At 46.5% G+C, this 72,089-nt stretch overlaps 2 protein-coding genes and 1 long non-coding RNA gene across 3 annotated transcripts; all 3 read left to right on the forward strand.

Annotated features, from left to right (window-relative positions):
- Positions 1-674: 674 nt before the first annotated feature.
- On the forward strand, positions 675-1,362 carry FERD3L (Fer3 like bHLH transcription factor). Its single transcript, XM_083577499.1, has one exon. The coding sequence runs from the start codon at positions 719-721 to the stop codon at positions 1,274-1,276; it is 558 nt and encodes a 185-aa protein (XP_083433625.1). The 5' UTR covers positions 675-718; the 3' UTR covers positions 1,277-1,362.
- Positions 1,363-22,899: 21,537 nt separating this feature from the next.
- On the forward strand, positions 22,900-28,923 carry TWIST1 (twist family bHLH transcription factor 1). The gene is made up of 2 exons (XM_083577526.1): positions 22,900-24,062; positions 28,070-28,923. Exon 1 carries the CDS (start codon positions 23,384-23,386, stop codon positions 24,026-24,028), a length of 645 nt encoding a protein of 214 aa, XP_083433652.1. The 5' UTR covers positions 22,900-23,383; the 3' UTR covers positions 24,029-24,062; positions 28,070-28,923.
- Positions 28,924-38,739: 9,816 nt separating this feature from the next.
- On the forward strand, positions 38,740-44,136 carry LOC310745840. Its single transcript, XR_014540361.1, has 3 exons — positions 38,740-39,609; positions 43,084-43,988; positions 44,025-44,136. It is a non-coding gene; the product is annotated as an uncharacterized lncRNA (long non-coding RNA).
- The last annotated feature ends 27,953 nt before the right edge of the window (positions 44,137-72,089 follow it).

Raw genomic sequence — 72,089 nt, forward strand, 5'->3', positions numbered from 1 at the left:
GGGTGAGATATTTGAGGAACGAGTCCCAGAGTTACCACTGGGAATGCAATGGAGGGTCTCCTCCCTCCCTCTCTCCCCTCACCACCACCTCCCCAACTATGCTTACTTAGGCTAATGGAGGCCTTCCCATTCATCTGCCATTGCGCTGGGATACGGGGCAAACATTCCCCCGTGACCCTTGGCAGGCAGGTTCGCTCTTCAGGGCATCATTAAAAGCATCCCTGCGCTTGTCTGTGACATCCATTGAAAGGGCTTCTTCTCCCCACCCCCCTCCTACACACACACACACACACACACACACACACACACACACACACACACACACTACAGGCCCAGTGTCCCTCCTTTCCTCCCTCCGCCACCCCTCCCCAGCTCCTTCCAGAGTGAAAATCCTTTGGTAGCGGCTGCAGATGGGGATGAAAAGGGTCTCTCCCCAGGTGGCTAAGAGGGGCTGTTGCCAAGAAGGAACTGGCGGCCTCGTCTCTGGGGCAAGGGCTGCTTCGTCCCCGGCGGCAACTCGCCTCTGGCAAGGCTCCTGTGTCTCCGACAGCCTCGCCTGTCGCTTCGCATCAGCCTCGCCCCTTTGGCCAGCCTCCTCCAAGCCCTTAATCCGGTGATCCTCCGGGGTTATAAATATTAATGCCCACCACGAGCATCATCACCACCAGCAGCGCCTTCCCGTCGGGGCTATAAGCGTCAGAGGACGGCTCAAGCCACTATGACCTCCGCCACCACTAGTCCCAGCACATCCTCCACCTCCAGCGAATGGCCCCCTCACCACCACCACGAAGGAAGGCTGGGGACCCCATCCATGCTGGACCTGTTGGCCGATCTCAGCACCGAAGGGCTTCCCCGACTGGCGGCGGCCCCTTTGGATCTCTACGCATTCCCCTCCGGAGCTCCCTTTGGCCAAAGGTCTTCTACTGCCTCCGGAGGACTGCTCCGCATGGGTGAGGAAGACCCCGAGGTGGAAGAAGAAGACGAGGGGGAGGAGGGGGAGGAGGAAAGAGAACGGGGGCCAGATGGAGGGCTGAGGAGGGCCGCTTTCATGGGCAGACCCAAGCGCAAGCGCCTCATCACGCACACCCAGCGCCAGGCGGCCAACGTGCGGGAGAGGAAGAGGATGTTCAACCTCAACGAAGCCTTCGACCAGCTGCGCAGGAAGGTGCCCACCTTCGCCTACGAGAAGCGCCTCTCCAGGATCGAGACGCTGCGCTTGGCTATCGTCTACATCTCTTTCATGACCGAGCTGCTGGAGGGCCGCGGGAGCAGCTAGGGCGAGGCGGGGGCGCCGTCCATCCAAGGATGGAGAGCACTCAGAAGCCCATAGCTGCGCGCTCCCAAGGCTGGCTGGAAGGCGGGAGAGAAGACGCAGGGAGACATTTCCTTCAGGCTGAAGGCAGCTCCTGAGTCGGTCTTCTCTAGAGAAGCTAAGGAGCGGGCGCACGTCGAGGCCATATAACTGGCTGACTTGCAACGAACGGCTCGTCTGCCGCTTCTTTTGGACGGGAGAGGAGATCTGATGGGATGATGCGGCAACTGACAAGGGAAAGGGGTCGTTTGGACCCCCGGTGGGCGACCTGACACGCTTATTTCCCGAGAGTTGGGATCCCAGGGCCATTTGTTTTCAAAGGAGGGAGCCAGAGAAAATTTTTTTTGAGGGGCCGTCGCAGAAGGGGCAAAGTATATTTCTAGGTGGGTGAGAAAGGAAAATAGCAGCTTTTTCATTATAGAAGTGCAGAAAAGGGGGACAAGTGCGGATTAGCTCCCTGTTTGTGGGGTTTCTCCCCTCTGGCGCCGCCCAATTGGGGGTGCGGTTCCAGGCAAGGAAGGGTGCACGGGAGGAAAGTTGGAAAGACACTGAATAAAATCCAGGCGGTGTAGAAGAGGAGAGAGAGGGAAAATGCTACGGGATGTGAAATCAGCAGGTAGCTTGGAACATTAAAGGGAAGCTGAAAAGGGTTTTTGATTGAGTTTAGGGGATGTAATGGCTGTCGGAAGAAGAGAGTGGAGATGAGGAGCAGATTGGGGGGCAAAGGGATTTCCAGTCACGGGCGTAGCGGGGGGGGGCAGAGGAGGGCAACTGCCCCGCTAGATCAAGTAAAACAATAAAAATACTTAACTAACTGACCAAACACGTTGGTTCGGCCCGCTTAACAAAAGCCCTGCCTCTCTTAACAAAGTCCAGCCCCGCCCCCCCCCCCAAAAAAAACCCTGGCTACGCCCATGCCTCCCGCGCCTCTCTCTCGCCCTCTTTCAGAATGCGGGTTGCGCTGCACCTGTTTCTATTTCCTTGCTTTTCCATCTCGGCAAGGGAAGGAAGGCAAGACAATTCTTGAGGAAAGGCTTCTTGGGGACAATGTGAGTGTGGCGGAATACAGAGGAATTTGTGGGTCACCAGAGTGCTGGGTGGCTGTCAGTTGGCCCAGATTTGTTCACAGTTCTGTTTTCCATTTTTTAATTAACGCCCCAATCACCCACCCCTCCTCCCAGCGATGGATTTTTTACTACCACAAAGTGATCAGATGTAATCTTTGTTTTGACAAAAATGAACGGTTATGTTTTAATGATCTTCCTTCTCTCCTTCATACATAGTCACCTGTTCCATCAAGGAACTGAAATGCTGGTGGGGTGGGGAAGCTGTTGAATTTTCAGGAAGGTGGGGGCTGAGAGAGCAACGACCACACACACACACACACAGTCTGCTCAATCCACAAGCCATATGGTTTTAACCACTAAGCAAAGTCAAATACGTTGTAATGTATGAATGAAGACATGGGTGGATGGCTTCTTGCTCCCACTGCCACCATCTTTGGTACATGTGCCAGGGGGCACTTTGGCATCAAATCCACACTCATGTCGTCGTTGCCCCCCCCCCGCAAAGAAGGAGAAGATGCTTCCATCGCATGTTCCAAGGTGAACATCTTTCCCCTGACGTAGAGTTTAATTTCTGGATCATATAAGATATCATGTGAAATGGTATTTGTGCTTCCAAGTACTTTGGCTGAACTGGATTGTCTTTAACTTTAATATATCCATCCAGGTTCAATGTAGTGTTTGTTGCTTCTGTCTTTTCTATTTGACTCCAGTGAAATGTAAGGGCAAACTGTAACGGCATTCACAATTTGCATTAGATGCCATTGTTGCCTTTGTAAAAGTCTGGAACTATGCCAGAAAGGCACTCCTTTGTATTTCTGACAATATATGTATCACAGCTGAAATTTGCCTCCAAATATTCTTTTTATTGATATTATATTGTCTTAGGTGGCTTCCAGACTCTCACTTTTTTGCAGGTGGTATTCAAGTGCATATCCACAAATTCAGGCTATCCAGTTACAGTGGATTGGGCTCTCTTGCGCAATGAAACCTGCTTGAGAAAGAACAGGACTTTATGTGGCGATGGGGAAACTGCAATGGAAAGTGCGGGGACAACAATTGCTTGATGCAACCTTGTATAACCTCCCCACAAGCATTTCAAAATGCATGTGTTATAAGTAGCTGGTGTCGTATAAGCTCCCTACAAACTAATTAGGATAATGCTCAATAAACTGGAAATGATCTGCATTATGATATAGTATTTTGTGTGTTTGTTAAAATGGCTCCCTAGTGTTCATCATTTATCTCAGAGTTAATTGGATGTCTTTTCCTACAGAGACTGGCCTGGGGCTCATGGTATAACTGGTGGGTTTCAAATACCAGGATATTTGTGATCAGATTATATTTCACTCTGTCACTGTGGACAATGTCGGACACAGACAAGTTCATTAAGAGTATTCAGAAGTTCCCTGATGTTTTGGTTTCGTAAAATAAATACTGTGTTCATTACACAACTCTGCTTTCCACCTAGTGTGCTTTGATAAAATTTAAATGCTATCACTATTTTAAGTGGAATTCTTCATAATTAAGCACATCTCTGCCAAATAATACAAATGTTGTTACTTTCCCCTTCTTGGCTTAAAGTTAAAACACTGGAACATGATTAAATTGTGTTTTTCTACAATGAAAAAAATAAAAAGCCAGGGGAAAAATTCTGTTCATGCTTCACTCCAAAATTCATGGTCTTTATAGTATTCAAACAATTAGTTATTATGGCTTTACTATATCAGAACTTTATAGTAGAGCAAAGGTGTTGTGCCAGGTATCAAACAGTAGCCAGACACATAGAAAATAAAAATATCTGTTAAAAACATGTCAATAGGTTAAAAATGTAGCAAATGAGCTTCTGATACCCAATATAATCTTTGGAAGACAGAATTTGATTATCTGACTAGGAGATGTTCTGGATTAAATACAGGCATTGGAAATGTGTGTCATCTGTGGTCTGTTCTACACATGCATCAAATGGATGTGATGTTCCCACAGGAATTCCAAGCCTGGAACAGAACCTATATCCACATTAGATCACCCTCCTTTGGAGCCTGCTTCTGATAGGTGAGAACATATAAATAGCTCATTGGTGAAGAGAGCAAGTAATTTGTGGTTTTTCCCTTCAAAATACTCAGAAGTGGAGACTTGGTCCTTCTCGGGCTGCTGCTGATCACAGGTGTAGCAAAAATGGTGTCTTCCAGATGTTCATAGACTACAGCTCCCATTATCCCTGATCATTGGCTTTGCAGGCTGGGACTGATGCACACTGGAGCCCAATCTCTAGAGGGCATCACATTGGTTACCTCTCAACAAATTAGGTAAACACACTTTATAACTGAAGTGATTGTGCGTTGGATGGTTGGTTTTATTTAGCTATCAGAACCAGAGTACAAAACATATCATAAGAAACCACCCAGGAAATAATTATGACCTTAGTTTCAGGTTCAGAATTTCTTGGGAATATTCAGCCAGTGCATCCAATTCACCTGCCATTTTCTTTTTTTAATCAGTTAAGGCAGTGTTTCCCAATCAGCGTGGGACATTTTTAATTTAACTTATATACCATTTTGTATTTCAACAGTAACATCTAAGTGGTTTACACATCCAAATAAAAAAAAAGAAATCATATTAAAAAATGCAATACAAATTCCTCATTCCTAGCATAGATTCCTTCAAAGAAACCTGGGAATTGTCTTTTTTCTGAGGGCTTTTGAAATTTTTTATTAGAGACTTTTGATTCTAAAACTATAGCCCCAGAGTTCCTTAGCTGGCAGTCTTGAGTTAAACAGATCTGGAACTGGTTTAGATTTTGAATGGAGATATGCCCAATGAGCAGCCAAAAATAAATGCTCCTAACAGATGGTTACTCAATCACTAATGTTGTGCTTAAGAACATAAGGAGAGCCGTCCTGGATCAGGCCAAGGACCCATTGAGTTTAGCCGTCTGTTCTTACAGAGGCGAACCAGATGCCTATGGGAAGCCCAAAGCGAGGGAGTCTTCTTCACTCCTGTAATGCCCAGCAAATGGTCTTCAAAGGAATTCTGCCCCCAATAGTTAAATAGTCATCATGGCTAGTATCCATGGAGGGCCTTACACTCCATGAATTTCTCTAGTCCTCTTTCAAAGTCATCCAAGTTGGTGGCCATCGATACTTCTGGTGGGAGCAAATTCCAAAGTTTAACTATGCACTCTGTAAAGACATACTTTCTTTTGGATGTCCTGAATCTTCCTGTAGTTTTTTGGATGAACTTTGGGTGTATGTGTCACATGGCAAACCTATGTCAAAGTGGAAATTGGGTGACAGATGGGTGTAATTAACCCCCATAGACTGCGATATAATTTTCTCCTTCCCCATTCCCCACCTACCCTGAGTGCATGAGAGTTGTCTTCTGCTTGGTGTTCTGGAAGTTATTTTGGCTACAGAAGACCCAGTTTCACGATCTATCACAGGGTTCCCCAAACTCAAGTCTCCAGCTGTTTTTGGACTACAATACCCATCATCCCTTGCCGCTGGTCTCACTAGTTAGGGATTCTGGGTGTTGTAGTCGAAAAACAGCTGGAGGCTCGAGTTGAGGAAACCCTGATCTATCACAACGGCTGATTAACAGAGTTGTAAATGCTAAACTGGGACGTGGGTGGTGCTGTGGGTTAAACCACAGAGCCTAGGACTTGCCGATCAGAAGGTCAGTGGTTCGAATCCCCGCAACGGGGTGAGCTCCCGTTGCTCGTTCCCTGCTCCTGCCCCCTAGCAGTTTGAAAGCATGTCAAAGTGGAAGTAGATAAATAGGTACCGCTCCTGCAGGAAGGTAAACGGCATTTTCGTGCACTGCTCTGGTTCACCAGAAGCGGCTTAGTCATGCTGGCCACATGACCTGGAAGCTGTATGCCGGCTCCTTCGACCAATAAAGTGAGATGAGTGCAGCAACCTCAGAGTCGGTCACGACTGAACCTAATGCTCAGGGGTCCCTTTACCTTTACCTTTAAGTGCTAAACTATACCGCTACTTTCAAGTGCAGAAAAGGACCCTCTCCCATCACCAGTGTTGAAGATGCAACTACAAGACCACTTGGGTTTTGTATGTAGCTATCATCATCATCATCATCAATGATTTCATTTATTAATTTCTTCTAAGGCCACATTCGCACTATACATTTAAAGCACAGTGATATCACTTTAAACAAACATGGCTTCCATACCCGCACGCTTAATGTACATGAGAAGAAGTCCTATGTACATATCAGGCAGTGAAATGTCTTGGTCTATTCCTGAATAGCTGTATAGACATGGAGATTTCAGCAGGCATAGTATGCCTTGCAAGCTACACCTGCTGAAAACCCATTTTCTACACAGACTTTTAGAGATGTGTCTCCTTTACACTTCACTACCACAGTTAAAAGGATTGTTGCACTGAGAGCCAGCGTGGTGTGGTGGTTAAGAGCGGTGGAGTCGTAGTCTGGTGAACCGGGTTTGATTCTCCGCTCCTTCACATGCAGCTGCTGGGTGACCTTGGGCTAGTCACACTTCTCTGAAGTCTCTCAGCCTCACTCACCTCACAGAGTGTTTGCTGTGGGGAAGGAAGGGAAAGGAGATTGTTAGCTGCTTTGAGACTCCTTCGGGCAGTGGCGTAGCATGGGGGGTGCAGGGGGGCCGGCCGCACCGGGCGCAACATCTGGGGGTTAGGGTTAGGGGGCGCAAATCCACGGGTTAGGGGGCGCAAATTACTTGCCTTGCCCCGGGTGCTGACAACCCACGCTACGCCACTGCCTTCGGGTAGTGATAAAACGGGATATCAAATCCAAACAATTCCTCCTCCTCCTCCTCTTCTTCTTCTTCTTCTTCTTCTTCTTCTTCTTCTTCTTCTTCCTTCATGGATCCTTTTATCTCTTGAAACTGAGCAGTAAACTGAGTGTGCTCTCCCTCTCTCTCTTCCTCTCTCTTCCAACTCAATACCATTTGGGGGGTGGGTACTGTGTCTTACATCTTAAAAAGCAGCAGATCTGAGTGGATTGTTTGATTTGTTCACTTCTTAAGTCTGAGGAGAATAATCAGATCTGTAAGAAACTGAAGACTAAAGACTTTATAAGGGGGAGGGCAGAAATAATGGTTTGTTTGTTTTTGGTAAAATTCCTTTTGTATGGAATTAATTTTATTCTGCATTGGAGTTGGTGTTGAATTTCCACAAAATCTTATCAGATCTCTGGAAACTTTGCCAAATGATCATTAAGCTGATATTTTAGCTCCTCTTAAGATGATATCTTCTTCATACACAGAACACAACTGTTAATCATGGGCGGGTGTAGAATTAAATGTTAGCCAAGCAACGTTTCCTTGGCTTCTTACAATATTATAGGAGGGGGAGAAACTTGTGGGTGAGGTCCAACAGACAGTTCAACGTCTAACACCCTATAGCAGTACTAAGCTATTAAAACAAAATATACTCTATGCTTCCCAAGGCTACAGTGTAGCAACAAACAAGCCTGATGTACATCACTGGTATATTTTTACACAGTGATATGTTTGACACCCCATTGACACAATGGGATTGTTCATTCAAATGTCGTGTCTTCAGCACTGTAAGTTAATATGAGAGCAAGCTCAGTTCCCATAGCCTACTGTGCTAATAACCTAAACCTCTCCCTGTATGTTGATATAGTACTTTGGTAGTCTGATAAATCTGAATCTATGGTGTTTTGCTAGGAGCTCTGGATGACTAAGATATGAACATGGATGGGATCAGAGATCTCTAGCCCTCTAGGCATTGTTGGGGCACATTTCCTATTGTCCCTGGCCATTGGTCACACTGACTGGGACTGATGGGAGTTGGATTCCAATAATATTGGCACGGCCATGGGTTCCTCATCCCTGGTGGTCCAGATGGCAAACAGCACTATATGCTATTATTCAGAACAGAGCTTTTCTCATAAGGTGGTAACTGTCCAAAAAGAAGAATGAAACTGGTTTCATCTGCTACACGTTGTGCGTACGTTGAGCGGCTTTCGTTGAAGGAATCTGTGAAAGGCAGCAGCACAGTGCTAATACTTCCCACAAAATGCACAAGACATGCTCAATGTTCAATAGGAACAGAACATCAGTGGTGAAAGGAGTCTGGGTATTGCCAGGACCTCAAGGCATGTCCCAATGGCCAAATAGCCATATAGCTATTGAAGCCACATCTTACCAGGGGAGTTCAACTGTGGGCTAACCCTGCCCACAACCACTGGTGCACCTGACAGCCACACACACTAACACTTTCCGTGTGCATGAGAAGGAGCCTTGTGCATGTGTGAACATACGCACATAGAGCATCTTCATGCAAGGAGAGATCCTCATTGGCCCTGGACCCCTCCCTGCTCCCATGGAGGTGTTTTATGCATTGATATGTACATAGGGCCTCTTCCCATGTACATCACGCATGCAGGTAGCGGGCATGACTAGTGAGGTGGTAGAAGGGGATGCATCTGTGAACATTCCTGCTATAAAAGCCAATATCTGGAGCTGAAGTAATTCATAGGGATTCAGATCATTGGTTCTTCATGCAAAACAAAACACACACAAAAAACCACTCAGGATATGGGTTTTGAAATTGGATCTTGAATGCTGAGCAAATTTGTCATTTGGGGATTAATTCCAATGTATGTGGAACTTAGGTGTGACAATAAGAAATTGCTCAGATTTGAGTGCAATTGAGAAATTGAGTGCTGGCAAAAACTTATAACTAATTTCAAATCTACACAATCTGAAGCCTAAACCAGTGATATTCCAGAAAGAGATATCATCGTCCTCACTTACCTTTTGATGCATTGTCCCCTTTCAGACATGATCACACACAAGTCATAGAATCATAGAGCTGGACAGGACCCCCAGGGTCAACCCTCTGCAATACAGGAATCCTGCCAACAGCTGTCCTTGGGTGGGCTTGAACTTCCAAACCTCTGGTTAATAGCCAGAAAGTACATCCTGGCATGACTTACTGCACTGCCCAGGTCTAGAGAGGAACCATGATAATTGCAGAAGGTATGAAATCAGCCTTCATTTACATGAGCTTTAAATTTCCCTAGGTAGATGCCATTCCCCAATTCATTAGCCCAAGCTGATCTGCTTGTGTGGTCCTTAGCTGGATTGGGAGGGAGGAGTTGGAACAGCTCCAGCATTGGCTTCCAATCAGTTAGGCTGGCTGGAAAATATTTCCATATACCCATAAGGGCATATACGTGCATATTGGGACAACAAGCTTCTGTTTCTTTTCACTCACACCAGCCACTGAATACAGCCTGCTTCTAGTAAGAAAGATTTACTCTGCCCTTTCCTTCTTCAGGTACACACACACCTGTTCACTGTTGTAAGGCAGATGATGGCCACTTTGGTCCTCATGGGTATGAATTCCATTCTTTTAGCGAAGAAGCTTTGTATAGCCAGTACGTTCCATCACAGAAAGTTGTGATTCAAAGCTGAGCTCACATGCCCATTCAGCCATTAGTTGTCTCGTATAAGTCCTGGTCTAAAGGCCTTTTCAAGTCATTTCACATGATAAAGCCAGCAGTTCTCACATGAGAACAATGCTAAGCACTCACTCTCCAATATCTCATAATGTTGCGCCAAGCCAATCTTTGACTGTGTTAATTTTCAGGAATGTACTTTAGGAACTCAGGGCACTATATGATGTTCTCACGCCCATTTTTTGTCCTCACAATTCTGTGAAGTAGATTGAGCTAAGAAACACTAGTTACACATTTCCAAGTGAACTTTGTGGCTGACCGGGAATACAAACCTGGATTGCCTTGGTTCTAACACTCTGCTCATTAAACCACAATGACTATGAAACTCCATTTCACTTAATTTGCTCCTTACGTGTCCAAGACTGATATATAGGAAGTCTTTGAAGACCTCCACCATCATTTGATACTGTCTCCAGAGTCAAACCATCTTCTTGTATCCAGGGCTTTTTTTTCAGCCGGAACTCACCAGAACTCAATTCCAGCACCTCTCAGGTGGGTGCCATTGCCATTATAAGAGAACAAGAAAGGCGTTCATGGTGCAGGTGCTTTTGTGGGTGCTTGGGCACCCAGGGCCCCAGCGAGTTGGCACCTATGTCACGGTGAGCTCCAGCACCTCTTTTTCTAGGAAAAATTAGCACTGCTTATATCAATCTGTACATCTGTCTGCTGAGACTCTTTCTCTTGCCTTCATACATTGCTCTGTGAGGACCGACGTCTAAAAAATGGCTTAAGCTACTTTAAATTGTGGTGGAGAACCAGTGGCGTAGCGTGGGTTGTCAGCACCCGGGGCAAGGCAAGTAATTTGCGCCCCCAAACCCGTGGATTTGCGCCCCCTAACCCGTGGATTTGCGCCCCCTAACCCATGGATTTGCCCTAACCCCAGATGTTGCGCCCGGTGCGGCCCGCCCCCCCTGCACCCCCCACGCTACGCCACTGTGGAGAACCTCCATCCCAGGGAGCAGAGACAGTCCTACAGGCCTCCCTGACCAGCTCTTGAGATTCTCCTCGCATCACAACCCTTATCAGCTCTGCTGCACACTTTGCTTGAGTGCTGTTGCCTGGTGGGAATCTGTCCTCTTGCTGGCCTGGAGGGAGACAGAATGTCTTTGTAGTTACATTCTGCAGGGATGGAATTTTGCCTACAATAGGTGAGAGTCACATTGATTGATCTGACACTTTTGCTTCTGACTCTGCCTACTTCTGCCAGGCACACCCTGGATGGTTCCCCCGCAGGAAAGGTGACCTCAGCCTGGAAAGGGCTCTCCAGCCCTGCTTTCAATAAATAATAAAGCTCCCATGCTTGAGAGTAAATTCCACTGAATTCAGTAGGATTTCTCTTGGAGCAAACATGCACAGGATGGTGTTGCAAGCTAGAAAAGGAAAAGCTGTGATGCTGAGAGGGTGCTGGTCCACAGATCCCATCTTCCCTGACCATTGACTATGCTGGCTGAGGCTGATGGGAGTCCAACAACATCTGGAGGGGTTGCTGGTTCCCCTGCCTCTTCTGTAAACAGGATTTCATAACTGGCACAGGATTTCAACCAAATATTTCACCTTGTTTACATTTTAAAAGCTCATAGTAGTCACCTACACCATATAGTATTTACAAATTGGCACATGACTGAGCTGTAGCAAGTGTGACAGAACTAGTATCCCCACGGCTACTGCAAGAGCTGCAATACAAAAAATATTTACTGTTATTCTGTTGAAATTCTTCTGTCCTGAAAGCTAATGAAAATATTAATGTTAACGTGCAGGGAACAACAAATGGAACTGCCAAAACCACCAGGATTAATCCTAAATAATTCCACAGAGGTTTAAAGAGTGGTCCTGGATTTTCTACTGAGAACCCTGTACGCAATATACTTGTTTATACCAAAGTATTACGTAGAAAATGAGAGTTGAACTGATACAGTTTACTTAGCTGATAGGCTTCTGGTCTTCTTCCTGAAGCATTTTTCTTTAATTAAAACGGGGTTCTCTGGGAAATTGCATCCTCTTGTGGCCATTAGTAATACAACACACTCCCTTTCACACCTTCTGAACAAGGATCCAAAGTGTACAGAAGTTTGAATTAAAGAAGATATTGCTGTCATTTGGTTTACATCAAAATAGCATTCTCATTTGAGATTAAAATTTTATTCCCATGTTATTATATACTGATATACTTTCGCCTTGCTAATCAATATTATGATGGATTTTTTAAAAATGTACATTTTTAAAAAACGAATGGGAACAAGTAAAATGACTCTCCATCTTTTACATTTCTATTTGTGGTTCTAAGGACCAGATATGGTTCTTAGAATTTCGAAGTACCAATTTGTCAAGAGGAAGTTTGATTTTAATGTGTAAAAATATACAGAACATTGTTATTTGTCTGAATGAGCAACCTTAAGGGTAACCCAGTCTCTGAGTAAGCAGCACAGAACTGTGTATAGGACTGCATTGACCTGAGACTTCGTGGCATATCCATAAGATTTCTCCAAGCCTGAGCCACATATTTTCTCTAATGTGCCTGTGGAGCTACATAACTTTACCATTCAAATATATGTGGAACACCCTCCCATCAGATGTCAAAGAAATAAGCAACTATCTGACACTTAGAAGACATCTGAAGGCAGCCCTATTTAGGGAAGTTTTTAATGACTGGTGTTTTAATCTATTTTTAATCTCTTGTTGGAAGCCGCCCAGAGTGGCTGGGGAAACCCAACCAGATGGGCAGGGTAGAAAAAATAAATTGTTATTATTATTATTATTATTATTATTATTATTATTATTATTATTACTACTACTACTACTACTACTACTACAGTGGTACCTCGGGTTACAGACGCTTCAGATTACAGACTCCGCCAGAAATAGTACCTTGGGTTAAGAACGTTGCTTCAGGATGAGTACAGAAATCATGAGGCGCGGCGGCAGCAGGAGACCCCATTAGCTAAAGTGGTACTTCAGGTTAAGAACAGTTTCAGGTTAAAAACAGACCTCTGGAACGAATTAAGTTCTTAACTTGAGGTACTACTGTATTATTATTAGAGGCAGTTAGTCCTCTCCTCTCACGGAATGTTGGACTTGACTGACAGCTTTATATCCCACATTATCATCATCATCATCATCATCATCATCATCATCATCATCATTCATCCTGTGTGTGTAGTAATTGGTCTTATTCTCTGAAGGGAAAAGGGATGAAGGCACTTCTTTATGTCTATACCAAAGCCTATATTTTTACAATATACTTCAACAGAAAGATATTGTCCAGATCAAGGAAAGTAATAGTACCACTCTATTCTGCTTTGGTCAGGCCACATCTGGAATACTGTGTCCAGTTCTGGCCACCACAATTTAGGAAGGATGTTGACAAGCTGGAACATGTGCAGAGGAGGGCAACCAAGATGATCATGTAGGGTTGCCATACATCCAGAATTTGCCAGACATACCCAGAATACTGTAGTCGAAAGCAGAAATACTGTAGTCCAGGCAGAAATCGGGCAAAAAGAAAATATCCAGGAAAATCTGGACATATGGCAAGCCATGTCAGCAGTGTCGTTTTTGCCAATTTTCCTTTAACAATAGCTCAAGTACAGCAATTTTTTGTGCCCGGTTTTTCACTTTTTGAAATATGGCAACCCTGTGATCACAGGTCTGGAAACCAAGCATTAGGAGCAGTTGAAGGAGTTGGGCACGTTTAGCCTGGAAAAGAGGAAACTGAGAGATGTGATAGCTTTAAATATCTGAAGGGCTGTCACATGGAAGATGTAACAAGCTTGTTTTCTCCTGCTCTGGAAGGTAGGACTCGAACCAGTGGATTCAAGTTACAAGAAACGAGATTCTGACTATCCTATTGTGAATTAGAATCCTTAATATCCAACTTTTAGTTATCATACCAACCTCTCTTCAGAGCTCTCTCATACCAGCTCTCTCTTCGGAGTCTGAAGTTGCAATCCTATACTTGTCTACTCAGACATGTTCATTGGGACTTACTCCCAGGTAAGTGTGTATCAGATTTCAGCTCAAAACTGCAATTCTAGGCACTTACAAGAAACCCAATTGATCTCAGACTCTTACTTCTAAGTAAAGATGCATAGGATTTGACCACGCATATGTCAGGGATGGACAACTCCAGATGTTGTTGGACTCCAACTCCCATCAGCCCCAACCAGCAAGGTTAACTGTCACAGGTGATGGGACTTTTAGTCCAGGGATATCTAGAGAGCTATGGGTTCCCCCAGCTTGAGACTATCTGTATATCTAGGAACAGGACTTTCTTTTTTTTAAAAAAAAGTTTGGAATCAGTTGTCTTGACATTACAAATACTTTTTAAATCCCAGTGATAGTTAACGAAGTCAATCTAACCTACCCTCCCAAAAACCGAGCAAAAAGTAAGAGGCACCATTTTGCCATCTGGCGAGGTTCCAGTTCCGTTGCCATATATGTGATGCTGGACCTCTGCAGATCCTTTCATTTTCAAGGGCCTCCGTCCAAGTCTTGGCTGAGCCTGGCCTTGGGAGTTAGCAAAGAGAAATTCAACCCAGGTCAAGCTGACCAAGGTCACAGCTTGCCTCTGTTCATTAGAGACAGCTGGTTATTGCCTCTTTTTATTGTCATGGCTGACCAAGCCCCTTCCTACCCACCCCCAAAACAACTTATTTTAATTTTTAAAAAGCATTTGATGTCATGGATGTTTAACTTGCTGATCTTCATTTTATGACTTTGTTAACAAAGATCCAGATAACTATCTACAGAAAGGGTCAGTGATGGGGGGATTCTATGCTGTGCAGGTCTATCTCTCACTCTGGACAAGGTCCAGGGCTCTAAAGGCCTGCCAGAATGACTTCGGTCTCTCCCTCTCCACTGTGAAAATGGGCCCTTTGTAGGACCAGTAGTGTTCACCTGATTCCAGCATGGCTGTTGGAGGATGGAACTGCCACATCTCTAAACTGAAACAACATCCATGATTCTGTACGAATATTGGAGCAATCTCTATACTCTACTGAAAGAAACAGTGTAGACCACTGATCCCTGATCATACATGGAAATACTTGTGGTTTGTGATTCTCTCAGCCTCAGTTTCCATGTTTTGTAGACCAAGGAGATCTAGGGATTGATGACCCAGGCGTGCTGTATAAATAGCCACAATGCTTCTGTTGATTTGATAGATTTCCATTGATTGGTCCCTACTTGAATTTGATTTCAATGGGACTTCTGTGTTAAGTGTGTCCTACAGTGTGCCTGGTGTGAGATATATATTTGTGTGTGTGTGTGTGTGTGTGTGTGTGTATGGAAGGAGCCCTTATACTCCTTTTATTGTGCTGCTGATTTCAGGATGTGATAATCCAACCCATGTTTCAAGTTATTAAATAAATATTGGTTTGTTTGTTCTTCACTACAATGTATTACTCATGGGTCTGCCTTTGAAGATAGTTCAGAAACTGCAGCTGATGCAGAATTCAGTGGCCATACTGTTGACTGAGACCAAGAGGTCTGAACATGTAACACTGAGCCTGGCCCAATTGAATGAGCTGATGATTAGTTTCCAGGCTCAATTTGGTTTGGAATTCAGCCTGATCAGTTGCAGAGTCCTAATAATTTGGGTGGGGAAAACTGCAGTCTTCACTATGTTCATCATATTAAAAGTGCATTTAAGGTAAGGGACGGTTTGGTGTGCTGGGTGTAAATGGAAAGCAATACAGAAATCATCTAAATAAGGAAACATACTGGATAGTGGGGTGGTAAAGAAAAGAGAGATGACTGATGCCCTGCTTCAGAGAGGCATCTAGGCAGCTTCTGACAGGGGGTTGCTGAACTAGGTGGAGACTAATGGGGGCTAATAGGGCAAAAACATCAGTTTCCAGGAGGTAAGCACCACTGAATTCCTTCTGGATAGACACGGTTAGGATTGCACTGGTAGAGCAATTTACATGTCCTTCTTTTTCTCAGCAAAAACAGCAACATCAAATCCATTATTTGGTTTAGGCTTCATTATGGCCCAAGCTTCCCTGGGCCGCAGCAGTGAAGTGGACTCTCTGGTCCATGAAAGCTTAGAAATGCGATTGTCTTTAAGGTGCCCCAAGACATGAGCCTGTCTCAATTGCAGCAGCCTAATAAGATCTTGCTTATCTGTTGCTAATGTTTTTGTTGCAGGTTTGAAAGAACAGAACCCTCTGCAAATGCAGCGTGCAGTCTAGTAAACTGGGCACCATCTAGTAAGCCTAGATATTAAACTCTTATTGCTGACGGATTTAAGAAAAGAAAACAACACACACACAGCCTCCGGTGTGGAAACACCTTTCCTGTCACGTGTGAAAACGCCCCAAGGCCCGTGTAAAGTGGCCCTTCGCTTTCCGTTAACTGCCTGAGAGGCTAAACCCTCACTCTTTTTAGTAATTATCCACCAAATTTAAGCTCAAAAGCAGCTGGGAGGGGTTTAAGGCAGGCCTCGCTTTTTTAAGGTTTTAACTAGAGCCTCTCTTCCAGGACGCTGGCAATTGTATTCACGTGCAGGAAGAAGGGGGAGAAGGGGGGGTCTGTTAAGTTTCCAAGATTTCTCTCTCTCTCTCTCTCTCTCTCTCTCTCTCTCTCTCTCTCTCTCTCTCTCTCGTTGGCAGCACTTGAAGGGGTTCCGTTTATTCCTTTTTTCCAGCAACTGACTTGTGGCTTATTAAAAAAAAAAAAAGCTGCATCTCGTGCGTTTTTGTTGGGTGGTTATATTAGATTGGAGTGGCAAGTTCCAGATAACGCAATCGCCTTGGCTGCAAAATAATAATAATAAAACGTTATATCTGGTGCTGTTAAGCAAACGGGGCATTTCGACTCGAGATGCGAGAGGGAAATAAATAAACTTGGCACACTCGGGCAACCCTCCTGCTTCGGAAGAATGGTGGGTTTCCTTGAACACTTTTTTTTGTTTTGTTTTCGCTGCCAAAGCTGCTTCAGCCAGCCGAAGGTTGCCCCGTGGGTTGCTCCAGCGGAGAATTAGCCTTGATTTGATTCAGGACGCTCTTAGGTCGATTTCATGGACCGCCCGGGAAGAAAGGGAAAGTTCGCTTCGAACAACTCTGTTTCCGCTCGATAGCAAAGCGGCCTTTCGATACCGCCGGGCCAACATTCCTCTGGTGGGTGGGGGACTCGTGGCCTTCGGAATTTTGGTGGCCTCCAGCTCCCATTAGCCGCAGCCATTCAGGATGATGGGGGCTGTAGTCCAGCAATTTCTGGTCCACATCCCAGCATGTTGTAGTGGGAAGAGCTCGGAATTTCCACTCTTTCATTTCATTTCATTTTTAATCTGTACACCGCCTTTCTATATTGCAATACACAAGGCGGTTTACGACATTCACAGTTCGGCACAGGCAGGAAACGCGGTGGCTGTTCACACACCAACACACGCTATTTCTCGCAGACTTAACCTACCTCGCATGTTGGGAGGATAAAAAGGGAAATGGGGGTGGAATATACGTCGCTTTGTGTTCCTGGAAGAGCAACCGGGTAGAAATCCAAATGATTATTGCTTTCTGTTTCAGTGGGGTTTTTTGCAAAATTATAAGAGGTATAATAACAGCCCTGAGACAAGTGAGACAACAAGCTACATCGTAGGCAACCTTTCCGAGCAAAGATTCTCTTTCCAGGGCCTGCTAGTTCACACATACGTGCTAATCATATGTGCACGTGTGAAGGCCCTGTGAAAAGGACACCGCTTGCCTCTTTCCTAAGATACAGCGCTGACCTACATTCAGTCTCTAGACATTAAATATTAACTAATCAAGTCGAGCGAAATCAGCGATGTGCCCGAACGTGTGAACCGGCTAACGCGAAAGACTTTTGTAACGCCTAAACCGGAAGAACGCTTGGAATCAGGATACCGAACCCTTATTTTCAAACTTCTTCCTCGGGTGTGCTTGCATAAGACTTTCGAAGGACTGGAGCAACTCGCCTCAAAAGGGACCTGGGTCCCAAACCGTGTGTGCTTCAAATGTCAGGCCTCCACTCCGATCCTAACCTCCTTTTCTTTGAAGCCAGCCTGGTTGAGTTCAGTGGAACGAGGTCAAGTAAGTGCTCCGTGGCCTTCAGCTACAATGGAATGTATTCCCGAACTAAATGTCAAAACCGAAGGAAACAGGCGCTCGCAGCCGCGCAATGGGGAATTGGGAGAGACCTAGGGCGGAGGAACGGTGGGCGGGGTGAGGTTGAGAGACATCCTTTCATCTCCGCCCACCCTTCCCCTTCCAGCGGTTTTCAACCTGTGGGTCCCCAGATGTTGTTGGACTACAACTCCCATCATCCCTGAGCTCTGGCCTTGCTAGCTAGGGGTGATGGGAGTTGTATTTCAGCAACATCTGGGGACCTACAGGTTGAGAAAGGCTGCTAGGAAAAGCAACGCGTGGGATTTTGCTACGTGTGGCCTGCAGTAAGGCTCTAGTCCGTGGCTTCACAGAATAGCACTGAATACCCAAGCCTGCCCAGCAAAGTCACCAGTTGCAGACTACAAATTATATAGCCGTACATAGAATAGACTATACGCAGAATAGGCTAACGTTTTGTTTTTCTCCCTTCCCCCTCCCACCCTTTTCACCTCACCGTAAAGACCGTACATGTTACTTTCCCCTCCATACTCTGAAAAGCAAAGCACAGAGGACCACGGAAATTCTGATCCGCCGACCTTCAAATGCTGCCCAGGAAACCTCCCAGGCCAAAAGAGACGGTTTCCAATGCAGCTGTTTCTCTTTCTATACCGCTCGCTTGAGCAGCCTGCATACCGCACAAAGTGCTTGGCTTTCGGATCCTTCAGCTCCTAAGAAGGCCACTTTGGAAGTGGCTCCGTTGAGGAGATATTTGGCCCAGGGATGTGGCTCTGCAGATGTTGCTGAACAACAGCTCCTACTAGCCCTGATCATTGGCCCTTCTTGGGGCGGGAGCTGAATCCAGCAACATCTGGAGAACCACAGGTTACCCATCCTTGGGTCAAAGATCTCCCCTGAATTACCCTCAAGAAAGTCCTTTTCAATGTGGCCTTCTTCTTAAGAGCTGAAGGATCCCAAAATCGAGCACTTTGAGGGGTCTGGATACTGCTCACCGAGCTTTAAAGAAAGAGAATCAGCTGCATTGGAAACCATTCACTTTGACTTGTGAGGTCCAAGGAACTGGACATGTAGAAGGAAAGCCTGGAAGAGCAATGCTAGCACCCTTCCAATGTTCCAATGAGACATTAATCCGGGCTACCCCTGAGGAAAGAACCAGTTACTAGATCAGATTTCCCAAAACTAGGGTATCCAGCTGTTGTTGGACTACAACTCCCCTCATCCCTGACTACTGGGTCCTGCTAGCTAGGGGTGATGGGAGTTGTAGTCCAACAACAGCTGGATACCCTAGTTTGGGAAACTCTGTAGTAGCTAGATGGAATGAGCGTAAGTTACAGGAGGTTTTGGCTGAACATTGGGATTCACTTCCTGTCCTCAGGTCTGACAGTGGAACCAGTTTCCTAGAGAAGTAATGGGCTCTTCCTCGCTTGAGGACTTCACGCAGCCACCTAGCTCTGGCTTCCCTACATGGAACAGCGGAGTTGGACTACAAGATCTTTTCCAGGTCTTAAGAGTCTCTTCATAGGCTTGGGTTCAGGGTGACAGACGATCGAAAAGATAGCAAATGAAGAAAATGGGCGTATTTTTCTTTCTTTGGCGATCACTAGTAGCCTAGTAAGATTGTCTTCCATGAACACGGTTTCAACAGTGAGTCCTTAAGTGACTGTGGAGGCCAATTCTGGATCCACACGTCCTTCCACAGTGGGGACAAATATTTCCGGGCGGGAGTTGATTAAGGTGAGGGTTTGCCAAGCGTGTGTTCCTCTTAGCACGCTTCTCCCTTTCATCCTGAGTTCGATCGTCTTCAAAGTCTACGACACCTTTGATAAAGGCTGTTCTCCAGTTGCAGCGCTCGCATGCCAGTTTCTCCCGATTGTGGAGATGTTACTATGCCATGTCATGTGTGGAAAAGGGAAGTTGTTTACCACGGTGAGGATGATGTCTTCGTTTTGCAAGGTGCAGGTGAAGCCTCTCCTCGCCTCTTCTGGGGTTCCCATCCTCGCATCCTGAGATGTCCTCCAGTAATTCGCTCATTCATTACCCTAATTCAAGAAAGTGGTCCACATAAATAGAGTCGCCTGACACCTGCCCTCCACGCGCACCATTGACAGCAATGCGCTTGGCCCCTTTCAATAGTTTAGGGGTGGCGTAGGCGTGGCTTGTGCGTCCGAGGCGCCCAACAGTCTCCCCGTCTGGACGTCCGCTGGAGTCCCTAGACAGCATTCTTCCCCCTTCCCGCCCTTTGGGAATGACTTCCATCGATCAGCAGCCGGGAAATCAATCCTGCGGGTAACCACACGAGTATACTGCAGAACAGGCGAGGCCTCTGCGGGTTTCCTTACGTCTAGGGTGGGGCTAGGAGGGTGCCTTTGAAAGGCCCACCTGTACGCTTTTTATGTTATTTGCAAAAAGGAATGCGGTGGGCGGCACATGCTTTGCATTCACGCTTAACGGTGAGATTCCACACTTCCGTGCTTGCTTGTAGAACAAGAGGGTCCCTGTCTTGGAAAAAAAAGCAGGATGTTCTCAGGGAACTCGATTCAGGTTTCTCTGCAATGGCGACACATTTTCTCCGCACATCCAAATATCGTGGGCCTTACCAGTTGTGCCTCCGTTAACAAAACATCCCGAATTTTAAGGAAATGAAATAAGATAAAGTCAGGCTGGATAAAAATATTTTTTAAAGGGACGAGGGCTGGGATATCTTTTTCAGATAGACAGCAAACTATTTTTCCTTTGTTTGTTTAAAATTAGGGGGATAGAATGCAAAGGGGGAAAATATTGTAGATCTTGATTCTGTTTTTTATTTTTTATTTTGAGATAGATGGAGACTCAACAAACCTTTAAGAAATACTGTATGCAAACTCTTTTCGTATTGAAGTGACCTGATTTTTTTTTTTTAATTAAAAAGAAAACCGCATTTATTGCCACTCACTTTATGGAGGTACATTCCCCTCCATGGGCTGCTTGCTTACTTACTTACTTTTGGGGGGAAGGGGAAACAACCAAGCAAGAAAACCACCTGTTCTGAAATGGAGGAAGCGAAGGGGAATGCTAGAATCAGGTAGGAAGACAACCAAATGACAATATAAAATCGAATATGCTCCAGAACAACAAGACACCTCCCTTCAAATAAAATAAAATAAACGGAAACAGAAAGTCTGATATAAGAAATCTCCTAGATTTCAGAACGACTCCTTTCTGTGTAAGGCTTCGCTTCCACACACGCTGTTTTAGGAATATGTGCCTATGGAATTTCACTGGGGAGAAAAGCAGGGTATGTGTGGTGTGTTTATGACAGCCAAGCAAGTAGATACATCTGAACCGCTTTTACTTTCAGAAAATAACATGTCCTCAAAATGGGCCCAGCAGTGTCATCTTCCATTTCCCTCAAACCCCTTGGCGATTCTAATCCCCTGGATGTGGAGCCATTCAGATCCACATGGCTCCTTTTCTAAGCCAATGGCCTTCAGATTAGGTGCTCTCCTCGGGGCAGTCCTCAACCCCTGGCCCGCTGGGGAATCTGATGCCCAGTTGACGCTGAAGATTGCCACAACACCTCCAGTTCTAAATCCAGTTTGACGACGAGTCTCAACTCAGCCGAGGTTTGTGTTCTTCGGGATGGAAGTGGGTGTGAGGTGACCGGGTCTGAATCTTTCTTCTCCTTTTTAACCTTTCCCAGGATTGCGGCATCTACTGAAAATTAGCGGGCATGCCTGTCCCAAACGAGCCCTCCCGCCTTTGGAAGCCGGTCCCAGCGGGGTTCCCTTCCCAGCCAGCCAGCTCAGGACTGCTGCAACCCACGGAAGAGGATTCGCTTCAGATCTGATTCGTATTGTGGACACAGCCTTTCTTTCCCCCGCGAGTGACATCACCCGGCTTGCTGACCCACTGCCCGAGAAGCAGAGAGATGTTTTGCCTGGGCGGGCTGCGCTGAGCGGGCGCAGAAGCGCTTAAGGAAAGGGGAGCCTCTCCAGGTCGCTTGTCAATTTCACCTCCTCGCCTCGAAAAGCCGCGACTAAGGAGGGGAAACCGCCGAGCGAGGCGCAAAGCGATCAAGTTCCCCGAACTGCCATAGGCGCTGCGGTGGAGGGTACAGCCGCCGTCCTCCCGGAGCGATCCCCAGAGCCCTTAAGCCGGGCTACTGGAATGCAAGGTCGCCCCTTGATGATCTGAGGGTTTCACTTCCCCGCTAAAGCGGTGGGGGGGCTGGCAGCTGAGTTCACACGCTAATTGCACTGCGGAGCGAAACTGGATTAGAGGCTTAAGTAAGAAGCACTGCGGATTGGGAGCTGGTTTAAAATTTAAATCCGCCAGCTCTGCAGAACTCCGGTCCCCCTCTTAGCCATCTTCACCCGGAAGGAAGTCCCGTGGATTCTTCACGGGGATTCACTTCCAGAACTTGCGCCTACCTTTAGGATCGCAGCCCTTCCAAGGAAATGCGTTGGGGATCGGAGCGGAAAGGAGACTGGTGGCGATTTGCTTTAGCTGGATTGTTGCGGGGATTCTCCCCCACCCCGCGGTCACAATTTGATCCCCAACCCATGGATCTGGAAGGCTCATTGCAGTTGCGAACCAATGACTGCAGCGATCCCAGACCTGCTGAAATATACATGCGAATGAGGGTCTCGGAAGCCAAGCCGATGGAAGCCAACGGGCCCTACTTTCAAGGAAACGGGGTGGGATGCGAAGGTATTTATTTTGATCTGAGCAAAAAACAACTTTGCTGAGGGAGTGTGTTTAAAAGCTCAATCTCGGAAGGAAACGGCTTGCTGAGTTTAGGAGGCCGTCAGAGGGGGAATCGGGGTTCTCTTTTGCTATACTTAACAAAAGCTCTTTTTCCGAAAGGCGGAGAGCAATCTGCTCCGAGACCTACTTCAAACGAGGGGAACCCGGGGTTTTTGGAAGCGGGGGCTCCTCCACTCGATCTCTGGCTAACGGTCTGGGAACCGTTTGGGAGGGGAGGGTGCGGGGGGGAAGCGGAAACTTTCCTCTCAACCTCGGCAAAGTCCCTCCTCTCCACGTCAAGCCAATGACACCGCTGCCCCCGAACTTTCCGCCAGCAGGAGCTATAAGAGCGTCCCTGGCTGCAACTTTCGCCCAACTCCCAGCCAGCTCCAAGGAGCCATCGGGAGGGGAGCTGACACCGCCAGGGAGATTTCCACCGTCCTCGTCGTCCTCTCTCTTTCTCTTTCTCTCTCACTCTTTCTCTTTTTCCCCCTGGCTCCCGATGGCCTCCCCCCACCCACCCAACTGAGGCCCTCCCCCAAGCCCCCACCCACCCACACCCTGGTCCTCCTCCTCCTCCTTTTCTTCCGCAGGCCCAGGATCCAGCCAGGGGGAGCTGGCTGGCTAGGCACCCTCTCCTCCTCCCCCCTCTCCTCTCCCCTCCTCCCTCGCCCCCTAAAAAGGGCTGCTCAGCGCGCTGCGGGTTGGCCCCCGAGATGATGCAGCAGGACGAGTCGAACTCTCCAGTCTCGCCCGCCGACGACAGCCTGAGCAACAGCGAGGAGGAGCCCGACCGGCAGCAGCAGCAGCTTCAGGGCTCCGGCAAGCGAGGGGGACGCAAAAGGCGATCGAGCCGAAGGAGCGCCGCCGGGGTCGGCGGAGGAGGCGGAGGCGCAGGAGGCGGAGGAGGAGGAGCCGGCGGGGGGATCGGTTCGGCGACCGAGGAGCCGTGCAGCCCGGCGCAAGGCAAGCGGGGCAAGAAATCCGGCGGAGGCGGCGGCGGGAGCAGCGGCGGCGGAGGAGGCGGGAGCAGCAGCGGAGGGGGCAGCCCGCAATCTTACGAGGAGCTCCAGACGCAGCGGGTGATGGCCAACGTGCGCGAGCGGCAGCGCACGCAGTCGCTGAACGAAGCGTTCGCGGCGCTGCGCAAGATCATCCCGACGCTGCCGTCGGACAAGCTGAGCAAGATCCAGACGCTCAAGCTGGCCGCGCGCTACATCGACTTCCTCTACCAGGTCCTGCAGAGCGACGAGCTCGACTCCAAGATGGCCAGCTGCAGCTATGTGGCCCACGAGCGCCTCAGCTACGCCTTCTCCGTGTGGCGCATGGAGGGAGCCTGGTCCATGTCTGCCTCTCACTAGCCTCCCGCGCCGACTGGCCCGGCCGGAGACCGAGGTAAGCGGGAAAGGGACGCAACGGGACGGGCAGGAGAGAGAGAGATCTGGGATTTGGGACGAGGAGGGGGGCCGCGCTTAGACTTGGCCTTCGCCGTGGGCCTGCTGGAGCAGCCTGACTCTCGAGGAATCCCTCTGAGACGGGCGGGCGCAGCTGGACTGCAGCCTCGCCTAGACTGCGAAAGGAACTCGCTTTGCGCATGATCTCGGGACCCCGGACCCGCATCCGGGTGGAGCGGCCAAGTTCCCTGGAAAATCGGGCCCTTTTGCCTGCAGGCCAAGCTGGGCTAGGCTTCCTTGTGAGGAAGCACTCCCTTCTCACAACCTCTCTCCCCTCTTCTCGATCCTTTGCTTAAGAGAGAGAGAGAGAGAGTGTGTGTTATCCCCCATTCCCTTTGAATCCTCACTTCAGTGCTAGTTAAGAATCCGTCCAAGGCCGCTGGTACTTGCAAAGATCTATAGGGAGAGAGCCTCTCTCTCTCTCTCTTTCTTGGAGACGGGAGAAAGAGGGCCTCTAGGACGCTCCCTCCCGGTTTCGGAGATGCTGAGGCTCGCCCGCCACTCTGACGCCTCCTTAACTTCCCGCATCCTCCTGAGTAAGTCCCTCTGGACTCCAGAGCGGACTAACTTTTTTTCTGGGGTGGAAAAAAAGCATTCGAGTAACACGCCCTGCCTTCCCCCAGCTTTCAAAGATGGAAGGCTGCCTTTCCAAAGCAGCGCGCGTAGGCCTTAGCAGCCCGGCTTAGGCGGGATGGATTTCCGCGTGCGGGATGAAGGAAAGTCAGGCTAGACCAATAGCAGCAAGCGAAAAAGCGAGGGTAGCAAGTCGTCCTGGATGGCAGAGAGCGGGGTCCACCCCTGAACTGTATTGTTAAGGCATCCATCTCCCTCCCCTTCTGAACACTTGCCCTACTGGGGTGCACCCCGGATCGTCTCTGCCCGAGCCAAATTCCTTGGTGGTGGGGCAAGGTTGAAACGGGACTTCCGGGCCTGCAGCCTGAGAAGGGAGTTAGGCCAAAAATCAGGAAGAGGGGAAAGCCTTTATTTAAAATTCCAATTGCTAGAAACCCCCTCCATGCACGCAGGCACCCCTCTCGCAAACAATCAGCGAACTCGCTAGATTCGCCAACCCAAAGCAGAAAAGCTTCCACTTCGGCATTTACTGTATTCGAGTCGCCCTCCACTTCGGGGGAGATCCGGGTGATCCCATCCCAAGAAAGCTTCCTTGGAGGCCACTTCGGCTTGAAAAGGAAGAAGTAAATTCTTGAGTAGGAAGGGTATCGCATTTCCTAACGCCGACCCACAAACCCACCGCTAGATCCTAGACACAGGCATTCTTGCGGAGGTCCTCTCTTGACTTCAAGGCTGGTTAACTGGCCGTGGAGCCGGCCAGAAATAACACGCAGTCCACAGAAGCGTCTCCTTTAAAGAGCATGTGCCCTGCGTTGGACCGTGGCTGTGGCGTGAAGTTTAATGTTTTGTTTAGTTAGCCACACCCAAAAAATCTTGCGGAGTTTCCAAATGCGTTGATTCCGAGGGAGCTCCTTCCCAAGGAAAGGGTTGTTGGAAGCAGATCGCGGGTTGTGGGGAGTCTTAAATGCGCCTTTGCCTTTTCTCGCGAAAAAAATTCCTGTATGCCTATGGCATCGGGGTCCCGAAGGTCTGATGGGACGTTGACTGATTCTCGCTGGGATTCTTAGGCAAGTTGGATCGGCCGCCCTAAACATGATCTCTCAAATTACGCAACTAAACTGGTTTGGGCGTAGTGGTGACTTCTTATTTAAGGTTTGCAAAGCGTTCTATGTTACGAGTCTCAGAGTCAGCGCACGCCGCTTCATTTTTTAAGAAACTCAATGAGCCCCCATAATCAAACAGGTCCTTATTATGACTGACTTGCAGCCTCTTTCCATGAGTAAGTCCCACGGAACCCAGTCAGTCCTTGCTGCCAAATTAATATGCTTAGGTCAGCAGGCGGCTCCTGTGCATGTTTACTCGGAGGTAGGTCTCACGGAGTCCTGTCGAGCTGGTAGCCAAGCACTGACTTGTCCCAGCCTAGAGACTGGTGGTACCACCATGGAAGAATCTCAAGTACATTTGTTCCTCCGTCCTGATGCTGCTATCCTCTGCACACAACACCTAAGGAGAAAACCTAAGGAGCAAGCATGAATAGGATCGAGCTGTTAAATCTGCTTTCTTGGAAACTAAATGGATTTGAAGGCTTAATTCGAACCTTTATCAGTAGTACATATCAATACTGATCGAAATGGCGCTGGGATGGAGCCTTACTCTGCTGAGGGCTACTCAACCACGTAAAGCTGCGGGAGAACTCAAAGAGACACCCCGCTCCCAAAAGAATCCGGGGGGTTTGTAGTTTTTAACCTCTCACAGAGCTGCAATTCCCAGCGCCCTTAAGGAACTACGGTTCCCGGGTTTCTTTGGACGAAGGCATGTGCTTGAAATGAGTGGCGTGTAGGCAACCTGATTCTCAGTCTTCTAACAAAATGTGGCGGAGTATAATGAGATGTTCAAGGGGGAGCCTGGCCTGAGAGATGGTCGCAGAGTCTCCCCTATTGAGGCTGCAGCTCCATTAACTGACTTCCGAGTCAGTTTAGACTCGAGGCTGTAAGTCTCCTGGCTTGCGGCCTTGAGGAGGACAGACACGTGGGAATGTGCTACACGTTCCTGTCCGTGGAATCTTCAGGAAACGCTTAGGGTGGCGTGGGAATTTGGGAGAGAAGGAAGCACCGCAACTCCCGATTCCATGCATGTTTACTGGGAAGTCCGACCCACCCAGGAGCGCAGCTTAAGGTCTTGTCTTGTGCAGACGGACTTAAAGTACCAATCCTACTCTTAGCTGCATATGACATTCCCCAGGGAAAACACGCGCAGCACCCGGGTGCAATCCTATGCTGTACACGCTTCCCCCGGAGCAAAAAGTCCCATCGGCTCAGCAGCGGGGATGAATTGGGGTGCAAATGAGACTATCCGGGCAGCCAGGGTTCCTCGCCACCACAACTCCCTTTTGAAGGCATTTGGGGTTTGCTTCCAAGTAAACATGATCGGGATTGGAGCATTACGCGAAGCCAAGGGCCGCCCAGCATTTTCTCCTCCAGTAGCATCAGGCGACTGCTGAGCTAGGCCGGAGGTTGCGGGCCCAGACCAGAGAGCCTACCTGGTCAGGTTAAACAAAGCAGCTTAACTGTCACGGGGATCGCAGCTTGCAATCGAACCGCAATCGGCAGCCTGCCCGCCAGCCTCCTCCCGCCTCTCTCCGGATGGGCAGAGACCCACGACCAGCCTCTGCTTCCCCTCCCCACCCCCCAAAAATATTTGTTTTGTTTTAAAGTTGTGCCTCAGTCTCCTAGCAGTACTTACAGCGCACACAGAGAAATTAGGTGGGGACAACTCATGAACCATTATTATTACTGTGATTCCTTGAAGCGACTGGGAAAGGATCCACCTCGGGTTGCTGAACAGGCTTCCTTGAAAACAAGCTACCCCCAGATCTGAGGGGACCTGCTTCCAAGTAGCTGATCTTAAGAGCACCAGGGGGAAGCGGTCCCCCCCCCCCATGCACTAGATTCTCCTAGATATCCGTAACACTCCCCTCTGCGCGTTTCCTAATTTCATGCCTCTCCAGCAGGGCCCTCTCCCCTCCTTCCTTTGTGCTTTAATTCCTCCTTTCCCCCACCCCCGTGGACACACAGAAGCACATTGTGTAGAGCAGGCTAGAATCAAACATTTGCAGCGGTGGTTATTTGCTGGAATTGTGACGCGTATTTTCATGCCGCCCTTCAATCGTACTCAACCAGGGCGGTGTACCAAAATATATACAATGGACATGTGCAGAGATAGAGAGTAACACAACCGAAAGAAGGAGGTGTTTCATTTTTTAAAATAATTTTAAAATATGCCTCTTTCTTTTAATATATGTGCGCAATATATTTCATTTTCCATTTCCAGTAACCAACATTCCCTTCTTCTCTTTCTGTCTCTGGGTTTTTGCAGATGACATTTGTTCCCAAAGAAGGAGAGAAAACGGACAATCTAGAGAGAGACTCTGCACTTGGACTCGGCTCCCCTCCTTTGTTTTTCTCTCCCCCCTTTGTTCCCTCTAAGACAATATATAACGCCAAGGATTTTCTTGGAAATTGAGCGGCGTTCTTGGCCCACGTTGCAAGGAGCAGGGCGTTGGGAGACCAGGAGAGGCGAGAGACCCGGGGGGGGGGGGGCTCCTCGGATGGTGAGGCGGCTGATCCAGAGGCGGCCAAAGGGCCCTACCAGACATCTCTGCATTCTGATCAAAAATCTGAACCGGTTTTATTTTTATTTTTCTATTTTGACGAAGAATGTTGGAATTTAACTTTTTTTCCTCTTTACTTCCTTTTTTTTTTGTTTTGTTCTTGCATGCATGCATTCCCAAGAGAGTTTATGAGCCACTCATGAAAGGAAATACGTTACTGTGGACTCCCCCCATTCCCCTCGCTCTCTTTTTGGAACAGATCTAATGGCAGAAAACCCGGAAAGAAGAAAAAAACCCGTTTAGAACGAGTGAGAAAGGAAAATATATTTTTTAAGAAAATATGTTTAGGGTAGCTATGCATTATGGGCTCCAAAACTCTTATATCCTGCTCCTCTTTCATTTATATTTTATTTTTCCTGCAAGAAAAAAAGGAGGGGAAAATGGGGTGGGGGGAGAGCGAGAAAAAAAATGAAACATTCTATTTATTTATTGATGACCCATGTTAAAAAAAAATGCAAATAGATCCGGTGTCTAAATGCATTCCTATTTTTATGATTGTTTTGTAAATATCATTGTATATTTTTTTTCCTGCAATAAATAAATTGAAATGTTAAAAGAATTTTAAAGTTTGGTCTGTACGGAGGAAAGCGGGCTTGAAATTGAAGGTAAATAATGCTCGATCGCGTAGATCTGAAATTACCCAGGAGAGTAAGGGGCCAGGGTCAGGGAGAGGGGGGGGAGGGAATATAAACAAACGAGAGAAAAACGCAAATAAACTAGCTACTGACAGACACATGAGTGTTAATTATCGAGACAGCTTTATGATTCTGCTTGAAGGTTTTGCAGGACTTCGGATTCTCTGCCCCTTTTAATCAAAATAGCGAATTTTATAATGGTAAAGTGTAGTGTATTATCATCATCATCATCATCATCATCATCCTCCTTCGATCTAAATTAAGAACCACCCATTGGTCTGCATGCAATTTCTCCACCGCTGTGTTTCTTGTTATCTCGGGCGCGGGGGGGGGGGGCAGATAAAGGTGCTCAACGGTCGCGTAGCTATTTGTGTTTGTTGAGGGTTTGGGGCGGAGTGGAGGTTGATTGAAGCCCATCCATAAGCCAAATGCATCCAGAGTTTTGTTTTTGTAACGAATTAAGTCGGGAGCAGGGAGTGGGTGGTGGTTTTTCACACCTGCCTCCAGAAAAGTGTGTTCGAAAGTAAGCTGAGAGCGGGGGGGGGGCGAGGGAGAGATCGCATTGATTTTGCTGGGACTAACTTCCTCGGATCAGGCACGGATCAGGCACGCTGGCTTTCCAATGAGAATTGGCGAACCCTTGACGTGCGCGGCGTTGCAGATAGATGACCGAAAGTTTGATCCTCAGACTTGAGGTCTTCAGATTGTGTGTGTCTCCTCACCCACCGCCCCGATTGTTTTGTTGCCATTGATCAGACAAATAGACTGAGCTGCCGCAGAAGGAACTCGACGACGAATGTCCATGCAGGAAAACAGCCCACGTCCAACTCAACGCCTTGCAAGCAAAGAAGCCCCCATTCATTCGGAGGGAGCTTTGCTTCCAAGCAGCGTGTCCGGCTATAGCAACAGCCCAGCGGTGATCAAAACGGTGGCTCGGAGGCGAGCGGCTTACTCCAGGAGTAGGGAAAACCAAGGTCTCCTATTTCACTGCTTTTCTTTTTTTTAAGGATCAGTTTTTATGTTGTTGTTTCACACCAGGCGAACAAATGGCACGTCGGGCAATCCCTGGGCTCGCCTTATCCCTTCCCAAGTGACGGCCCCCCCCAGCCCCTTCATTCCACTTTATATAAGCCGAAGTAGAGGCACTCCCGATCTAACTGACACGGTTGGGTGCGACGCGATCCTCCCCGCGGTGCCCATTAGACAGAAACCCGTTGGCGCCTCTAGCATTTCTCAAGCCAGAGGCAACTGGGCTTCCTTTCGTGTAAACGCGCAATAAGATCCGACAGCACATCTCTCCCGCCCCCCCCGCCCCAAACCATTCGGGTCGGCTCGTTTGGGTTGAGCTGCAAAATCCAAAGCGCCTTCTGACGCCGACCTACGGTTCAGATCCGCGCGGGTTTACACTCGAGGAAGCGAGCTGCCTGCCATGCAAAGCGGTCCTTGAGGTCCTTGATCCGCATTTGTGTTGAAATGGAAGCATCTGGGAGGTAGCAGATGCCAGTTTGCTCTGCCTTATCCATGTCTGATTACCCTGGTCGTATAAATAAGCCGGGCTGGTCTCCCTCATCCCAACCATCCCTGTTTGTTTTGCTCAGGTTCGGGTTGACGTTTCCGGATGCCTTGTTTACCTTTCCCTGGCCATCCTTCGGCCACCTCTCGCCGCCTTCCCCAGCTCCTCAAGGTTCTCACCCTCGGCCGTGTCGGTGAGCGCTGTTGACATAATTTTTAAAATAAATAAATAGATAGATAAACGGCAGAGTTTATTTGTGTTTAAGGGGATTAGCCAGGACTTTGACAAAACTGGATTTGAGGCTTGCGGAGGTCCATCTCCCGCCCCACCCCCGTCAGAAGGAGAAAGGGTACCCTCGGCAGTGTCGCCCAGCAAGCTCTGGAATCGACCGGATTTCCCCAAATGAAGTGGCCTGAGATTGCAGAAGATGTGGGGGCGGCAGTTCCGACCTGGAGGAGAGCTAGAAAGCAGAGAGCAGGAACCAGAGCATGGTCTGTGCTGTTGAAAAAGGTAAGGTACAAAAACCTTTGTCTAGTCTCCCTCTTGAATGGACTTGATCCTAAAAGTTGTCCCCGACTGGCATCTCCGAATTTATCGGTGGAGATGGTGTGTGGTGGTTGCCATTGGTTTTTCAGGAAGCCTGTTTCTAAATCTATGGATCCCCATGTAAATCTGACGCTCACGCCCTACGCCTGAAATTCGAATTCATTCACCTACTCCGAGAGGAATTGGTTTCAGTTCGGTTCCTCGGACTGCGGGCGCTTGCGAGGAGTAAGTCTTCCCCTTGGATTCAGTGGGGGTAAATGTGCACAGGATCAGGCTGTTTAGTACTGTATGCTGGGTCCCTACACATGGGACTAACCCTTTTTGAATCCAGTGGGACGTACTTCTGAGCAAACGTTTAGGCCTACCCGCCTTCCTGTTTTTTCCCCAGCCTAACTTTCTTCTAAGAAAGTATGTTCAGGATTGCTGTTTAGGGCTCCAAGGCTAAAATGCACTTCCTGGGGAGCTGAGCCCCTTTGAGCCAAGTAAAGATGCACAGAATTATCCCAGCCTTACAGCCAGAACTGGACAATGCTTACTCGGAAGTAAGGCCCGCTGATTTCCCGCGGAACTGATTTCCAAGTACTCTCGTTTCCAAAGGCTGCCTTAGGCTCTGGCGCTGAAAGGAGATCCGATGTCATTCTTTGCATACTTCTGTGCGGAAGTGAGGGCAAACACCAGTGGGATTCGCTTCCAGGTAAAAGGCGTCCGGGTGCCTGCTTCGGTTTCATTGGGCGTGCTTGAAAATACAGGCGACTTTCACTGGGATGGGAGCCTTGAGATGTTATTCGTTGCGCTGGAGGGTGGGGAGAACGTCCGTCACGCCTGGAGAGGGTTTCCAACTAGGGCAAAGAGTGGAGAACTGGTGACTTTCCAGAATATTGTTTGGACTCCAGCTCCGATCACCCCTGACCATTGGCCACGATGGCTGGGACTGATGGGAGATGAAGTCCAACAGCGTCCGGAAGGCCACCGTCCCCCCTCCCCTTTCAGAACAGGGGCCAGAGGCACCTTTCTCTTCCACCCTCTTTATGCTGGCTAGCTGGTGGTATTGGTATCCTTCCTTAGTAAAGGATCATAGAACTGTAGATATCCGGTTTTTTTATTTCACCCCTTGTTCCTTTCAGAGAGGGGAGGAGGGTGGGGGAATATAGGAGCCAACTCCTGGGCGCCAAGGTCCCCTCAGCCCCCCAATAAAATATTTGAGGGGGGGCATGGCCTCCTCAAAGTTGATGGCCATTGCCATTCAGATGGTGTACATACGCCGAGTCTTGTGATTGATTATGTGGGGCAGGGTTTACCTGACCCCACCCTAATATTTTATTCAAGTTGGCATCCCTGAGAGGAAGGGAGAGGATGCTGCCGTCTCAGTCGAGATGGCCCTTTAGGGAAATGTTTGGGATTTAGGACATTGTGGGATTAGCTGAAGCAGGAAGGCCTTCGCTTGGTATACTAAAGAGCCATAGGATGGATTCTCGCATTCTCCAGCTCGCCTCCTGCTTTGGGTATTTTGGCAGCCGGTGCAGACTGCTGGCCTACCAGTCAGTACCTGAGAGACCAGGGTTCAAGTTCGCACCCCACAGGAGCCAACTCCTAGGTGCCGAGGTCCCTTCGCCCACCCCACCCCAAATAAAATATTTAAGGACTCTGACCTCCTCAAAGTTGATGAGCAACGGTGTGTGTGTTCCCTGTCTTGTGATTATGTGAGGCGGGGCTTACCTCCCCCCCCCCCATTTTTTATTCAAGCTGGCACCCCTGCCCCCCTCAATGGTGATGTCCACTGGGTGACTTAGGCCTAGCCACTGTCTCTCAGTTTCACCTACCTTGCAGGGTTATTGTGAGGATAAATTGGAGGAAAGGTGATCGATAGATGATCGATCGATCGATCGATCGATAGATCTGTGTGTAACATAAAAAACAAGGATGGCTATAGTTTTCTGAGTATTGAGAAACTCGCTGACAATTGGTGGGGAGAGTCAAAGCTGCATTTGGAGCAGCCAAACTTTTCTGACTTCTCTCTCTCTCCCCCCCCTCCCCGCCCCCCAAGCCTTGTACGTTCCTCACCCACTGATCTGCTTCCCCATAAGGAAGCCGGCCATGTTTGGTTGCCATGGTGTTCATCCTCTTGCGAAACAGGGCTCTGATGACTGGCGAGAGGACTTGGACCACTCAGAAACCTGGAAGAAGACAAATGAATTCTGGGATACCCCCCCCCAGCAACCCACTTCACACACACACACATACCTCCCTCTTAATTTTGCAAAGGCTCCTGGGACTTTTTCTTTTCTTTTTGCCAATCAAAGGGGGAGAGAGCGAGGGCTCTGGCTGCCGGTGGCCTGGTGCAGGGAATGGAGTGTGCGGCGCTGGGGCTGTTGCTACTGCCCTAGAAGCAAGGCAACCTTTTGCTGCAACTTGGCCCTCGCGCGCGCTGGAGAGAGAGCGAGAGAGAGCGCCCGCGGAGCCTTCTTGCACATTCCACGGTTTGGCAAACGCCGATCTAGTTATTTTCTCTAGTCCAGTATCAAATTCTTCTCAGGCATACGATTTCACTTGAAGTCCTGCCCAGGAATCCTTCAAAGTGAGCGTTTGTCCCCGCTCTCATGATGTCAGGCGGTTTTTCCCTGCATCTGTAATCTTTTTTTAAAAAAGTTTTTTTTGTTGTTTTTTGAGGGGCGAGGGGGGATGAAAAACAAACTTAACTGTGCGGGGAAACAACAAATGTTAGGGAAATCCAAGCAGATCCAATGAAATTGGAGGAAGGACGCGTGTATTTGGGTGGCGTTGGTGGTAGTGTTTGTGCCTAAGTCTTAACTTCGTCCCATGCAGTGACGGGGCTTTGGGCTGGGTGGCGCTGTCCTGGGCATGTTTACTCGCGAGTAAGCCCTTCTGATTTCCATGGGGCTTGCTGCAAAGTAAAGGGCTGCGAGGATTGCTGTTTTAAAGGACGATCCTAGGCAGAAGTCAGCCTCCTCAGAGATCAGCAGGGCTTACTCGAATGTAAGGGTGCACAGATACTTTAAAGACACGGGGCCCCTGCAGACGTCTTTTCACTACCCTTATCGTTAGTACTTATCACGGAGGTCGTGCTTTCAATACTTTTTGCTCCTGCAAACGTTTCAGGGTATGCATGCTGCGTTTCCAATTGGTGCACGGCTCGTAACTTTTTATGCCCCAAATATTCCGGGTTTGTGTGCCTCTTTTGTTCAGCTATAGCGGAAGAGCGTCCCTGCAGACCGCGCTAATGCTGTAACGTTGGGAAGACACTGCAGAACAACGAATAAACCGGAATACTGTGTGGATGGACCAGTGGAACTCCACCAGTAATTCAGTATTATTGTGTCAACGATGACACGTTGCAGAATACACACCCACACACAAACCAGTCTGGAGGGCCGGGTCCACTGGGATACCTTTAATTTTCATTTCCGGAGGGGATGTATTCGTCTGTTGAAACACAAACAGTTATGAGTCTTGTGGAGCAGTGACAAATTCGTTATGGCATAATCGTGGAGTAGAGCTTACCTCGAAGTAAAGGGGTGCTGGACCGCAGCCCTGCTTGGGAACAGGTTCAGGAAATGGATGGAATATTCTGAGTAAATAAGTGGGTGGGTTTTGGTTTAGGCGGGTATCTAGGTTGAGAAATGCTACGGCTTCGAGAAGACGCGTTTTGGATCTTAAGCATGTAATGGGGTATATGATGAACGGCAGGAGATCGTACCTAAAACACCCAAACCGAAGCAATTACGTTATATCAAACGATGCAATCCGTTAGCATGCAAATATTAGGGCCCTGGGGGGGGGGGGGAAGCAACCCTCATCAATTTATATCATATTTATTTAACCGGATTTATATACCACACAATCCTCATAACCTCTAAGCGGTTTACATAAATTATGCATTATTGTGTTAACTCAAAAGTGTCCTATTATTCACCTGGATTCATCTTAGGGTACACTTAAAAGGTAAAGGGACCCCTGACCATTAGGTCCAGTTGCGGAGGACTCTGGGATTGCGGTGCTCATCTCGCTTTACTGGCTGAGGGAGCCGGGCTACAGCTTCTGGGTCATGTGGCCAGCACGACTAAGCCGCTTCTGGCGAACCAGAGCAGCACACGGAAACGCCGCTTACCTTCCCGCCTGAGCGGTACCTATTTATCTACTTGCACTGCGTGCTTTCCAACTGCTAGGTTGGCAGGAGCAGGGACCGAACAACGGGAGCTCACCCCGTCGACCTTCTGATGGGCAAGCCCCAGGCTCTGTGGTTTAACCCACCGCGCCACCAGTAAGTACACTTACTGGAGAGTAAATCCCACGAAATCCCATGATACTTACTTTTGAGGAACTACATACATAGAAGCCCTCTGGTAGAGCAATGGGGTGGGGATCGCAGCTGGAGTGTCGTCCAAGCAGCGGTGAAAGAAAATCCCAGGGCAGTCAAGGAAACATATTTCGAAGTAATATGTGTTCAATATTTAAGCAAGGAGACCTACTTTCCTTGTCAATATAAATATGATTACCGTGGCTGTGTAACACACCATACATTAAAAGCACATGTAAAGCGTACTCCCCAGGAATCCTGGCAACTGTAGTTTGCCCATCGCAGCACTGTAATTTGCAGCACGCTTAACAAATTTCAGTGCCCAGGATTCTTGGGTGGGTGGGTGCTTTTAACACATCTATGCGCTTACGCCGCCCCTGTGTGCTTGACTGAGGTTGTAAACTGAGAGTCAGGTTGTAAACCTGAAAGGCACCTTACCCTGAGTCAGACCATAGAGAGGTATGATTTGGGGATAGCTCACGTTTTATTTGTGGGGTGCAACTGAGACTTGTAAATCTCAGCCCTTGACTGAGGCTGTTCCTGCGGCTTTGGGTTCAGTGAGAAACTCGTGGGAAAGAACCCTCTCATTCGAGTACTGCCTGGAAAAGCGTTTCGGGGTGAGTTTCCTGGTTGCTACTGGACTCCAATTCCCATCGACTGGGGCTGATGGGAGTCGGAGTCCAGCAAAAGCTGGAGGAGCCGCAGTCTCCCTCCCCATCCATGTTGCGGATCCGTGACCCTTAATTCCTCCTCGCCGAGGAGGCTCCATTGAAAGCCTTCCAAGGACTCTTGGGTGCCAGTTGGTACAACAGACCAGATTCAGGTCAGGAGGAGGAACCTCAGAGAGACATGGGAAGAGAATCCCACAAAGCCACCCGAGACCGTGAGACTGAGCACCAGAGATAGGCGATGAGCACCTCCAGCGGGTCTTGGCACCACAGAAGAGCACGACCCCTCGCCTCCAGATTCAGCCTTATCTCGATCGTTGCGTGCATTTTGAAGGACGGGTAATAGCAATAAGTGATCGCGATTCGCCTTCTCCTTGCGGTTATTGTGATGATGATGATGATGATTCCCCTTTTATTGGTTTCGATTCCGATTCGGGATTCTGCATTTGCAGTTAGCCTAACACCTTTTGTTTCGATAATAGCGCAAAGGGAGTCAGGTAGGTTATCTGCGCATCCCAGGCCTCGGGTTGCGGCTCAGTAGTGCTTACTCCAGAGTAACTGTGCATGGAGTTGCAATCCTAATGCACGTGCTGCTCATGGGAGAGTGCATAGAATCGCAGGCTTGGTCCATTTTCTTTAAGCATCGGAAGGAAGGAAGGAAGGAAGGAAGGAGAAAGAAAGAAAGAAAGAGAGAGAGAGAGAGAGAGAGAGAGAGAGAGAGAGAGAGAGAGAGCCTCTAGGTTTAGCGAAATAAATGAGGTCAGGCCCCGCTCCAGTCTGGAAGACCCTGGAAAATTAGAAGCTTTCGGCCCCAAACCGGATCGATTCGTTCACAAAACAACATAATCTCCCCGCTTCCCCTTTCTCCAGGCAGAGAACATTGTACAGGATCCCCCACCATTTTTTTTAAAAAGAACATGCGTTTTCTTTCCCCCTCTTTCTTTTGCAGTAGTGCTTTTTCTTTTTTCTTTCAAACTTCGGCCGACTTTAAATGTTCTTGGCAAATCAAAGCACGTGTCCTTTGAAGAAGGTGTGTAATTGGCGTTTAAGGCATGTATGGAATTCCCAGATGTCTATAAAATAAGAAAGTGCATTTGGCAGGTCACTTCAAGGTGGAGCAGGTTAAAATCACTCGCACAGGCTGCCCCCCCCTCTCCACATCCCCCGCCCTCTTCTGAACACCAGACCCTGTTTCCACTTTAGAAGCAACTGAGCACGTGATCGGCGAATCCAGAAAGGGTTGCCTTGCTTGGGAATAATCAATATTGGATTTAAAAGATGCCGAGAAAGAGGTTAGTTTAAGCAGTCGCATCCTCCCCCCCCCCCATCTGAGCTTCTACTACATAAAAATCACGTGCTTTAGAGCAGACAGCTAAAAAGAAGCAACATTGGAATGGGAAGATCTCAGCCCTTGAACTAATTTACTTGGGAATAAATCTCATCCAAATCAGTTGCATTTCGCTTCCCAGTAAACGTGTTTCGTATTGGGGAGTGGCTTTTCTCTCTCTTTCCTAAACAGTGCTTCGACATACCCACGTCGATTTGACCGGTTAAAGGAGTCCTTCATCAGCTAGAATCCCTGGAAGTGGTTCTGAATCATAAAATCCAACCCTCAATTTAGAAACCCAAAGAAAACCACCCGGTTGCTCTTTCCTCCGAAAATGTCATCTCTCTAGATCACGAGGTTTTAATATAAGGGAGGGAGAGAAAAAATATCTTCATGAAATCGACCGACGTTCATGGTGTGGTGTGCCAGCTTTTGTGTGATACAGCACTCTTCCTCATGACGCTTGTTGGGGGAGGGGAGGAGAGGCGTTTCTCTGAATACAGAATATCTCCACCTCGTTTCCCCTTCTTTCTTAAATTGCCAGCTTTGAGGAGGAATGGTGTTCTTCACATCAGGGACACTAGTGTCATTTCCGGGGGGCAGGTCTTCCCCAATCTGCCTCCTAAACAAGTAAGCTTTTTTCCCCAGGTAGATACTCTCCGAATAGGCTAAAGTGGTTAAATACAGGTTAGATTACAATGCAGAACGGCCATTTTTCTTTTGAAGGTGGGAATACAAATTCCGCTGACCAACCAAAATGTTAGGAGAAAGTGATCAAGCTTCAGAGTCCAGGAGATATCATCGATATTAAGCCAAGCGGGAGGGGTGGAGGTGAGAAATTTGGCTTGATATTAAACCCATGATGTCGGCGTTGATCAAAAAGTAGTTTTTTGTTGTTGAAACCTCTTAGAAGGTTGCGAAGAAGGAACTATTCCATTTCAGAATTTACTCTGTTGAAGAGTCCTGAGTTACTGGGAAGCTGGCACATTTCTGAACCTTGCTTGATCCCAATAAAGGTCTTCTTTTACTGTCTCTGTTTGAATTTTGTTCTAATGGCCAATATGACTTCCTGCTTTTGATTAGTCTCAGATGCGTCTTTTTGCCGCAGCTGTGTATGAAATGGTCTATCTTACACATACGTACATGGTAAGCTTTTTTTTTTTTTGCAATTCGATTTGAAAGGGTGGAAAAACGCCGTTCAAGAAAGGAGCGGCATCTTAAAAGACTTAACAGTGCAATCTAGTATCTACTCAGAAGTAAGTAAAGGGCGACTCTTCGTGACCCCATGGACCAGAGCACGCCAGGCACTTCTGTCTTCCACTGCCTCCCACAGCTTGGTCAAACTCATGTTTGTAGCTTCGAGAACACTGTCCAACCATCTCGTCCTCTGTCCTCCTTTTCTCCGTGTGCCCTCAATCTTTCCCAACATCAGGGTCTTTTCCAGGGAGTCTTCTCTTCTCATGAGGTGGCCAAAGTATTGGAGCCTCAGCTTCACGATCTTACTTACTTACTGGGACCTTACTCCCAGGTAAATTGGCACAGAACCTTCCTTGGGCAGCGGACGAAATCTGATGCCCTCAGAGATCTGCGATACTGCAAGCCTCCCTTTCTTGGGAATCAACGCCATGGAACTGAATGGGACTTTGCTTCAGGGTGGGCACGTATTGCATTGCTCTGCTGCTCTCTCCAAATGCCGTAAGCCTCTTTGCGGTGACAAAACCCTAGAATAAAAAGTTCAAGGAAGTAGGAAAAAACTCGACCCCCTTTGAGAGCGCTCAAAATGTCTGATTTTTCATGCGCCCGGTTTTTGTTGACGAAGAGGAAATCTTTCTCTGCAGAAGCTGAATGCGCCGGCGGCAGCTGGTGGCATTTTTTTTTTTTTTTGTCAAGGAGAGAGTCCCATTCAAGGCAATGGGACTCCCGAAGTCAGCCTGTAAAAGGCACGGATCTTGAGGGCTGTGTCCAGGCTTTCGTATTTTCTTTGGAGAGGTGTCAGTCTTTCCAAAAAGAGATGTCAGTCGCGTTTGCCGCTTTGCCTTCACAACGGACGTCAGTCTTGTAACCTAATCGGCAGTCAAATCGGGTTGACATCTGCCTGTCGTGGCCTCGAACTGTCGAGGCTGCGCCGAGAACGCGCTTGTTGTCACGTCAAAGCTTCAGAGCTGAGGAGGACAGAAGCTTGACTTCGCTTTCTCCTTCTCGGTTGTCATCCGCACGTGCCGAGAAAGGAATATAAAACAGGTAAGGGTCTCTCGATTCGAATTCGAGCGGAAACACCCACCAAACACCGACCGATCCGACTCTTCCTCCCCTAAAAGGAAGCCTTGACGATTCTGCATTTGGAACGGAAAGTTATCTTGCAAAGGAAATAGGCTGCGGAATGGCAGCAGGGTGAAGGGAGGTCAGTGCGACTTTCTTTCACTTTGCACGGCCCGATCCGATGCGTGTTTACTCGGGAGTAAGTCCGAGAGAATTCCACAGCACTCCGCACCCTTTAACTTTGCAGAGGAACTGGCCGCATCCGGTCGAATGTACGCAAACGGGCGCATCGGATGGCAGATTGATCTTACGCATATGTTTACACGAAAGTATAATTCTCAAGTGTTGGGTCCCAAATAACTGCATAGGATTGAAGCCTTAAGTGTTACAGCTTTTGCTCACCGCCAGCCCCCGCAGCTGCTGATTTTGTTCCAAATTATGTTTTCTGTGATTATGTGAGGACGGACACATAATTTAGAGTGGGCGGGGGGCGATCCTACTGCCAGCACTGAAAAAGGGGAGCTTCACAGCTAAGCAGGTACCTGAAGGAGCTTGATTTTGGCCAGATGTTGGAACTGAGGGTGGAGGGATTGTCACGTGAAGCGAACAGATGTGGAAATTGCCAGCCGGGCGCTCCCCCCCCCCTCCGTCTTCTTGCCAGTGAACAGCCAGAGCCAGGCTTGGAAGAAAGGAAGTTGAAGTTTAAATCGAGGAAACAACCCTCCGCTCCCCACAATGCCCCATTTTTTTATTGCTTGTAAAGACTTTGCCTTGCAAAGAACGTAGGAACGCAGGAAGCTGCCTTATCCGGAGTTAGACTGCTCGCGCGTCTAGCTCAGTATTGACAACGCTGAGTGGCAGAGGGTGTGCAGGATTCTCTTCCAAGTCCTACCTAGAGATGCCAGGGATTGAACTCGGAATCTTCTGTATACAAGACAGATGCTCTACCGCTGAGCCAAGAGCCTTCTCCATTCCCATTGCCGTGCCTTTGACATAGTACACACATACACACACACACACACACACACAGAGAGAGAGAGAGAGAGAGAGAGAGAGACAGCTCCACTGCTCTTGTCCTATGGTTTTGCCCAACATGGGGCTCGAACCCATGATTAAGGGTCTCATGCTCTACCGACTGAGCTTTCCAGTGTCATCTCTGAGTGCTGAGCCTTAACCTTGGAACCTGGGGAGACGTCATCAAGCAGATTGCCTCTGAGCAAGCGCAGAATATATATATATATATATATATATATATATATATATATATATATATACACACACATATATATATATATATATATGTGTGTATGTATGTATGTATGTATATGTCCATGAGATTAGTGGGAACATCCTGCGGGTTGCAGAACAGAGTTGTTAGGCCCCGCCCCTCCAGGTGTTATTAGGTTCCATGACCAATGGCCATGCTGGCTGGGGCTGACGGGAAATGGAGTTCAAAGACGCCCTGAGGGCCGCCCACAGGCGCCTCATTCCACGTGGTCTTTAGCTGACAGAGGATCCCGTCGGTTCCAACGAGGCTTGGAGTCCAGTCTAAAAGACGCGAGCAGCCCATCCATGTAAGCGAGCCGTAGCCCAGTGCTAGAGCCCACACCTGGGCCTGACACACCGAAGGTCCTATGCTGAAGTTCCTGGCATAACTAGTTAAAAGCAGCCAGTGATGGGGAAAAGCTTCTTCCTACTTTAAACCCTGTAGAATAGCAGCTGCCAGCCAGAGCAGGTGACACTAGGCTGGGCGGGGTCTCTGACCTGAGGCAGGGCAGCTTGCTGTGTATGCAGAGTTCCCACTGAATTTCAGTGGTCCCAAATGAGGGCAGCGCTTTAACGTGGAAGTCAAGTTTCCTTGCATTCAGTTCAGCCGGGCTTACTTGCCAGTCACTCTCTCCCTGCCTAGCCTACCTCACAGGGTTCTTGTGAGGATGACAGGGATCTTGTTCCTATGAGAAAAGGTGGTCTAAACATGTATTTGTTCAGATAGACGAATGTAGCGGACCTTTCGTCCATTTCCAGAAGGGGAGCCAGGATAGTTGTGGCAATGATTCGGAAAGACGGATATACATTTGTATCCGCTTCCAAGCACTCTAGTCCTCAAAGGCTTAGTCATAGTGGAGTTGTCCTACTCTTCAAGCTTTTTGATAGAATCATAGAGTTGGAAGGGGCAATGAGAGTCATCTAACCCCCCTGCAATGAGGGAGCCTGCGACTCGCTTCTATAACAGTCTTCAATCTGGGACAGGCAGCCATTGCTCCCCCCTCCAGATGTTGTTGGACCACAACTTCCATCAGTCCCAGGCAGCATAGTCCACAGACAGGGATGGTGGGAATTTCAGCAATATTTTTCCCTTGGATAACCCTTGTCACTATTCTTATCCCTCGCCAACACTGTGGGAGGACTTGTAAGAGACACATCCCTGAGAGGGAATACGCACCTTTGTTCCCTCTCCTCTGGAATGCCTTCTACAATAGACAGCGGCGGACAGGTGGTGAACCCCTCTGTACCCCTACTCCTTGTCTTCACTGGGCTGGTCCTTAAGTGATCCACCACGGACCCAAGATGAATTAAGTGCCTGTTATAACATGGCGCTCTCCAAATACTGTTAGAATACAACTCCCATCTTCCTTGACCATTGGTCATATCGACTGGGACTGATGGGAGTTGTAGTCCAACCATGTGTCAAGGGCACCATGTTCGGTACCCCTCTGAACAGAAATTAAAGGGATTAGAATTGATGGTGCCCTATGCTGGATGCAAGACCCGTCGATATCTTTGGCTTGAGGTGTGTCAATCTGCTATCCTTAGCTGGCTCATCTGAAAGAAAGAGCTGTCGAAATCCGAGAGATGGACTTGCAAGCGATCGCAGCGATGGAGGCTGCAGAATTTCACTGGTACGGGGGCTCTTTGGAAAGTTACTTTCTGAATACATTTTGCAGGGCAATCTTCTGCTTGTGGGAAGCCCCATTGTGCAAGGTAGGTCTTACTTCCGAGTAAAAATGGATAGGCTTGCACTACAGATCACGACTAAATTAGCAGGCTCCAATCCTATACACACTGACTTGGGAGCAACTCACCAGGAGTTATGTATTGACCTGCGCATATATATTTCCTCCTCACCAACCCCCCTCCCCCCCCCCAAACCACCGCAATTTGGATTAGGAGAATCCTCCATGCTGAAGGATGCTGAGTTGAATTTGCGTGGGACAGAGCTGACTTATACACCGCCTTAACACAACGCTGGTCTCCCCATCTCCATTGGTCACGTCCGGTATGAGGTATCTTCCATCTATTTTACTATTCTGTAAAATGGAACCAAATCGAACAACTTCCCTCGTGTGTTCATGGCTCGGACGGCCGAGATGAATTTAATAAAGGGTTACAGAAGAAGGCAGAACGTTGTACCCCACTAAAAACAAAACCCCACACTTCAATACCTTTTTTTAGTAGGAACTGAGCGCTGAAGTCCCTTAAAACAGGTGTGCCTTATTGAATACCTGGAGGAAAACGAGGAGTGTGCGCAGCGATCACACGACGGGGCCTTGGCTATGACAATCCCGGCATCAGGTGTTTCTCCAGAAATCCAGCGGCGGGTGACCTTGGAGGCAACAACTTAAGCCGATGTGCCTCACAATGATCTGGCTGAGTGGTTGTTGGGAGTTTGAGAAAAAACACATGGAAAATACTCGATGTAAGCCGTTTTCGACCCTTCTTAGTAAATGGCTGCTCCTTTGTTTTGGTGAGTGCTTCCTTAAGAACGTGAATAACACCCACAGCTTTTCCCCTCACGCGTGCAAATCACTTCCTTGAAAATGCCCAGCGCAACCTGCACGTCTAGGATTAATAGGGGTGGGGGTGGGGCAGGCGCCACCCATAGTCCGGGAGTTCCCTGGAGGAAATGTACTTTTCATCTACAAACCAGGAATGGATTCGAAGCTGGAAGTTCGAAACAAAAAGGATCCCTTCCAGAGAATATAGGGTGGGATCGTTAACGTGGCATTTCTGTTTCAGAAATCTGAATTAAAGAGGACGCTCTCTGGGCCCATATGTCTGGGGACACCGTTGCTACAATGGAGGTTGCCTTCTTCTGTCCTTTGGTCCATGTACCTCACTGCTGTCTACACGGACCGGTAGCTGCTCTCCAAGGTTCATGACTGGAGGTATTGCAAACCCTACCCGGAGATGCCGGGGATTGAACCGAGAAGGGAAAGCTCAGCCAATATAGAGCATGAGACGCTTCATCTCAGGGCCGTGTGTTCAAGCCCCTTGATGGGCAAAAGATGCCTGCATTGCAAGGGGTTGGACTAAATGACCCTCGTGGCCCCTTCCAATTCTATCATTCTATGACCTTCTACGTGAAAAGCAGATGCTCTACCAGTGAGCCCTGCTAGGATTAGAAAGGAGGTTTCCCAGCTCTTGTAGGGACCTTTTATACCCGGTGTGTCATTTTTTAGAAAATCTAAGGCCAGAGCCCCACTGAGCCCGACTAGTTTCAGTTTCGACCGGACAGTATTATTATTATTATTATTATTATTATTATTATTATTATTATTATTATTATTATTATTACATCTACAGACACACTCTGTAAAAACCTCTCGCCACGACAGTCGGGCTTCTTCTGACTGGTTTGGGTCACGCCTTCAAGTGTGGGAGGTGGTTTTGCGAACAAAAGACTCCGCCAGGCCCCCGCCCCGAGGCGCTTACACGTTGTAATAAATCATAGAATTATAGAATTGAAAGGGACCCAGATAGTCATCTAGTCCTTGCAGGAATCCTGCTCACAGGATTGGGCAAAGGGGTGGAAGATGGAGAAAGGCTGAAGCTCTGCTTAGTTGCTGCATAGTAGAGTCCTGCTTGTTCCCTTGCTCTCTATCCCATAAATGAGCATCTCGCACCCGCAATGTATTTCAGCCATACAGAATCGGAGTCACACCGGAGTCACACCGCAACGCTCTTAAACTTCCGAAGATGGGCGCGCATCAAACCAGCTGGAAGGTTGGTTGCGTAGGGCGCGACGGGATTGTGCGTGAGTTACCGTCGAAAGAGACTCACCCTGCCACGAACCCCATTGAACTGAACGAGAAGACGGGCAGCGCTCCCAGCTTCTGTTCGTTTCAATGACTTCTCCGTGAATCGGGCCCTCTGTCACGATTATTATTCCGAGCGGGACTTGAATTATCGATGCCACTGCGCAGCTCGCTCGGATTCGGGCCGCACTGACTTATGCTAAAGTTAGCCGAGCACACGAGGACTTTAAACTTCCGACTCAACATCCTCACGGTCGAGCTGTCGGGATTTCGGCCGCTGGTTGGAGGCAGCGGACTCTAAACACACCTTTTCCGCACACCCGGTTTCGGGAGCGCGGCTCGGTTTTCGGGTTTACGCAGGAAATCGATTCCTGCAATGCAAGAGCCGTAGCCCAAGAGACACCGAGCGTTAGAAATTCACGGTGTTTCGTCCCTTTTACAGAGTCTGAGTTAGCACGACCCTGAGACATACTCTTCTCGCCCTCCAGGAGATAGATAGATTGATAGATAAAATGCACCGAATTAAATTGAGATAACGAGCGGAACGAGGAGTCACCCCTTCGCTTTCCTCCCGGAGTGTTTTTTTATCATAATCACTCTAGCATTAGATCTTATTTTTATTGCTTTAAAAAAAGGGGGGTATCACCCACATACACAAACAAATAGGAGAGTCTCGTAGCACCAAGACTAACAAATGCAACCTCAGGCATGTCTACTCGGAAGTAAGTCTCACTGAGTTCAGCAGGCCTAGGGGAAGTGTTACGTGACCTCAGCTTTCTTCGGGCAGAAGCTTTTCTGAATTTGAGTCCATTTTTATTAAATAACAACCCTGGAAAACTTAGCCAGCCTGTTAGTCTTTAAATGGCCACACGATCCTGACCGCGTGCGTGAGAGTTTATGTGCTGTAACAGCCTTTCTGAGTAAAGACCTGGTTCGGATTGTGCTGTTAAGGCTGCAGTCTCGTCCCCTTTTAAACCTGGGAGTCAGCCCCACTGGATTCAATGGGACCTACTTCTGAGCAGCGACTTACAGAACAGCTGCAGTCGCTGCCCATTTAACTGGCAAGAAGCCTCACCGAACTGAAAGCGACTCACGTCTGACAGAGCAGGCATAAGATTGCTCTGTGAAAAGCGCCCCCCCCTTCCAAAAGTCGGCGTGTTGCGCTTCGCCTCTGATCTTGTGAACAGGAGCGAAAGAAATTCAACTGTGGGGCATGGTGGTGGAATAAAACAGCAGCTGGGCTGTCCCTCGTTAGGGTGGCACTTCGGGCCGTGACTCAGTGGGAGAGCAATAGCTGGGCAAGCAGAAGCACCCGGGTTCAATTCGTGGCATTTCTGGGGCTGGGGCCACCCCCTCCCCGAAACCCTGGAGAGTCGCTGCCAATGTAGACAAGAAAATAAAATAAATAAAATAAAATTATACACACACACACACACACACACACACACACACATTCCTTCCAGTAGCACCTTAGAGACCAACTAAGTTAGCTATTGAGCTAAATGGTCTGACTCAAGTTACTGGCCAGCGACACACCTTTAGCCCCCCACTCCACCCCCGCTTCCCATTTCACACGATATTAAGCCGCCGCCAGTTTTGCCGCGGACTTTAACAGATTCAGACCCGGTCTACGGCTCCGCAGTTGGATCGACTGGAACCTTTTATGGTCAGTGCTCTACCTTGCAGGGTTGTTGTGAGACTGAACGAGGCAGCGAGAGAACGACGTGTGGCGCGTTCCTTAGGAGGAAGGGGGAAATATAACACAGAATCACACGTGTGTGTGTGTGTGTGTGTGTGTGTGTGTAATAGTATGAGGAGGAGGAATTGCATCTTGCCTTCTGTCCGGATAACTTTCTGACAGTAGTAAGAGCTGTTCCACGAGAGGTGGTGGGCTCTCCTTAAAAAAAGCACCCGTCAGGTATGCTCGGCTCGAGTTGAGTTTCCTGCATCGCAGCGGGTTGGACTAGATGACCCCGGGGAATCCCTTCCAACTCTACTAATTCTAGGATTCAGACGAACAGTGATGCCTTTCCCCCACCAGCGATTAAGCGAGAAGGAGGAGTACCCGACCTAATGCTGCTAACGTGGACCTCAAGCAGTGTGAACTCGGAACCGGAGGTCTATTCAGACGTAAACCCCATTGTAGTCAATAGGACTTACCGGTACTTCCAGGTATGGCTGTAAAGGACTGCAGCCTTCTTATCCCATGCAACTTTTAGCCACATTTTGTCATTATTAATCATATCAATCCTATTGTTGTTATATTAAGCAATACTAATCATAACAACAACAAATTTTATTTTTATTATTATTAACCATCATAATCATCATTAACCTATTATTGACCTATTATTAACCTATCATCATCATCAATTACCATCAATCATATTGTTATATTAACCAACAATACCAACAACAACAACAATAATAATAAATTTTATTATTATTATTAACCATCATAATCATTATTAACCTATTATTGACCTATTATTAACCTATCATCATCATCAGTTACCATTGCCTTGCGCTTTCCTTCTGACGCTGGGGAGAAGGCAAACATTGGAGCCACGTGGAAATGTAACATAATCAAATATTCCAGTTATGCCGCGGCTGCCCCCCCGCCCCCCCGCCAGTTTCTTCTGTTCGCGGAGCACCTTTCAACTTCAAGGGCTTTGCACCAATATAAACCAGATCCAGAGCCGGGCGGCTTTTCCTCCCCGCTCCGCCGCCGCCCCACCTCACTCTCTCCCTTCAGATCTAAACTTAAAACATATATCATAGATCAGTTTTCATCCTGCGAATTTAGGCGCAACCCCGAGACCTGTCTTTTCAAAGGCAGTCGAGGCTGGAGTCTGCTATATTTAATCCAGCCAGCTATTAAATGTCCTCCGGCTTGAATCGCGAATTTCAAACAGGAATCTGGAAATGGGGATAATGACAGGGTTCCCCCCCACCCTTTTCTTTTTCTTTTTCCTTTTCCTTTTTAAACAGTTGAGTTAGGGAAGGAGGGAGAGGGAGGAAGACAATTCTTGGGTCTTTGATTTTGATTCCCCGCCTCCCCCCCAAAAAGGAAAAATAAAAATGAAGAGAAATAAATGAAATATCAGCTCAGCTCTAAGACCCTGCACAATTTCTAAGGGCCATGAGTTTTTTTATATATATAAATATATATATAAAATAAATAAATATCAACATACCTCTTTATCCTAACTTCTGTCATGAGATGCAGCTGGTCCTACTTGGTGTAAAACAAACACATTGTTATTTCCCAGAAATTGTTGCTTTTGCCTGGGACATGCACCATACATTTAAATCACATTTAATGACTCCCCCAAAAGAACCGTGAGAACTTTAGTTAACCCATCATAGAACTACAATTCCCAGCACCTTTAAACTACAGCTTCCAGGTTTTTTTTGGGGGGGTGCAGCAATGTGCTTTAAGTATGTTTTAAATGAAATATGTTTGTCATTATTTACAGGATTAACAGATTAATTATTATGAAATTTTTATGGATCACAGCCCACTTCATCTCGTGCATCACACACACACACACACACACACACACACCTTACTTCCATTTGCATAATAGGAAAGATCTGTGATAATAATTGTTTTTGATGCAAAGCTCAGAATATACAAGGTAATGTACTGAACCATCCACAACAGCAGTAGCAGCTGGTGAGAACAAAAATCACCCTAGCTTTCATATGCTAACATTACACCTGCTGTGGGAGAGAAAACCCTGGTCTGGACTGAGTCCTAAACACATTGAATCAAAGGTTGCTGAGACTCACATGCTGGAATCTCACTTTGAAGTTCCTGTGCTGAAAAAAAATCATTTCACTCTATCCCCACCCATCTCCTAATTATTCATTTTGATCTGCCTCTGACCAGTTTGTTGTGTCCACATAGCTGCTAAATTTCCCTTTCCTGTGTTGCCACCCCTGACTTGCAATCGGCTCATCCTCTCTGTGATTTTTCACGCTTTAGTGGAGTTGAATTCATCTATTAAAAAAAATTGTGGCGGCTCGACACACACACATCTGATCAGTGAAATTGTGGATATGATTCCAATGCACACTTACCTGTAAGTATCACACCCTTGAACGGAATAGGATATACACATCTGCATTATTAAGTATGTTTAGGATTGAGCTGGAAACTCTCTTCATTGAATCAATGGGATCCGGGGGGAAAAGCTGATCTCACAAATTACCTGAAAGCAAATTTCCACAGCAACCTATGTCCTCCTGAATATATGCAGATGTTTTATGCCTGAGCATCAATGTCCTTTCCCAGAAGTTTCATAGGATCTGAGTCCTGCTGACTCCGTGTAAACAGAAAAAGGTCAGCAACAATTTCTTGTTAGGAAATGTCTCCAAATAATAATAATAATGATGATGATGATGATGATGTAATAAACTACAAGGTACCTGCAATTCTATTTCACTAAAGTCAGTAGGACCTTTCTGCACATATTTCAATTAAAATGTATACAATTCAGTCAAAATGGGTGACCACAGGCCAGTCAGTTTAATCTACCTCACTGGGTGGTTGTAAGGGTAAGATGGGGAGGGGGAGGAAGAGGAGGTTGGGACTGCTTTTAAAAAAGTTCGGATATCCATGTACAAATTAAGAAATGAAATCCTGTTCTCATGCAGCAGTTCCCTGGTTTATGCCACAACAAATCTGTGAGGCACCACAAGATGGTTTGCTGTTTCTGATACAGCAAACCAACAAGGTGACACTTCTGGAATTTGAAATCAATGGGACCTAAAAAACCTTAAAAGCCTTTAGGTAAGCACATTTGTTGCTGCTGCTGTTGCTGCTGCTGCTGCTGCAATTTAATTAGCAGAAATAGCAAAAAGAAAACATCGAAACATTGTCAGATCACATTAACAATAAGAAATAATCCATCGATCCTGCCTTAAACATATACATTAATAAAAACAGTCCATATGGATATCAAAAAAAGATTGAAGATTGGCAAGATTGATAAGGCAAGAGGTTCAAATGCAGAAAGGAAAGTGAGCTCATCAGATTGCCAAGCAATTTCAAGTCTAGCTTTTAACCTGCAAAGTGCATTACAGTCCTTTTCATAATTGGTGATGATCACCCCTATTTCACAAATTGGAATAGCCACATGCTGTATCCCTGGCAAAGGTGAGGCATGAACCAAGCCAAATCTTGAGACAGTGGAGAGTGTTAGCTTTTTAAAGTGTGTGTGTGTGTTAGTTACTAACCAAGGGTTCTCTGTAGGGCACATTGTGAATGAAGAGCCAGTGTACTCTAATGGCTGATAAAGCAATGGGGATGGTCTAGGGCCAGGACAGGGAACCTGTGGCCTTTCAGATGTTTCTAGCTCCAACTTACAACCTCCCTGACCATTGCCCGTGCTGGTTGGGGCTGATGGGAGTTGGAGTCCAACTGCACTGGGAAGGTACCAGGTTGGGGAAGGCTGTTTTAGCCTCTCTTACAGGGCTCTTGTGGAGCTAAAATGTCATTAGGCACAAATATACCATATGCTGCCCTGAACAGTGTGGATGCAAAGTGGAATACAAGTGTGAAGATGACTGTTTCTGGCCACTCCATACACTCTTGCATATGGTTGCTGCTGTTAAAAATATTTATTTGCCACTGAATATTTTTAAAGATTAAAATGGTCTACAACACAGAATTATAAAACACAGCAAGGACAATGAACCAGGAAAAAGCAGTCCAATTTGACAGGTGTGTGTGTGTGTGTGTGTGTGCAGGCAACATTGTTTCTTCAGTTTATATCTCATCTTTTAGCCACGTCTCTTAAGGTGACCTACATGGTTCTCCCCAGCATGCACACATTTTATCCTCAAAGCAACCCTGTGAGGTAGGTTAGTCTGAGAGAAAGTGCCTGAGTTTCATGGCTGAGCAAGCATTTGAACCTTGATCTCCGCAGGCAGCACCATTTAATCTCTACACTGCCCTGGCTCTCTTGCAACAGCCTGGTCTCATTTCATGGCTGATCTGTTTGGAAGGCACACCAGCTTTTGACCATGGAGATCTCAGCCTTTGTACAGTACTTGCCATCCTATTCTGCCCTCCCCCTATGCCCAGTCTGAGAGATAAAGGAGATAAAACCTTCACCTGGAGTCTGAGGACATCTGGAGGGCCACAGCTCCCTCACATCTGTGTTGCAGAGAGAAGGGGTGGGGAGACTTTTAAGCAGGTTGATTAAAATACAGAAAATACAGTGCTTTCTGTTAATGTAATTCAAGGGGTTTGCTGTTGTTGGTTTTTGCCTGATAGAACTGTGAGACAACCTGTTGGGGGGTGGTGTGGAGGTCTCAGAGAGGAAAACCCAGCCCCCCTTCTTCTCCCCCCACACTTTCCCCCTCCTGATCAAGGTGCATCCTCTTGACAAATCACCCTTTGCCTTTCCTAGGTGTTTAAGGCTTGAGGAACAGCCTTTTGATCTCAGGACCCGGGAGGGTGAAACCTGCGAGGGGTCCCAAGGCACTGGGGGCGATGGGAGCGCCGTTTGGCTTTGATTTATGAGCAAAGGCTTCTTTCTGACATCGCCAGATGTAGAACCTCTTACCCTGCAGAAAGCAAAGAGGAAGGGGGAGGGAAGGGGCTCTGAGCTTGATTCCACACCAGCCTGGTTTTGCTTATTCCTGGAAATATACCATGCTGTGGAAACCTATGCATGTGTACTCAGGCATATGTCCCAGTGTGGTGATGGAATTGCTGCCTAGTAGGTGTGCCTAAGATTGCCTCCCGTTATGGGTTAACAACAAAAGGAAGATAAGATCCAAAGATCTCTTAAAGCCAAAAAGATCTTAATTCCAAAGATCTCTGCTGCTTTGGGAACCTAGCTTGTACTCTGGAACGTTGACATTCCTGAGCTCTGGACCACAATTAGCACCCCGTTGGAGCAAAAAATATTGTTGCCTGCATCCCAATCTCCAAATGGTGGGGGCCTCAGCTGTAAGATGACTCCCACAGATCTGGGATTAGGAAGCTGAACTTCCAGGTCAGAGGGAACAATTTGAAGGCAGACTTCTGTGTTCAGCACCTGTTATTTTTGAAACAAAGCAATGTCACATAGTTTACAAGGGTTCGGGCTGTTTGGTTTGGATTTCCTCTTGATTACAAATGAGCCTTACATTGTATGATCTCTGTAGCATCCCTGGTTCAGTCATTTGGTGCCCGTGGTTAAGATGGCATGAAGATGGCCTCTCAAGTACCCGGATTGCTCTTCCTGCTAGATGCTGGCTTGCGTGGCAGCCATTCTCATCCCAGCTGAAACATATTTGTATACATGCACAGGGACTCCCTCCATGGAAATGCAAACCCTTCCTTCTATCTCTGTAGGCCTCCTACAGAATGGACATGGCTGGGAACCATGGTTGGAAGGGGTTGCACAACAAGGTCATAGTCTGAGGTTGGTGCTATCCCTGGATGCTCAGGTGACACTGGTGACCAAGTATGCTTTTGTCCAGATGAGGCTGGGGTGCCAACAATACCTATTCCTGGATTCTGAAAATCTGAAGATATTTATTACATCATGTATGGACTACTGCAGAATGCTCTATGTGGAACTGCTCTTGAAAAGTGTCCAGAAACTTCAGCTGTCCCAGAATGTAGCAGTTGAGTGGAGCTGCCTATTGGGAGCATGTAAATTCACCTGTCGAAACTGCTGCATTCTGGGACAGATTTGACTCAAGATGCTGGTGATGACCTTGAAAGCTCTTATGGGATTGGGATCAGGTTATGCTTTACTGTATGAACATGCTCCCTTGCTAAGTGCTCCATCAATCCTAATGGTCCATCATATGGAACTAGCAGAGAGAGAGAGAACATATCAACATAAGAAGAACCTGCTGCACCAGGCCAATGGCCCATCTAATCTAGCTTCCTGTTCTCAGAGTGGCTAACCAGATTCCTTTGGGAAACTGGCAAACAGGACCTAGGCACAAGAACTCTCTTCCATCCTGTGGCCTCCAGAAACTGGTGTTCAGCAGCACTGCTATCTCTGACTGTGGAGAATCTTCTCAGATTCTCCTCCTAAAAAGTGCCTCCTAAAAAGAAATTGGTCTCACCTTCTCCCCATATAGCAAAGACCTTTCTTTTTATAAAGGCTTCTGGATAGGTCACATACTCAGCTTGGTTTTAATCTGACTGTTAATTATCCGGGGCGGGGGGTGTTGGGTTACTTTTTGCAGCTGTTTGATGGAACTTGCTCTGCTGGGATGTCTAATTTATCTCACATTTTTCCTGCTGTTCCAAAGTGAACTAGTACTGTGAATTTTATTGTTTCCAGTTTATGCCGTGAGCTGCTTTGCAAAAGCAGGACAGGCATTTTAAAACTAAATAGAGATGAATACAAAGAAGGGTCCAGGCAAGCCATACCAAGGAGAGCATTCCTCAAGCCAGGATGCCACCACTGAAAAAATGAGGAGTCCTAACACCTCAGAGGGTGTGGGCTCCCAAAGGATGGCCTCTGAGGAAGATTTCCATTAGGGCTGGTGAGCCTGTGGTCCTCCAGAAATTGTTGGACTGCACTTCGCATAATCTCTGACCATTAGACATGCTGATTCTGAGGTTGATGGGAGTTGTAGTCCAGAAACACCTGGACAGCTACATGTTCTCCATCCCTGATTTGAATGAATGGACAGGCTGATGGCTGCTGATCCTTCAGATCCCAAGCTGTACTGGACTTTGAAGCTAAATCACGTGTATAATGTTACACTGTTAGCTTCTCAATAGTTTGAGGGTTACAGATATTGGGAGATGTGAAACAATGCGAAGATTGAATCCATGCACGTGGAATCAGTAAAATTCCTGCTCCAGCTGTTCTTAACAGAGCATGGAACACAACAGATGTTTCAGATGCAGAGGGGATAGTTTACATTGGTTAAAGACCAGGGGATTTCCCATTTCACACTCTCAGCCACTGCATTACCCTGCACCAGTTCTCACTGTTCACCTGCACACTATCCTTAGTTAGTTTCCAGTCCATACAATGTTATCTATGCCCTGTGTGTATACCATCTCTGTGTGCAGAGGATTGAGAACTCTACCGTCAAGGTTAATCAAACCTCATAAACAGCTCTCTCTTTAATTGTGGGCCAAATTCACAGCCACTTCTAGGATTTTCTTTGCCATTGTACGTTGAAAGTGAATTGGTGAAATGACAGTCCATGTTTCCTATCACCCATCCAAATACTGCTTAATTGATTTAATGCATGCTTGTTTCAGGTTCCTATGTACACTTTCCTGGGAGTAAGTCCAGACAATGCTTCACAACCATTCCCTTCCAAAACACAGTGATGAATGAAGCCTCAACAAAGGGCCACTTGGAGGGAGGTCATAGGTTAATGGTAGAACTTGCACTTTGCATGCAGAAGGTCCCAATCCTAGGCTCCTCAGTGTCAATTCTACCTGTGTTTATCAAAGTGTTGGCTGGGACCCAGTAGTGGTTCCAGAACCACTTTGAGGGGGCATCAGTGCCACAGGCTGCCCAGTGCCTCTTCACTCACCTACCATAGCTCCTAGCGATGCCACAGCCCATTGGAGGCTATGTCTTTTGTGACTGGTGGGTCCCAATATTTTTCAGCTACCTCAAGTGGACCTTAGGGGTAGGAAGTCTGAGAACCTTTGGAGTACACAATACCAAGCTAGAGAGTATAAGGTAGTTTCCCATGTAAAAGAAGTCTGAGAATCACAGGTCTCATCAACAGAAATGCCCATAGTCAATTTACAGCTGTCAGATGTTGTTGCTGGCATCCGCCTATCTCGAGAGACAATGGAGTGCGCCTCTCGGGGCGGAGTCAAAAGGCTAGTTTAGCAGCACCAAAGTGACCTCCATGGGCAGTGTGAAAAGAATTAAAAAAGCTTAAAAGATTACTTGAGACCCAAGTTAAACCAGAACCACAAGTTGAGTGGTGGAATGAATGAAGCAACAGGATATGGGATGATGACACTATGTATGAATTTAGTGTTCTCCATCTTTTTGAACTTGCACTCCCCCTCGCCTTCTTAACTTTGCCTTCCTGGACCTTTCCAGCTTGGTTTTCAACCATCTGTTTGGCAGGTGAGTCTGGGGAGGGTATTTGGCGTGTGTGAAGGAGAGGAAGAAAGAGAGATCACAGCAACATCTATCCCGCTGCTACATTTGAGAATGTGAAGACTGAAGCGGAGGAGGATAAGCAGGAGAAGCACCGACCTCTTCTCCCCACAGCCCTGTCATCCTCCTTCTCCTGCCTGGCAACAGGACCCACCTGGACGCTCTAGGCCTTGACCTCAACAACAGGAAGTGACTGAGAAACTTCATCTGCTGGGTGCTGCTTCTAGGGTTTGAGGGAGATGTGCGAGCTGCTGCCTGTTTCTCTGGAGCAGGGGATCACTCCCAGGTCCCTCACATTAAAAAGCAAACAAATGGCTGTGAGCCCCTTACAAATGCTGCCCAGGTTCTAATATGTGGGTTAAGAGCCTCCATATGAATGATTCACACCAGTTTCTTCCTACTCTGCAGAAGGAGAGAGACTTGAATGGGAATGACCGTTCCCCACATTAAATGGGGGGGCACTTTGCGTGGTCACGCGCAGCCCCTTGGACTCTATGCGGCACCATTAACACAGGCTTGGCTTCGCTTTCCCCAAGTGGGATACCTGGAGGTTTCCACCTACCTCAGCCAGTTGCCCAATCCTGCCTGGGGAGGCGTTACCAAGGTGACCAGGCCAGGTAGGGGGAGGGACTACCTGCCCGCACAATAGAGGGAGGATCTTACCTGGGAGTCCTCACTTGGCTCCAGAGCTTCTCCCACCCTACCCACCCTCAGTTAATACTTCTTTTGCAGGTTAACCTTCTCTCCACAGGTACGTGGGCGCTGCTACGTCAAGGTTGCTGTTGAAGGGCCAGAAAGGAATTCTCCTGCATTGGCAGGTTTGCCTTTCCCGTAGCAAAGCGTCACAACTTTGGCGGTTTCAGGCCTTGGGCGGAATCCTTTAGTCTGTCTTCCCTAAATTGAGGGTGGGCGTGTAGCGGTGACTCATGCCCCCCTTCTCTTTGCGGCGGTGATACGAGGATTCCCCATTAAAGGGGTTGTTTTGAGGGGAGGCTTTGGCCATACGCTGAGAGGTTGTCATTGCTCTCCCCTGCGACGGCAGCGTAAGGGGGGCGGGCTCTGTGCTTGAACATATGTTCTCCAGAGCCAGCCCATCCCCCCCCACACTCTGGATAACCCTGGTATCCCCCAGATCCCCAGTGGGGGACTGGGAGGGATAAACGGCCAATGCCTGAGCCATGGTCTACCCACACCTGAAACATAATAAAGTTGTGGCCAATTTTAATCCCATAGCACGTTGTCTTGAGTTGTTATTCCACACGGGAGCCGCCCAGGGTTTTGGGGGACTCCGCCTGTCCACTCAAAGATGGTGGCAACAGCTGTATTTTCGGATGGCATGCGACATCAAATATGATCACTTTTTCAGCTTTGCACAGCCTGGGATAGGAGAAAGGAAAGGAGCAAGGATCCAAGCCGGGTTTTAAAAAAAAAGACTAGTAGCGGTGGTGCTGGGGGCGTGTGTGTATTTGGCCAGGATGCGGGATCCCAAGGACAAATCCATTAATCTGTGGCTACAACAATGAATTTTAAATTAGCATTGGGAATAGGATCCTTTCCAAAATGAAATCAAAAGGAATTTGGCTAATAGAGCAGACATAGTATTTGAATTAATTCTGTGGAAACTCATTTTGGCTGGAGGCTGATTAGCACATTAAAAGACATGATATAGTCATAGCTGCGTTGGTCATTGGAGATGGAAGAGGAATCCATTTCAAATTGGATTTCTGTATTATTCAGACTCAAATGCCTACTTATGTTCAAGCTGCTTGTGCATTGCTGGGTTACTTTTTTTTTTAATTAAAAAAGTCCAACTAATTACATGCAAAAATATGCACTAAAACAATCAGATGCATAAGATAGATATAATATGTATAAAAGAGTCAAGCCCCATGCTGTATTGTACTTCTGCAATTGTATTTCAGTAATTTTATATCAATACATAAGGAATTATACAGTTATATGCATAGTTTCATTTAGCTGTTTATGTGCTGGCAACTTTCAGAAAATTGGAGTATATATGCAGATAATATCATATGTATGACAAAGTATATAATATGCATGATTTGTCCATATTCATAGCAGAAGGAGAGGTAACCTCCCTTCTTATGAAGGAATGAGAGCCTGGATAGCTCAGTTGGTTAGAGCATAGTGCTGATAATGCCGAGGTTGCAGGTTTGATCCCTGTATGGGACAGCTGCATATCCTGCATTGCAATTTTGCAGGGGGTTGGACTAGATGATCCTCAGGGTCCCTTCCAACTCTACAATTCTATTATTCTATAAAGAGGGAACTGTGCAGATAAGCACATTGATACTTTTCAGAAAATCCCACCCCTGTTGTCCATTGTTACAGTGACACTGGCATTCTAGGAAGTGTAATGTGGTCACTAGATAACTATTGACGTTGGATGATTGAGGGTAGATGATTTGTTTGGATTCAGAGGGGAGCTTTATGGATTATAAAGAGCTGGCACCCATCACCTTGGTCCAATGTGGGCATATTTGGAATTTCGAAAAAGTGCTGTTGATGCTTCTCAAATTAGCTGGCATGGATGTGTGGCACAATACAAAATGACAGCCACATCTTGAAGGAAAATGAGACAGGGAAAATTGTGTGGGCATGTCCCCCATCAATGAGAAAAAGGTCACCTACATTAGCTACTATCTGGCTCACTGAGACGCTGTTACGCATCTCCTCCACTCAGAAGAGATGGGACAGTGGGTCTCCAATCTTGGCATCCAATGAAATGAGGGCATGTTTAAGAGGGCGTGTTCAGTGTAGATGAGGCTGTGCCAGTGCAAACAGGAATTGAGCAAGAAGAGCAAACAGTCTCCCATGTATTGTGGATGCTCATGACAGCCTGGGAAATCTGCAGCCCTTCAAATGTTGTTGGACTACAACTCCCATCATCCCTGATCATTGGTCACACTGTATGGGACTGATGGGCGTCAGAGGCCAGCAACATCTGGAGGACCACAAGTCACTCATCTTTGGTAGGGGAATGCTCCTCTTTCCTTTCTAAACACATGGAATCCTTGCAGCCCCTGAACCGAAATCAACCATATGTTCTGCAGATGACCATGCAGCGATCTCTTGCATTCATTTGAGTGCACGAGCCTATCAGATGAACACGAAGAGGGTCTGTGGGCATTGATCTAACTTTAGAAAAGGAACATAACAGGATCTTTGATACCAGGGTATTCACAGGAAGCCATCACTAGAACAAAGCAGTAGCTGTTTCTTAGCGCCTGGCTACAGGGCAAGAGGATGGTGTGACTGGGGAGCAATTCTCCATCACCTCAGAAAAACCTAGTCTGTGGATCTAGATTCCTCTTCACTCAACCTGTTGACATACTTCAGGATTCTCTCCCTCAGTGGAACTCCCTCCAGGTGTTATATGGCCCATCCTACAGTTTGAGGACAGGGTAGACAGCTTCCAAGGATCTCCGTAAGATTTATTTTATTGTATTTAAAATACCATTTAAACCAAATTTGGTTTCAATTTCATAATAACAAATTATTATTATTATTCCCAATTATTCACCCTTTACCCAAAGGTCCCAAGACAGACCGCAACAATTGAAAACACAACTTTAAACCAATCACAAGCATAAGGTGGGTCCTATACCATAAACCAAATTTATGAAAACAACAACAATAACAATTGGCAGAGCCACCAAGAAGATTTTTTAAATGCTTCCAGTACTTGAAAAGCCTGGGAGAATAAAAATATGGGAGAAAGGATATATGTAATTCCTGTGTGGTTCATACAGTCAGATCCTCTGTGAATAACTCTTGTGAAATTGTTCTGCTTCTCCAGTGGGAATCATATTTATTTTGAAAGTGGGTTGGAAATCATCTTTTAAAAATTACAAAAAAAAGAAGATTCCCAGCAAGAATCTTATAAATAAAATTATTCTGATTGCTTTTGTTGTCATTGTTATGCCATTTAAATAGCTTGTTTTATTACATTTTAAAATTGTGGATGCTTTTAATAGCTTTAATGAAATAGTTTTATTATGTGTTTTATTTTTTATTTAAATTGTGCATTTGTATGCTTTTAAAAATTGACTTTATACCTGTAAACTGCTTAGAAGCCATTTTGGCATGTAGACAGTAGATGATGATACATCTTGATTTCCTGTTTGGAAGACAGAGAAGAGTAAATAAACCCACTGAACAAAGGAATAATGTACTTCCATTGCTCCACCCACTTTTGACTCTGGCCCTGCCCACCACTGCCATGTGGCCCCCAAAACATTTCTGAGAAGGGAATGTGATGCTTAGGCTGAAAAATTGTTCCCCACCTCGATATAAGGCAATATTATAAAACAACAGAGACACAATGTGTGTGCAGGAATATACCTTTTTTAAAAAAACAGTGTATCTATCTTGACTGTATGTCTCTACAGCAATGGTTACCCCAGAGTTGAGAGGTCAAACTCATTAGCAGCCCATCCAGTATTTGAAATCATTTGCTCTTGGCTAAATAAACATTATTTCTTGTTCAGTAGACCAGGTTGGCTGGGATTGCAAGAATGCTGACGAATCCATCAAATCAGATTTTTACCGGATGGTGCTGAAATGACATAACACCCAACTATGTGATCCTGTCCATGTTGGTTTCTTTGAAAATGGCAACTCTGACCTTTAAAAATAAAATTAAAAAAACAAAGAAACAAAATCATTTTCTTTAACCCCTCCCTCGCCTGCTTGGCTTCCTGATGATCACCAAGCAGATCAAAAGGTATGGATAACTTTTGTCCTGTTTCATGAACATTTTGGAGAGAATTTTAAAAGCGATGCTTCCCCAAACTTCAAGCCTATCAAATGTTTAGCAGCTGAGAAGGATATTCGCTTTTAGGAGTGAGGCCAAAATGTCAGTTAAAAATTTAATTATTTCTGAAACATATGGGAGCACTTAGAAGAGAAGAAGAAGAAGAAGAAGAAGAAGAAGAAGAAGAAGAAGAAGAAGAAGAAGAAGAAATTCGCAATATTGACACTGAGAGGAAAGTGAACAATAAACTTTCATATTTGCTGGTCAAAACCTTGTCCACTCTCTTCCTCTTGCAAAGCAAATGGTGGCCACTGATTCTGCAATTAATCCTGACAGGCGCTCCAAATCTTGTACTTATGGGAAGCCCAGTGGCACCTGCATCCATTTCCATGACAGATGTGTGTCTATAGCTTATGAGTGTAACCAGCAAGGAGAAAAATATTTGTAAGGGGAAATGGTTGCAGTCTGATATAAACTATGTCCTCTGTACCGATGAGCCTGGGGAAAGCGCATGGTTTGTGGTGCCCAATCATGATCTCTCTTCTTTGAAGATAAAGACTTGGAGTCTATAACTGGGAACCACAATTGTAGCAGGTCAGTCCAGGGTGTCCAGAGCCCTGTTTATGGTTGGATGATCTTGAAGTTGGTACAGGTCATGGATGTGGAAAAGATGTTTGGTCAGGTCTATACAATTACTTGTATGCTTGTTCCTTGCCCGTTGTGGCTTATGAAATCTAGCAGCTGGGCCAACAAGGTGATTAATACATAGGTTTTTTTGGATCCATTTCATTCACGTTTAGGTCTGGATTTGGCACTGTGAGTGTCTTGCCCACCCTTGGAAGAGAGGTGGAGAAAAATGGCCCTGTTGATTTTCCTTAATTTGTCAGCAGCTTTCAGCACCATCAAATATAATTTGCTTCTGGAGTAACTGTCCAAATTGGGAATAGCTAGGACTGCTTTGCAATGGTTCTGGCCCCAAATGAACTACCAAATCCAGAAAGTGGTATGGGAGGTGGTATTGTTTGACTCCCATGGAGCTATCAGTATGGGGTTCTGGAGGATTTGTTCTTATCCATTATGTTATTCAACATCTGCATGAAACTGCTGAGTGGCTTTATTTGGAGTTTCAAAGTGATTTGTTATCTCCTTTTCATTGGCACCTGAACTGTGGCAATGGACTGGATGAGGGCTAATAAACTGAAGCTCAATCTAGACAAGACATGCTGTGTGTGGTTGGTTCCTTGGCCTAGATAAATGATAGATTATACCAGGGGATACACCTGGATCTACTACTGTCACTGGAAGCCCAAGTGGCCTCTGTGGCATTGAGTGCCTTCTACCAACTTCAGCTGGTAGCGAAGTTATATCACTTTATGGATGAGTGTAACATGGCAGGACCCAGCAAGCAGCAAGCCCCTCTCAGGAAAGCCACATTTCCATTTTCATAGGGTGAAAACATTTTACTAGAAATCACAGAGGGATTCAACCTGCACCTCCCTGGTACACTCTTTTTTATGTCCTGACCCTTCTGAAATGACTCTCCAGCCCCAGCAGGTCCCCCTCATCATAACATTACTGGTTATGGGCTAGCTCTGTGGGAAGCCACAGTTTACTCTTGACGGCTCACAGTATGTTCTAGTGTTATAACATCTGTCCGAAACCTCCTCATCACAGGAGAATATTTCAGGAATCTACTCCTCTCTCAGCATTCTTCCGCAGATGGATTTTAGCGACTGTTGATGGGATCACTGTGAATAGTATCCACCATAAGCTATGTTGGTGACACTTGCGGGTCAGAGAGTGGTGGGGGGTGAAGAACATAAGCCACCCCACAAGCACTACAGCTGTCCATCAAGTGACAAGTGCCATAGAGAAGTGTAGCATTTGGTCAGATTTTTGGTGCTTGTGTGCTGAAGTAGGAAGCTGAGGAGATCTGCTTGTCCTTATCTTGTTCCTCATATTTTGACAGTAATAGTTCTTAGGCTCATTAATCCAGATAGATTTGTGCTTCAGCAGTTCATTTTTATTGTGGTGGGAGGAAAGCATTTGGTTTGATTAGTTGTGCTAGTGTTTGCAAAAGATGATGGATATGGTCCTGTTTATTTGCTACTTTGCTTAAGAAAGGAATTAGTCATCAGGTTCGAGCTGAACTTCCCTTCCCTTCCTCGATACATCAAAGCTGAGGTCTGAAGCCTTGTAACCTTTTCTTGTGAAAGGTTCTCTCGTGTATTTCTGTTTCTTGTTTTGTTTTGTGGTCACTAACCACAGGAGAAATTTGTCTTTTAAAAAAATGCTGGAAATAATTTACTGCCCTTGGAAATATTAAACCACAAAAAAGACATTAAAGTAACGTGAAGGGTCTGCCTAAAACCCTCAAAGAGCCAGGAATGGAGAGTTAAAGCTAAAATTCAGGGCTGACACTCCATCCAAAATTCACCTTGGAATAGTTTGGTTGGACTTCTCAGGCTTGAAGATGAAAGGTATTTTGGGATACATGTCCTGAGCTTCTTCTCAGGGGGATATTGGCCCCAAAGCTAATTTCTGGTCTCCTCCCACCCCCAGAGAAAAATGCAAAGGGTTGATTCACAGACACCTTCTTTTCATGCCATAACAATCACTTATAAGGGAAGCAAAATCTTTCCCACCTAAATGTCCCATTAATATCCCCCACTTCTGAGTGTCAACCCCCATCTGCTGCACCATGCAGTGGGCACTTCAGACATTACAGCCAGATTGGTGTAAACTCACCATGTTTGATTGCAGTCCTTTGCTGGCTAGTATGACATGTAGAGGTTAGAATGTTGGACTAGGACAACCAGAGACCATGGTTCAAATCCCTGCCTAGCCATGAAACTCACTGGGTGACTGTGGCGATCACACAGGGTCCCCGGATGTTTGACAGTCTATTGATCCCTGTGCCACCACTGTGAATGCTTCCCTGCTGCCACCAACCTATTTCTCTTGGGTACACACGGAGTCCAGACAGTTGTTAACATTAAACCAAATAAACAAGTTTATTTTATAAGCCTTAACAAGTTTATGGTTTCAGATAATTTTTCTTGTCAGTTTCTTAATCTTAGTTTCTTTACCAGCCTATACCTTTATAATAACTTCTAACTGATTATCCCAACTGTCTATCTGACTCCTATTAACAGATTCTCTCACTCTCTCACATCAAACTATCCCAACCCACAGACTTATCCTCACTCTCCCTTCTCCAACTCCCAACTGACTTCCCAACAACTTCAACTCTAACTCTAACTCCTCCCCTTGGGTTCCCACTGGCCAATCACTTCACACACATTTAACCCTTTCCTTATGACCCACCTAGGAGGGCAAACGCCACAGTGACCTTGGGCCAGTCACAGTCTCTCAGCCTAACCTACCTCACAGGGTTGTTGTGAGGTAAAATGGGGAGGAAGAGAACCACGCATGTCACACTGAGCTCCTTGGTGGAAAGCTGGGATATACGTGCAATGAATGAAATAAACAGCGTCTCCATACCTTTGAAATGAATGGGACTTGTACATTGAAAGTGCACTCCAGACTTACTGATTCCAATGGAATTTCAGCACTCCTCACTCTTTGTGTGCCTTGTAGTCAATATGTCTAAGGCCATGGGTATAACTAAGAGGGTACAGGGCGCAGCTTCTCCCCCCTAAATCAATCAAAACCAATACAAATCTGAGGTTTTGCCCCCCTAACAGCAGCCTTCCTTCCTAAAAAAAGTCTGTCCCCCCAGCAAAAATTGTGGCTACATTTTGTCTAAGGCTACATTTTGATTTTGATCCTCTACAAAGCCAATCTTCACACTCCCCTTCCCTGGATAACACTGGTCCATTGGGGCAGCATGCTCCAATATGGGCTATAATAAAGGCACACTCTGGCACCCCTTTTTCCAGGTTGGAAGCTGATCTGCGTTACAGATGCACTTGCTGTCAGACGTCTGGGTTTTAACTGCTGCATCTTATAGATAACAGCCTTTGGAGATTACATCACTTTTTTTAACCCCCTCCTCTCTTTGCTTTTAATTCTCCCCCTCTCTCTACCCTCCCCTTTTGTAAAGCTTTCAAGATGGCACAATCTTAAATACCTCGCATGGAAATGATAAACGGCTTGGTGTGCCTCCACTTTGAATGGGCTTCCCCTGCAGAGTATCATATTTAAATAAATTGCCATTGAGGAGACCAGGCAGCCCAATCATGTGCCTTCGAGAGGAGCCTTTTGATCATGTTCTTCTACAAGGCAATCAAGAGCCACATGAGGATTCAAGGATGTAATGGACATTATTCCATGCTAAATAGGTAATGGCGAAGGGAAGGATAGAGTATTAATTGTGAACTTGGAGTACTTGACAGAAACATGAAAGCCCATCTCTGCCTCTCCGGGTTTTTAATTTTATTTTAGAAAACTTGTTTGTGTATAACAGCAAAATGTTCCCTGATGTAATACAAGATGATCAGCATTCACAGCCAAAGAGGGTTAATGGAGTATTAGAAATAAATATAAATCACCACTCCCCTTCGTTCTAAAGGACTTGTTTTCCCCCCTCCATCCTCAGAGGATCAGAGATCACCCAATGGGATCACCCATTAGGAATTGCTAACTGATGGATTAATTGGGGAAAACTTATGGATGCTGTTGAACTTCAGCTAATAATTTAGGGGATTAAGCAGAGGCAACAGATGTGGAGGCAAAAGCTGGCAGAGAATGAGCTGCTCGGCTTGCGGAGATGCTGTGTCCTCATTTCAGTTTCAAATGAGAAAACAAATGCAGCGAGAAAGTGATAAATGATGCTGTTTGGAAATGTTGCACATGACAAAGATGTGCTTTCTGACAAGGGTGCACACACTCTCTCTCTCTCCTCCCCCCCACCCTATCTGTATAATATTATTTCCCTGGTGCCCTCAGTGTCTCCTGTCTAAATTAAGCTTTAGATTAGTTTCTTTTATCTTATTGTATTATATAAAAACGTTTTAATAAAATATTATGGGGAAGGAAGGAAGGAAGGAAGGAAGGAAGGAAGGAAGGAAGGAAGGAAGGAAGGGAAAGAAAGAAAGAAAGAAAGAAAGAAAGAAAGAAAGAAAGAAAGAAAGAAAGAAAGAAGCATTCTGTTGTAGCCAATGGATTACCGTAGGTTGTGGTGTGTGCTTGCAGTGTGCAGAGGCTGTTGTGTTTTCCAGTTTGTAAATGTGCACAATAAGGTTGGTGACCTCTGGCATGAATATTTCATTCATTCACATACATACATACATACCACATACATACATACATACATACATACATGTTTAAGAGATATTCAACCATCATGAAGCTACTTGCTTCCAAGTCTGGACTAGAGCTCAGCTAGAAAACTGAGATCCTTGTATTTCAAAGATCAGTCCTGCAATGCCTAAATTAGCTGTATTAAAGGGGGGGGGGGAGTCCGGGTTTTAATTATCTCATTTGACCGAAAACCATATGACTTATTCAGCATCCTGCTTTTGTCAACGTGGCCCACATTCCTTGAAGCTAGAAAGCTGCACGGAGAAAGAGGGAGTAGATCGCACAGAGGGGTCACTAATGACTTAAAAGTGATGGAAGGTATCCAACTGAACACATTACATATACTTTCCCTCCGAACGTATTCCTGAATATATATATCTACAGAGGTTAAAATCTGAGACAGGAACAAAAGTCTTCCACCACACTAGACTGCTCGTATCCGGATTCAAAAGGAAAGGCCAAAGTTAGCCAAGCCAAGTATATAAATTCAGGGTTCTTTTCAATGGGAGGTCAAAGTCCCTTTTGAAGTGCATAATTCAAACTGAAAGCCCTGGTAGAACATACTCTCTTTTGCACGAAACAGTCTTTCCTTTTCAGTTTTCAAAACAATAAAAAAGAAAGAAAGCCGTCCCTCTGACGAGTTTCCAGTGTAAGATTCCCACATTCAGACCCATACGGATGAGTAGAATGAGAGTAACCATGACCTAAATGCTAGTCATTTGTGGTGCTGTGGCACACAACATGAAACATAGGAAGTGTTGTGGACAGAAAACAACCACCAGACTTCCCTGATGGATGTGGGACACCAGCCATATCACTTTTGCAGCCCTGAATGGTCCCTTGCTATTCCCTCTTAGCAGCGTGGACCTCTGTCGTGGGAAGAATCCTCAGAGGTGTTGCAATAAATGGAAGCACGGCTACAGGATTCCTTGGAAGGGCTGTAGCTCAGAAGGTAGAGCATTTGCTTTGCATGCAGAAGGTTCCAGGTTCAATCCCAGGCATATCCAGGGCTGGGAAAGATTCCTGTCCAAAATTATGGAGAGCCACTGCAAGTCATTGCAGACACTGCTGAGCTGCCTGTGTTCTAATATTCTATGAGCCCTAAAAGTCAAGATTGATGGGACGCGGGTGACACTGTGGGTTAAACCACAGAGCCTAGGGCTTGCCGATCAGAAGGTTGGCAGTTCAAATCCCTGCAACAGGGTGAGCTCCCGTTGCTTGGTCCCTGCTCCTGCCAATCTAGCAGTTTGAAAGCACATCACAGTGCAAGTAGATAAATAGGTACCGCTCCGGCAGGAAGGTAAACGGTGTTTCCGTGCACTGCTCTGGTTCACCAGAAGCAGCTTAGTCATGCTGGCCACATGACCCGGAAGCTGTACGCCGGCTCCCTCGGCCAATAAAGCGAGATGAGCGCCGCAACCCTAGAGTTGTCTGCGACTGGACCTAATGGTCAAGGGTCCCTTTACCTTTACCTAAAAGTCAAGATGCTCAAGAATCCTGATCCAGGACATCTGCTAGAGTTGGAGATCATCATAGTGCTCAGGCTTCTTCATTAATATGCTGCAAGCTCTGAAACTTGCCTGTCCCTTTCAAAATGGAAGCAATAGCTACTAGCTCTTCCCAACTAAACTGTGCAGTGGCACAACAAACTCTTGTAACCTTTCAGAAGTAAAACAACAACAACAACACGCCCTCCCCCCGCAAAAAACCCTATGCATTTTAGATACAAAACATTGTCTGAGTGTGGAGCCTTACATAGCCAGTTTGGCTTCATCCTTGCCCAAGGGGCTGGTATCAGCAGGCTTGGGGTAGTCCTATGTTTTACAGAACTTAAAATTTATTAATTTACTATACCCTGAATACCTTAGGTCCAGGGTACCTCAGGCACCACTTGAACCCTTCTATCCCAGCTCGGTCACTGAGATCATCTGCAGGAATATAATTGGTTATTCCCAGTGCTGTTTTTCTAGAAAAAGAGGGTGCCAGAACTCCCCATGAGCGCCACCCTTGTTCTCTTATAATGGCAATGGTGCCCACCTGAGAGGTGCTGGAACTGAGTTCTGGCAAGTTCCGACTGAAAACGCCCCCTGAAAAAAACCCTTCCCAGGTTGGTGAGATTTTTTATTAATGGACATCCCCACATCTTCTGGCAGAAAATTCCATAATAATAATAATTAATAATGTTATTATTTGTACCACGCCCATCTAACTGGGTTGCCCCAGTCACTCGGTGGCTTCCAGCATATACAAAAACATAAAGCAGCAACATTAAAAGCTTCCCTATACAGGGCTGCCTTCAGATGTCTTCTAAAAGTTGTATAGTTCTTTATCTCCTTGTCATCTGATGGGAGGGCGTTCCACAGGGCAGGTGCCACTACCGAGAAGGCCCTCCGCCTGGTTCTCTGTAATCTCACTTCTCACAGTGAGGGAACCACCTGAAGGCCCTCAGAGCTAAACACCTGATGGGAACTTTTCTATTCTGTCAGGCCTATGCAGGCAATAATGAATACAGTACATCATTTCACAATAATTAGCTGATTTCTGATTTTAACTTTTTTGTAAGGTTTTTTTACTGTATGGTTTTGTGTACAATTACTGTAAACCACTATGTTTTTCTAATGAATAGCAGTATACACATACTTTTTAGAAACAAAACAAGTAGAAAAAACAGAAAAATAATCTGAAGAAGGGAAAAGCACAGGCTTAGCTCAGTGGGGACTGAGCATGCTCCGTAGATGTGGAATGCTGACTGACTGTTGGAGGGAAGAAACAGAAAGCTGGGGGTGGAATGAAGTATCCTGGAAAAGGGAGCCCTCAACAAAAGTATTCCACACTCCTCTGCCATATAATATATGTCTATAACATGGACAATATCTAGGTTTCCCCCTCCCCCTTTGGACTTTATCTTAGATGGATATGTGTCAAAAATCTTGCTGACTCATCTTAAGGCAATAACATTAAGTTCCCACTTGCCAAATCCAATTAGTAAAGGTTGCATCAGCAAACAAGCTCCATATGTAAAACTGTAATACTTTTCTGGCCTGCTCTGATGGCCCTGGACGTGAATGGCAGCAACACTCCCCTCAGTTTGCACAAGAAACAGAAGGCACAGTGTGTAGGACATAGCCCAAGAGAGTTCACTCGTAGTGTTTTATAAACATGTAGGCTGCGGCAAACGAAACCCCCAAACTGATCTGCTAAGGAGTTATTCAAAATGACATAAAAAGCGCTTTGGGAAGGGATGTTGCTCAGCAGTCGAGCACCTGCTTTGGTCCCAGATTCAAACTCTGTCATCTCCAGGTAAGGTTGAAAAGGGCTTCTGCCTGAAAAGCTAGAGAGCTGCTGTGGCTTTGGTTGCAGGAGCGTCCTGCACTCAAACGGAAGCCACGTCATACGTTTGGCTTCCAAAAAATGTTTGAAAACCAGAACACTGACTTCCGGGTTTTCGGTATTCAGGAGCTGAAACGTTCCAAAACAGAGGCATTTGGGAACTGTGGTGTGACTGTAATGCCATATATATTTAGTTATCAAAACAGTGTTAACTTCTGTTCAATTTTCTTTTCAGAATGAAATATTTACCGTATTTTTTGCACCATAACACTCACTTTTTTCCTCCTAGAAAGTAAGGGGAAATGTCTGTGTGTGTTATGGAGCGAATGCCTGCGGGTGGCGGGGGGATATGCTGCAGTCGTGAGCAGAGGATCCATGGTTCCCCTTCCTTCCCTCCTCCGTGGTTACAACGCATGGATCCACATGGATCCTCAGGATTTTTGCAGTGGGCTACTCCTAACTCACTGTCAGATCACATGTCTGTGGCCACAGCATGAACCACAAAAATCATATATCCACTATTTCGTTTAGAATATTATTTTTCTTGTTTTCCTCCTCTAAAAACTACGTGCGTGTTATGGTCTGGTGCGTGTTATAGAGCGAAAAATACGGTAACTGTTTTTGTGATGGCAGAGAAACCAGAGACAAGCTTGCTCAGAAATTCAGTGAGACCAATCTGTCCATCCAGGAGGTTTCCTTACCTCATCTTACTGGTTCTGCAAAGAACTTCCAACTATTACCTGAGTAATAGTCTTCTGCTCTCTGTAGGTGTTTTTGGGTGCCGTTATTTGCCTTTTTTATGGATTCTGCTTCACTGATTGCTTTTTTAAGAACCTATTTTATAGCTGCCCCTCACTACAGAGGAAGGATGAGACATAACTCTTTTAAATAATAACCAAATTCTGCTGTTGGGCACAACAAAGACACTGGATAACAGGAACCCAGAATATAATATTATCACCCAGAGGTAATCTCCATCCCTTACTGTATTTCTGCAATGTGGGCTGCAACACTTTTGTCTCCAGTGCATTCCTATTAAGTTGCCCATCCTTGGAGAGTGCATTCCCCATATTGTCATTGGTCTACTCAGCAGCAACTGGACTTCTGCCAAGGTTGAGCCTATATGGGATCTATTGTCCATCTTGGGTTTAATTTCTCGTTTAACTCTCTCTTTTACCAAACAACCAAAATGATCAAAGGGCTGGAGAGACTCTTCTGTGAGGAAAGGTTGCGGCTTTCAGGAATTCCTAGTTTGGAGAAAAGGTGAGTACAGTGGTACCTCGGGTTACACACGCTTCAGGTTACATACGTTTCAGGTTACAGACTCCGCTACCCCAGAAATAGTACCTCGGGTTAAGAACTTTGCTTCAGGATGAGAACAGAAATCATGCTCCAGCAGCATGGCAGCAGCGGGAGGCCCCATTAGCTAAAGTGGTGCTTCAGGCTAAGAACAGTTTCAGGTTAGGAACAGACCTCCAGAACGAATTAAGTACTTAAACCGAGGTACCACTGTAAAAGGTGACATGATAGAAGTTAACAAAATAATGAATGGCATGGAGAGAGTGGATAAAGGATGCCACAGTCTTCCACCTTTGAGTAACTGCTGCAGTGTTTCCTTCCCAATCACATATGTTTTGAGTGCGTACTGAGCTGCAGCCCAGAAATTTGCCCATTCCATTGCTATGATTCCCAAGATAGTAATATCACACCAACACCAAATCCCATATGTTTCTATTGAAGATGAAGAAAGTTGGGGGCACATCATCCTTATCATGCCCCCCCCACAGGAGCAAAAATAAATAAATAATACCAGTCCATTACCCCCTAACAATAAGCAGAGCTTCCCCTCATTGCCTTCCCAGTTTTTGCCACATAGCCCTGGTTTCAATTCTCTTTGCGTAACTACTTGCAAAAAAAATATCAGTTGATGTAATTTCGCAGAAGGAAGCCTCTGCACTCCCCACCCACCCCTTTCCTGGTAAACGCTAGCTTCCCATTGAAGATTTCTCACCCACTTCTGATTTTTGCATCACAATCTGAGGCCTTTTGTAACACTGAATTCTGACTTCTTAAATAACCACTTTGTAGCTTGGGCTACGGAGGATGAAATGAAGGCGCCATGTTCTGTGCCTGCGTTTTTTTCCACGCACGTCTTCCTATGGCTTTCCATACATTTGGGAGAGGGCGGGGTGGGAAACAATAGTTCAAAGGGAGCCAATATTTGTAGTGGAAACTAAATAAAATCAGATGGGAATAAGCAACGGCAGGGTAAGGGGAAAACAAATTTCAGTCAGCCAAGCTGGTTCTCACTCTTAACCTCAGTTTGAAGTTAAAGAGAATTTGATTGTTAAATGATGTCTTCCGTTGACTTCATAAGATTTTCGTGTGACCTCTTGGGACATATGGAACGTCTTTTCTCATATGGCTCTATTTTAGGCAACTTTTTTTTTTAAAGGAACTGAAATATTAGCGTGGCATGTGATGAACAGCCTCTTATCATATGAAATGCAGCTAATGGTTTCTTTCTTTCTCTTCCTTATCCCTTCTTCTTATTAGTAATAACAGGGCCAAATGAAATCACACCATAATGTTGTATAAACATCAAGCTGACATCTTTGGGATCTGGAATTGGTGTGCCTTCCTTTCTATCCCATTTAACATGGCATCAATGCATATTTTGACAAGGTGCTGAGTAGTCTTTCAAGCATGTGAAAACCACTGGGTGCCCATGCATCCTCATCATCATTTAGACTAACCTGTCTCAAAGGGTTGTTGTGGGCAGAAAGCATTGCTCTCTGAATTTGCACAGTCAGATCTGATTGGCTACATGATGTTATAGTTTCATTGCAGATGAGCTCTGGTTGGCTACTATTATACAGTCAACCAAACAATGTCAATGATTTAAAATGACAGGGTCATAACAGCTAATGAGTGGGACACAGAACATACACACACAAAAACGTGGAAAGGTAAGATTTGTGTTTGGGGAGAGGAAAATATTCCAGACCCCATTTCAGCTCAATCTCCCTTTCATACCACAAATGTGCATTTGCATACACCCAATGAAAATGTGATAAATAATAATTATTCTATTTTAAATATATTATTAATTAGTAAGCTTATTCATTACCTTATACTGATCATCTCTAGATTATTTACAATGCAAGAAACATATATCAACTGTGGCAGTGTTTTTTTTCTGGAGGGACACGGGGGTACGCATATCCCTAAACATTTTGTGAATCTAAATTTGGCCTCATTAAGGGGCAGTATTTCAATATGAGTAGGAAAATGAGAGTACACCAAACCTTTTTTTTAAAGGAAAAAGGACAGACTGCTAGCATATATAGACTCAAATCAAGTGCATGTCATGGGCACAGAAACGTAACACTGGGCTGAGTTAATTAGCAGTCACAGAGGTCTTCCTCCTTCAATGGCCATGATTTGGTCAGAGACAGCACACTTCCTTTGTGCAGCAAACCTTTGGCCCTCCAGATGTTGCTGAACCACAACTCTCATCAGCAAGTCCCATCAATGGCCAGGGATGATGGGAGTTCTAGTTCAGCAACATCTGGAAGGCCAAAGGTCCTCCACACTTGCTGTAGATCCCACCCTTCTCTACACATCAGGAGATTTAGCAAGAGGCCTGGCTTGTCTTTAATACAGCAGAGCTTCCTTAGGAAGAGCTCGGTTACTCCAATCTCAACATCAATATTTCCCAGCATTCCACAAATCAAGTCAGTGCCCTCTGATGAATGGCAAGGAGATATCCTGAGGCATGCACCTGCTAGAAGAGGAGTAGATAATGTGGTGCCTACAGATGCTTTGGAGTACTACTCCCATCATCCTTGGTCATCGACCATGTTGACTGAGGATGGATAGAAGTTGCACTCCCAAACATCTGGAAGGCTCCATGTTGGCTGCCTCTGAGCTAGAAAGCAGAAT

Source organism: Podarcis filfolensis (genome assembly GCF_964270895.1).
Source record: "Podarcis filfolensis genome assembly, chromosome: 12".
Classification (NCBI taxonomy): Eukaryota; Metazoa; Chordata; class Lepidosauria; order Squamata; family Lacertidae; genus Podarcis; species Podarcis filfolensis.

What these genes read in the sequence shown, in the direction of transcription:
- FERD3L (XM_083577499.1), top strand. Translation starts at nt 719, where the DNA reads ATGACCTCCGCCACCACTAGTCCCAGCACATCCTCCACCTCCAGCGAA.
- TWIST1 (XM_083577526.1), top strand. Translation starts at nt 23,384, where the DNA reads ATGATGCAGCAGGACGAGTCGAACTCTCCAGTCTCGCCCGCCGACGAC.